The 71342-nt window shown below is 41.0% G+C and overlaps 5 protein-coding genes and 1 non-coding gene across 6 annotated transcripts; 4 read left to right on the top strand and 2 right to left on the bottom strand.

Moving 5' to 3' along the window:
- Window positions 1-4805: 4805 nt before the first annotated feature.
- Window positions 4806-4911, top strand: LOC122022131. Its single transcript, XR_006122864.1, has one exon. It is a non-coding gene; the product is annotated as a small nucleolar RNA R71 (small nucleolar RNA).
- A 23631-nt stretch (window positions 4912-28542) lies between these two features.
- Window positions 28543-47515, top strand: LOC122018731. The gene is made up of 7 exons (XM_042576128.1): window positions 28543-28886; window positions 39113-39354; window positions 42156-42822; window positions 42911-43271; window positions 44211-44305; window positions 46366-46560; window positions 46697-47515. The coding sequence occupies exons 1-7, from the start codon at window positions 28698-28700 to the stop codon at window positions 47345-47347; spliced, it is 2400 nt and encodes a 799-aa protein (XP_042432062.1). The 5' UTR covers window positions 28543-28697; the 3' UTR covers window positions 47348-47515.
- Window positions 34006-35064, top strand: LOC122018732. Its single transcript, XM_042576129.1, has 4 exons — window positions 34006-34053; window positions 34157-34275; window positions 34379-34733; window positions 34819-35064. Exons 1-4 carry the CDS (start codon window positions 34038-34040, stop codon window positions 34986-34988), a joined length of 660 nt encoding a protein of 219 aa, XP_042432063.1. The 5' UTR covers window positions 34006-34037; the 3' UTR covers window positions 34989-35064.
- An 893-nt stretch (window positions 47516-48408) lies between the features above and the next one.
- LOC122020418 (GEM-like protein 7) lies at window positions 48409-49584 on the top strand. Its single transcript, XM_042578340.1, has 4 exons — window positions 48409-48598; window positions 48683-48751; window positions 48835-49109; window positions 49192-49584. Exons 1-4 carry the CDS (start codon window positions 48472-48474, stop codon window positions 49390-49392), a joined length of 672 nt encoding a protein of 223 aa, XP_042434274.1. The 5' UTR covers window positions 48409-48471; the 3' UTR covers window positions 49393-49584.
- LOC122018671 (snakin-2-like) lies at window positions 49398-50370 on the bottom strand. Its single transcript, XM_042576068.1, has 3 exons — window positions 50222-50370; window positions 50094-50133; window positions 49398-49996 (listed from the first exon to the last, which is right to left on the bottom strand). The coding sequence occupies exons 1-3, from the start codon at window positions 50312-50314 to the stop codon at window positions 49812-49814; spliced, it is 318 nt and encodes a 105-aa protein (XP_042432002.1). The 5' UTR covers window positions 50315-50370; the 3' UTR covers window positions 49398-49811.
- A 451-nt stretch (window positions 50371-50821) lies between these two features.
- On the bottom strand, window positions 50822-52677 carry LOC122018762 (BTB/POZ domain-containing protein At3g19850-like). The gene is made up of 3 exons (XM_042576176.1): window positions 52534-52677; window positions 51383-52456; window positions 50822-51282 (listed from the first exon to the last, which is right to left on the bottom strand). Exons 1-3 carry the CDS (start codon window positions 52594-52596, stop codon window positions 50932-50934), a joined length of 1488 nt encoding a protein of 495 aa, XP_042432110.1. The 5' UTR covers window positions 52597-52677; the 3' UTR covers window positions 50822-50931.
- Window positions 52678-71342: the final 18665 nt, after the last annotated feature.

The raw sequence follows: 71342 nt of genomic DNA, 5'->3' as shown, positions 1-71342 counted from the left end.
GGCCGTGTGTGGGACACGGCCGAGCAATTTTCCCTCTTGGGAGCCCTTACAAGGTCATGTCTTATGAACACGACCCATGCATCCACCTTCTCTGCATGTCATACACAACCATGTATAATACACGGTCGAGCTCTGTTTTGTCCTGTATTAGATGATCTTGCTCCTTCCCGACTTCTCCAACGCTTCCATGCCCATGAAGTAGTCATGACCAGCTCATGGAAGCAAAATTACAACCTGAAAACAAATGTAACACAAATTTAAAAGTACTACTAATGAAATGAAAAACTAAAACTGAAAAATACTAAAGGAACCCTTGGGTTGCCTCCCAAGAAGCGCTTGTTTAAGGTCTTTAGCTCGACCGATCTCCTTGATCCTTTTATCTTTTTCTTTCCCTAGGAGGGCAGATGTATTTTTCATTTTTATTGGGAGGCCTTCTCCCAATATCGCTTGCCGGATCATGTTCCTCATCCGGTGGTCTCCCATGAGGGTGGAAATTCCAATCCTCAAGCTGATAAGTATCCGCCCCACTGCAAACACTTAATAAAAAAAGAAGAGATATGGTTAGAAGAGTTAGACAAATCATACTCCAACCTTTCCTTATCGATTACCAATGAAAGTTTATGATTTTTAACATCAATTATTGCTCCAGCTGTTACGAGGAAAGGTCTTCCCAATATGATCAGAATCTTCGGGTCCTCTACCATGTCCAGTACTACAAAATCTGTGGGAATTATAATCCCACCAACCTCTACCGGCACGTCTTCGATAATACTCATAGGATATCTGCAAGAGTGATCAGCTAATTATAGTGTCATGGTAGTAAGTTTCAAGTTTTTGAGACCTAATTTATTACAGATTGAGTATGGAATGAGGCTAACACTTGCCCCCAAATCACAAAAATCTTTTTCTATGAATTTAGATACTATATTGCAAGGTATGTGAAAGTTTCCTGGATCTTTAAGCTTTGGGGAAATGTTCTTCTCAAATAAAGCGTTGCATTCCTCAGTAAGTGCAATGGTCTCAATGTCTCCCTTTCTTGTCTTATTTGACATGATGTCCTTTAAAAATTTGGCAAACTTTGGCATTTGTAGAATCGCATCAATTAAAGGAACTTCAACATAAATTTCTTTAACTTTTTCCAAAAATTTTCCAAATTCTTCATCTTTTTTCAACATCACTAATCTTTGAGGAAAAGGGAATACTTGATTCTGTGGGTTTAGTGGAAGATTCTCTTCAAATTTATTGGTACTCCCCTCCTCTTCTCGAATTTGAAATGGTTCAGATGCAGGAGAAGAGAGCTCTTCTTCAGTTTTCATCCCTTTTGGAGCAATCACTTGAGGATTACCCAAGGTCCATCCGCTCCTAAGCTTGATTCGATTGCAATGCTCTATTATATTGACATCAGATTTTTCAGGAAATTGTCTGGGTGCTCTTAAAGATGATGAGGCTAGCTGGGCAATTTGACTATCTTGAATCTTTTGATGCTTTTCAGAATTATCCATTCTCTGAGTTAGTTTCAAAATATCTTGCTTCATTTCATTTTGATTGGAGATAATTTCCTCAAGCATCTTCTCTATTTTAGAAAACTGATAGCTTTGAGAAGATTGTTGTTGTTGTTGAAAATTTTGTTGCCCCGACTGGAAATTTTGTTTGCCTCCCATGAATGGTCCTTGTTCTTGATTATTTCTGTAGGAAAAATTTGAATGATTTTGTTGGTTGGTCCTAGGAAGATCGTATCGGTTCTACTGTACAAAAATTTTTTATAAGTGTCGAACCTTTCCTAAACAACCTATTGTGTTCTTTAGAAATTAAATTAGGAATCGCAAACGGAACTTAACATTATTGATTCCAAATTTAACTTATCTGTTCTTAATGGTTTAGATTTGGATCGCAAGCGGAACTTAACACTATTGATCCAAATCCACCTATGTTATAAAGTTGATTAAATATTTATTTCTAAAATCAGCTCCTAGGTCAAACATGACGAGGCACTAGGCCTTCTTGGGTATGGGATCATCCACCACTGCCTCGACAAAGCCTTTAATAGAAATTCAATATTTAATTTCCTAAAATAACATTAGGTTTAACCGAAAAGAACAATCGAATCACAAATTCAAAAAATTTTAAAAAAATACAACTTCGAATATCTAATTCGAAAATCTAGAATCATATGCCTCTTGTGTTTGAAATTCATACAAAGAAAAATTAGCATGATGCGGAAAATAATTATTAGTTATACCTTTCTTTGTATGCAATAACCTCTTGATCTTCTATTGTATTCCTCTTCTTATCTCGGACGTCGTGTGGGCAACGATCTACCGAGACGAGAACCACCCAATCTCCTTCTTCTCCAAGCTAGCTTCGGCCACTACAAAAACTCCAAGAGATGTGAGGTTCGGCCACCACCACCAAGCTCCAAGGGATACTAGAAACAAAGCCTCCTATCTCTCCTTCTTCTCCAAGCAAAATCCGGCCACCAAGCTTTCTTCAAGAGGATGATGCCACCGGCCACTTGAGAGGAAGAATAGGGGAACAGGAGAAAAGAAATCCGGCCACACCAAGGAAGAGAGGAGAAGAGAAGAATAGAATAGAGTTCTTCACCATGAAGGCACCCCTACCCCCTCTTTTATAATCCTTGGTCTTTGGCAAATAACGAAAATTTAAATAAAAACTTCCTTATTACTTTGTCATGAAAAGGAAAATTTAATTTGATTTAAAATCAAATTCCTTTTCTTAAACTATATGGCCGGCCACACTAAAACTCCAAACAAGGAAAATTTTAATCACAAGAATTAAAACTTCCTATTTTTTTCCGGAAATTTTAAATAAAAATTTCTCTAACAATTTTTCCCTTCATGGTTGGTTATAAAAGAAAATTTTATAAATTAAAAACTTTCTTTTAAACATGTGGTTGATTTCCAAAGAGAAAAGTTATCTCTAAAATTAAAATATCCTTTCAATCTACAAATAAGGAAAGATATATAATCTTTCTCTTAATCTTTTGTAGAAGACTATAAAGGAAATATTTAATTTTAAAACTCTCTTTTTAAATCATGAAAATGGTTACAAAAAAGAAAAGTTTTATCAAAATTAAAATCTTCCTATCAATCTACAAATAAGGAAAGATATCAAATCTCTTCTTAATCTTTTGTAGAAAGCTATAAAAGGAAATATTTAAATTTTAAACTTTCTTTTAAAACCATGGAATCGACATAAGAAAAAAAAATTTTAAAAATAAAAATCCTTTTATTTTGCTTAGGGCCGGCCACACCATGCTTGGGCTCCAAGCATTGGTCGGCCCCTAACTTGACTCATCCTTTCTTCTTTGGCCGGCCCAAGCTTGAGTTCCAAGCTTGCTTGGCCGCCCTATTAGAATGGGTTAGAAGGTGGGTAAGGGTGGGTATAATACTTTATAAATAAGAGGCTATGATAGGGACCGAGAGGAGGAATTGGTTTTGGTCTCCCAATGAAATTAAGCTTCCCGTGTTCGCCCCGAACACCCAACTTAATTTCATCAATAACAATTCATACCACTAAAGAATTATTATTGAACTACCGCACCAATCCCAAATTATATTTTGGGCTCCTTCTTATTATGAGTGTGTTAGTCTCCCTGTGTTTAAGATAATGAATGTCCACTAATTAAATGAGTTACTGACAACTCACTTAATTAATATCTCAATCCAAGAGTAGTACCACTCAACCTTATCATCATGTCGGACTAAGTCCAACTACAAGGTTTAACATGAAAATCCTTATGAGCTCCCCTTGGGGACATTATCAACCTAGATTACTATGACACAGTTTCCTTCTATAATCAACAACACACACTATAAGTAATATCATTTCTCAACTTATCGGGCCTATTGATTTATCGAGCTAAATCTCACCCTTTGATAAGTCAAAGAAATGAATACTAAATATATGTGCTTGGTATTATATTAGGATTAAGAGCACACACTTCCATAATAACTAAGGTGTTATTCTTTTATCAAGACAGTATAAAAAGAACTTACCTTAAATAGTCATGCTCAGTACACTCAAAGTGTACTAGTGTAATTTATCAGTCAAGATAAACTGACACCTAATTACACTATGACTATTCCAATAGTTTGTTCCTTTCCATCTTAGTCGCGAGCTACTGTTTATAATTTATAAAGAACCGATAACATGATCTTCTGTGTGTGACACCACACACCATGTTATCTACAATATAAATTAATTGAACAACTACACTCAGCATAAATGTAAACATTTTTTACCAATGTGATTCTTTATTTCAAAATAAATGTTTACAAAAACTAGACTTTTAGTATACACTGTAACAGATTCTTCCACCCAGGGTTATATGTGTTGGAATATGGATTGTTCTGCCTTTGATTAAAACCCATGATAGCGTCACATTGCTCTAATTGATTTATTTGTGTAGATATAGCTCCCAAAGGACATGAGTCTTGAGAATGATCAGAACTTCTACATGTTTCACAAGCACATACTATGGCATTTACTATGTTAGAATTTGTTCCTAGATTTTCTAGCTTTTTAGTAAGAGCATCCAGCTTTGCAGTCATTAGAGTAACTGCATCTACATCAAATTTTCCTGATGCTTTTGTTGGGTTTGAATAAGAATAGCTTCCACTTCTCTCTGTTGCCATTGATGATGGTTCTGTGCTACACTTTCAATAATTTCTTCGGCCTCATCTAGACTCTTATTCATAAGTGCCCCTCCAGCAACTGAATCTAGGGACACTTTAGTATGATAGTTTATGTCGTTATAAAATATGTGCATCACTAACTATTTCTCTAACCCATGGTGTGGGCATTGTCTGAGCATATTATTGTATCTATCTCATGCTTCAAATAAAAATTCTGAATCGGATTGACTAAAGCTTGCAATAAGATTTCTCATATGAGTTGTCTTGCTAGGGGGATAGAACTTATCTAAGAATTGCTGCTCACATTGTTCCCAAGTGGTAATGCTATTTGGAGGTAAGGAATTTAACCATTGTTTAGCTCTATCTCTTAAAGAAAACCTAAACAGTAATAATCTAACTGCTTCTGAAGGAACACCATTCATTTTCATGGTACCGCAAATTTCATAGAAGACTTCCAAATGCTGATTAGGATCTTCATGTGGTTTACCTCCAAACTGATTTTGTTGTACCATATTGATTATTGTAGGCTTGATCTCAAAGTTATTTGCTTCAACAGAGGGTCTAGTAATGCTTGAGTGAAACCCTCTAGCATAAGGTATTGCATAATTCTTAAGTGGTATATTTGCCATATTTGATTGTTCTTATTTTTCTTGATGTCTTTGTAAGTTCTCCTTCTATGGAATGTTCTATCAATCTCGGGATCAAGAGGAAGTAGATATCCTGCAAAGTTAGATCTTCGCATACAAGAACAAAATTAAAGAATTTGATTCAAAGAAAAGAAAAGAATAGAAAGAATTTAGTTTACAAAAAAGAATTAAAGATCAATGAATGCAATGAATGAATGAAATGATAAAGAAAAAAAATATGCAATGAAAGAATGTAATGAAAGAATGCAAAACAGAATTAGAAAACTAGTTACAAGTTAAATGTAAGAAAAGAAAAGAAAAGTTTAGTCTAACTCAAATAATAATCTCTAATGTTATAGACGCAGTCTCCGGCAATGACGCCAAAAACTTGTTACGTCACCGCAATGTTGGTTGGTCCTAGGAAGATCGTACCGGTTTCACTATACAAAAATTTTGTACAAGTGTCGAACCTTTCGTAAACAACCTATTGTATTCTTTAGAAATTAAATTAGGAATCACAAACGGAACTTAACATTATTGATTCCAAATTTAACTTATCTGTTCTTGATGGTTTAGATTTGGATCGCAAGCGGAACTTAACACTATTGATCCAAATCCACCTATGTTATAAAGTTAATTAAATATTTATTTCTAAAATCGGCTCCCAGGTCAAATATGGCGAGGCACTAGGACTTCTTGGGCATGAGATCATCCACCACTGCCTCGACAAAACCTTTAATAGAAATTCAATATTTAATTTCCTAAAATAACATTAGGTTTAACCGAAAAGAACAATCGAATGACAAATTTGAAAAACAAAAAAAAACACAACTTCGAAACAAATCCGAAATTCTAGAATCATATGCCTCTTGTGTTTGGAATTCTAACAAAGAAGAACTAGTATGATGCAGAAATAATTACTAGTTATACCTCTTCTTTGTATGCTAATAACCTCGAGATATTCTGTCGTATTCCTCGCCTCCTCTTGGACATCGTGTGGGTGACAATCCTCCAAGATGAACACCACCCAAAGCTCCTCCTCCTTCTCTAGTATTCGGCCACCACCACCACCAAGGGACAAAAGAGAGCAAGGGGAAAAGAAAAGAGAGGGGCCGGCCACAATGAAGAGCTCCAATAAGAGAATAAGAATTGATAATCCATGAAGTCTCCCCTCCCCTTCTTTTATATTACTTGCCCAAGGCAAATAAGGAAAATATTTTAAAAAAAATTAAAATCGTCCTCTTGTTTTTCTTTTTCCCCTTTTTTTTTTTCTTTTCCTTCCTCTTGATTGATTCAATCATCAATCATTGATTAAATTGATTGGTCGGCCCCTTGCTTGGGCACCAAGCAAGGGTGGCCGGCCCTAGAGGAAAGAAATAAAATCTTTTGTAAAAATTTTATAAGTAAAGTAGAAAAACTCTTATAAAATTTTACAAACTTTCTTTTAATTTCCTAACATGGATGTTAAAAAAAGGAAAGTTTTAAAAATTAAAACAAAGTTTTAAAATTTAAAACTTCTCTTCTAAAATTTTCTTTTTTTTAACATGGTTACAAAAATAGAAAGTTTCAAATTTAAAACTTCTCTTCCTTTTTTCTAAAAACCATGAGGATGGTTAAAAAAGGAAAGTTTTAAAACTTTTAAACTTTATTTTAAACCATGTGGCCTAATTCAAATAAGGAAAGTTTTATATTTTAAAATCTCTCTTTTAAAACTTATAGATATCTACAAAGAGTAGATTTTAAAAATTCTAAACATCCCTCCTAGTTTGAATTTTATTGGCCGGCCCCTTCTTGCTTGGATACCAAGCAAAGGGTCGACCCCCTTTGAGAAGTAAGTGGCCGGCCCCTATGGCTTGATCACCAAGCCATGGGTTGGCCCCCTCTTGAACACCAAGATGGGCTTTTCATGAGTGGATTTAAGGCTTTATCGAGGCTACGACGGGGACCTAGAGGAGAAATTGGTTTTGGCCTTCCGACGAGCTTGAGTATCCCATGTTCGCCCCGAACACACAACTCAAGTTCATCAATAATAACTCATTCCACTAGAGAGTTATTATTGCACTACCACACCAATCCCAAATTACATTATGGGCTCCTTCTTATTATGAGTGTGTTAGTCTCCCTGTGTTTAAGATATCGAATGTCCATTATTTCAAAAATAAATGTTTACAAAAGCTAGGCTTTTAGTATACACTTTAACACGCAAGTGTACGGTTACGTCATCAGAAATAAAAGAATATCGAATCCACATGGATTGGTTATAAGCACTAAAGATGTCTCAACAGCGAATTAGCTAAACAATCGTGAAGAGGTTATATGTCTTAAGAAACAACTAAAGATTAGAAGTCAAAGTTAAATGTAGAAACTTAGTTTTGTGAAGGTTCTAAGAGATTTGGTTTCTTAGTGATACTCATTAATGTAAAGCAATCTACAAATCCTATCCATAATTGAAATGCGTTTGCAAGAAGTCACCGGTTATTTTCTACAGAAAACATCAATCAAGGACTCATATCTAAACCTTAAGCAATTAAATAGTTATGAAACCTATGAAGCCCGTTTAATGGGGCAGCCCTGTCACGACGCCTCGCAGTCATACAACATAGAAATATCATCACTAATCAATCCATATATAGATATAGAATTCAGTATATCAATCCGTCCTACTTCTTTGTAGATCCCTGCTTCATCCCCTCAAAGTAATCCCCTAAATGTCCGTTTAATGGGGCAGCCCTGTCACGACGTCATGCGACAATAAAATTTAGAGAATTCTTCTAAAAGATTCCACAAGAAATACAAACAACTAATCAAGAATGGTATTAGGGCATAAAACACAGCAATCCATACAAGATTGATTGATACAAAACATAACAACATCCTTGAATCAAGAAGATGACAAATCCATGAATCTTACATCAATTTACATCACCAATACTCCCTCCATCCTAGAACAAAGGAATCTACTCCATAGAAAATAGGAAAAGAACCGAAGACGAGAGGATTAAAGACATTCCAATCCAAATCAAGAAAATAGAAAGGAACGCTTATCTCAATACGATGAGTGATCTCTGGAACCAATCCACCGCCCTTGGAGTCGAATGTTGGACGGAAAACGCCTCTTAATAGGTGGAAATCACGCCCAAGAACTGATCTCCCCAAAGGGAGAGCCTCCCCCTTTCAAAGAGGGGAAAACCCTTTATATAGAAGAGGGAATTTGGGTGCCACACAGCCAGGACACGCCCGTGTGAGATTCACACGGCCAGGGTGCTCCTTCTCTCGGCCAAGGTCACACAACTGTGTGACCCTCACACGGCCGTGTGACCCTCACACCATGTTCTGCTTCTGCCTGCTTACACAGCCGTGCAAATCCACACGGCCTAGCCAATTTCTGTCTCTGGAAGTGTTGCACGGTCGTGTGACACACACGGTCATGCCATTTTTTGGCTCTGGAAAGGCTGCACGGTCGTGTGGCACACACGACCGTGTACTGGCTGGCTTGAAAAGGTGGCAAAACCCGTGTAAGCTTCACACGGCCAAGGCACTCGCCCTTGCTGTTGATGCTACACGACCCTGTCATCACCACACGGCCAGGGCCATTCCCCTTTGCAAGGTCGTGTGGCACACATTGCCAAAGTTGTTTTCCTCCGTTTAATCGTAGAATTGGCTACGAACATCAATTCTTCTCCAAATTCGACTCCTGAAAGCATAAAACACACGAGCAGATCTCCAAACAAAGAAAATCATTTATGCCAAAAGTAAAGTAAGGAGCATGAAAATGCATAACTAAAGTATGTATTGATAGGATGTATACTAAAAGTCTAGCTTTTTGTATGAACATTTATGTTGTAATAAGAATCACATTGGTCAAATGTCTGTATTTAGTTAAATGCAGTTGTCCATTTAATTTATATTATAGATAACATGGTGTGTGGTGTCACAAAGAAGATCATGTTATCAGTTCCTTGTAAGTTATAAATAGTAGCTCACAACCAAGATGGATTGAGAGAAGCCATTGGAATGATTGTAGTGTAATTTGGTATTAGTTTATCTTGACTATAAAATTACACTAGTACACTATGTGTATATTGACAGGACCATTTGATGTTGTTCTTTTTATACTAACTACATAAAAGAACATAATCTCTGTTATTATGGATATGTGTATTCTTAATCCCGATATAATAACAAGCACATATACTTAATATTTATTTCTTTAATTTATCAACGGGTGAGATTTATTCGATAAATCAATAGGCCCGATAAGTTGGGAAATAATATTATTTATATGGTGTGTTGTTGATTATAGAAGGAAATTGTGTCCTAGTTATCTATGTTGATGATGTCTCCTTGAGGAGCTCATAAGGATTGTCATGTAAATCCTGCAGGTGGACTTAGTCCGACATGACAATGAAGTTGAGTGGTACTACTCTTGGAGCTAGATATTAATTAAGAGAGTTATCAATAACTCATTTAATTAATGGACATTCGATATTTTAAACACAGGGAGATTAATCCACTCATGATAAGAAGGAGCCCATAATGTAATATGGGATTGGTGCGGTAGTTCAATAATAACTCTTTAGTGGTATGAGTTATTATTGATGAACTTGAGTTGGGTGTTCGGGTTGAATATAGGAAGCTCAAGCTCATCGGGAAGCCAAAATCAATTCCTTCTCTCGGTTCCTGCTGTAGCCTCTATAAAGCCTCGCGTTCACCCGTTTTGATTTTCCTTCTTACCCAAATGGGGGGGGGGGGCCGACCACATCCTTGCTTGGTGCCCAAGCAAGGGGCCGACCAAGCCCTCTTGGTGCCCAAGATGTGGGTCGGCCAAGCCATGCTTGGTGCCCAAACATGGAGCCGGCCATCCAAGAAGAGAAAAGGAAGTTTTGTTGAAAATAAAATTTTGTTAAAATCTTTCCTTTTATAGCTTTCTATAATGGATTAAAAGAGAGATTTTAATTTTGTTAAAATCTTTCCTTTTTGTAGTTATCTACAATAGTTAAAAGAGAGATTTTAATTTTGTTAAAATCTTTCCTTTTTTTTAGTTATCTACAATGGTTAAAAGAGATATTTTAATTTTGTTAAAATCTTTTCTTTTTGTAACCAACCATTATAGGAATAAAAGGAAGATTTGTTTAAAATAAAATTTTGTTATAATCTTTCCTTTTATAGCTATTTATAATGGTTTAAAAGAGATATTTTAATTTTGTTAAAATCTTTCCTTTTTTGTAACCATCTACAATAGCAGATAAAAGGAAATTTTATTAAAAACTTTCCTTATTAGCCGCTAGCAAAGATTATAAAAGAGGAGGGGATGCTCTCTAAAAAACACAACCTAAGCCCTCTCTCTTTTATTCTCTTGGTGGTCGGCCCTCTTCTTCTCTCTTTCTCTCTTTAGGTCGGCGCCCCACTTCCTCCCTTTCTTCCTTCTAGGGTTGGTTCCCATCTCACCTTGGTGGTCACGGCTTGAAGGAGAAGAAGAAGAAGAGAAGAAGTACTTGGTGGTCGGTTGCTTGGTGGAGAAGAAGAAGGAGGAGGAGGCCTCTTCACTTTGTATTCTTTTGTGGTTGAAAGCTTGGAAAAGAAGGAGAAGGTCGGGTGTCTTCGTCTTGGTAGATCGTCGCCCACACGACGTCCAAGAGGAGGAGAGGAATATAGCAAAAAATCAAGAGGTCGTTAAGATATAAAGAAAGGTATAACTAGTTAATTTATTCCGCAACGAAACTAGTTTAGTATTTCTTTGTATGGATCCTGAAATACCAACACAAGAGGTTATCAATTTTGTGTTTCTATTGTGGTCTCTATAGTTAAACCTAATGTTACTGTAAGAAGTTTAAATATTCAATTTCTTTGAAAGGCTTTGTCTAAGAAGTGGTAGATGATCCCATACCCAAGAAGGTCGAGTGTCTCGTCATGTTTAACCTGGAAGTCAATTTTTGAAATAAATATTTAATTAACTTCTATAATATAGTTTAACTTCTGAAGAACACATGGGTTGAACTTGGAATAAAAATATTAAGTTTCGTTTCTAATCCAAGTTTAACTTCTGAAGAACAACTTGGATTAAAAATGTTAAGTTTCATTTGCAATCCAAGTTTAACTTCTGTAGAGCATATGGGCTGCTAGGAAAAGTTCTTTTCTTGTATAAATTTTTGTACAGAGAAACAGAATGGAATTCCAAGTAGCACCCAACATGTATAAAATATAAGAATGTGTGTCAAAACATGCTAAACAAGTGTATAAAATCTACGCACATCACCCTCGAACACTGGTGGATAGATGTTGGCTCCGGTCATTTCTTGTGCTTTGGTCGACGATTAGTCCTTTTAAAGTGTCCTCGCTCTGATACCAATTGTAGGTCCCATGCGGCCAACAAGAGGGTGGTGAATTGGCCTGCAAAGTAAATTTAAAACTTTCTTTTACTTTCTGAATTTAGCAAAGACACACTCACATTAGTTAAGTAAAAATAACAACATAAGGAAGTAAGAGACACGTAGAATTTTACTTGGTTACAGCCTACGTGGTTATTAATCTAAGGTAATGACAAGCTCCACTAATATTCTCCTTTCAAGCTGTAACGACCACCCTTCTTACTACTACTACTACTCTCTAAGAGTGACCGTTACTTATCTACTACTCTACTTAACCGGTTTATTAAAAATCTCTAGGAAAACCCTACCGAAAAATTTCGGCAGAGTCTCCCCTGTACCGGTGACCATTTCCCATAATACAAGCATAATATACTCAGCCACAGGCGGCTGGAACATATATCTTCACAACCACGCAGTATAATATCACAAATAAAAGAAAGAAACTACCCTATCAATAGCAAACATCAATATCACTCCATCAATAGAACCCAACTACAATCGCGGAATAAACTTAAATACAATATTGACTCATAATAGCATTAAAAGAAAACTAAAGAACTCTAAACAGAAATGTCTTAATAATTCCTTAGCAAACTCTTGATCTCCCCATAGTCCAGCCATCACACACCTTCATCACCACCACCTTGTCGCCTTCCATGCTAAATCTTTTCCTTTCCTTTATCTGCAGTAGGAGGAAGTGCAGTCTATAAGCATAAAGCTTAGTGAGCGCTATCTACTCACAAAAACCCGATATGCATGTATATAAATAAAAACATGCTAAAACTGAATGCTAACATATAAAACTACTCATGCTCATATATAACAAAGGAAATCATGCTAACTGAAATACTAAACATGTATAGTTTATCATGCTCATAAACTAATAAAAGAAGCATACTAAACATGCAAAACTACTAAACATGTAAAGATACTAAACATGTAAAACTACTGAACATGTAAAACTACTAAACATGTAAAACTACTAAACATGTAAAGCTAAACATGCTCATAAGAATAAAACTATAACAGCATGCTGAAAGCAAATAAAACTAAACATGCTGAATAATCTAATAGCAAGAAATCAACTAAATGATAAGACATATAGTCATGCTAAAATAAACTCATGAGGAAGCAAATGAAAACTGATACTGCATGCTTCAAATAACAAGAAGCTAAACTTTCTAATTCTAAACATATTTGATGTTTGTTTCATTTGTTTCCAAAAACTTTTACTTTTATACTTCAAAATAATAATCAACTTCTCTTGGGCCCGGCATTGTACCACTTTGAGCATTCTTAATAAGAATCGAGGTAGCTAATCCCGAAACTACTAAGATACTTCTAGGCCTTGTGCCTAGGGGCAACTTGGAGCCCATCCCTTGGACCTTGTGTCCGGTACATGCCCTTTAAAAGTAAAATACTTTCTTTTTAACTATAACTTCTTTATACTTGCCCTTACTTGACATTTAAGCAAACACCTTGTGTGCGCTTTTGATATTCAATCTTCTGGAATTGAAATCAAGTCTAGACCTCAGTCTTTCTTGCTTATAGTTCTTAAAGATAGAAACTCATGCTTATGTAATAGCAAAAGAAACTAATAACTGCATGCTCAAGATATTCTAATAGTAAAAGAGACTAGAAAGTATCACTGTGCACATCTAATGGCAAAGGGAACTGATCATGCTTAATTATTAGCAAATGGAAAATTTCTCATGCTTACTGGAATAAGAGCAATAAATTTCTCATGTTAGAAAAATTCAAAATTATTTCTAAAAGCATTCTGATACATAGTTAGCAATTAAAAGCAATATTCAACAACCTTTCTTCATGCGTTCTGATACATAACGAGCAACAAATGAGAAATTCTCAAAAAACATTATTTCCTAATGCATTCTCACTAAATTATTTAACAGCAACCGAGATAAACAAATTTGTACATGCATAGGACCGAATTCTTTAAGCAAGCTACAACAACAATACAAATCAGCAGGTAAATTTCGGTACTACCACTTAGCCCACTAGCAATCAACAATCCTGTATAGCATGCTCCGAAAACAAAGAAGGAACTAAATCCCTAGCAAGCTCCAAAACAGCATATACCAAATGCAAGAAAGGTAAAACTAAACCCTAGCAACCCCATCTCAGCATGTGCCGAGACAAAGAAAGAAAAACTAAGCTCCTAACATCCACAATACAGCATGTTTCAAAACTCGAAGGAAACACCAAAACAAAACTCGAAACTATTCTCAAACCTCTAGAAATTCCAATTCTGTACAGCGTGCCAAAAAAAATAAACAAAGAAGGATCAAAGCTCGCGGAACTACTCCTACTGCAGGTGAGAAGCAACTCACCCCTTGTTCTTGCACTTACAACCGACGGAGAGGAAACCCTTAGGGTTTCGGGTAGAGCTTGAAGGTCTTGGCTCCTCTTCGTGTCTGCGTGCTCCCCTCGACGAGCCGGTCACGAATGTGTGAAGAGCTCTCGAAGAAAGGTGCTCGTCGGCCGCCGGATCGAAGCCCTAACGCCGCTGCGTTTTCGCCCGAGGAGAGGAACAGCGCCGTCGGGAGAGAAAGGTGAGGAAAAATTAGGTCTCGGGTAAAACTCAAGTTCTCCTTTTAATATCTAAACATTTCCATTATTAACTACTATATAAATATATTCACTCTATATATGTTTAACGAAACAATTACAGCACAGCTGGTTGGCTGTTGCTTGGCTCATACTTGAAGCCGCGGGTTCGAATCCTGTCGCACCCCCTTTTTATTCCTAATTCCCTAACTTCTGCTTAAATATACTTCGTTACATATATAGTTAACGAAACACTCGCAGCCCAGTTGGTTGCGTCATGTCCGGTTAGGTCAGTCCGACCCGAGGTCGTGGGTTCGAGCTTCGGTTTTGACAAATTTTTTTGTCAACTTCCTTTCGTCTTGTAAAAATATCAAACGACCTCCAAAAATTACGTAAAAATACTCTAAAAATTCTTAAAAATCTCTAGAATATTTTAAAAGTATTTTCAATTATTTTTATGGACTTTTAGAACTTGAAATAGGAAAAATTGGGTCGTTACAATTCCCCATACCTTATAAAAAGTTCGTCCTCGAACTTAGAACAATTCTGGATACTTCTGTCTCATACTGTCCTCACGCTCCCAAGTGATTTCCTCGTGCTTCTGGTTCTGCCAGATGACCTTCACTAGTGGCACTTCTTTGTTCCTTAGTCTCTTGACTACTCTGTCCACTATCTGTGTAGGTCTGCTCTCATAACTAAGATCCTCTCGGATCTGCACTGACTGAGGCTGAATCACTTGGCTCGGGTCGTGAAAACACTTCTTTAGCATGGAGACATGAAATACATCATGTATTGCTGACATGTCTTGTGGTAAGTCCACCTTGTAAGCTACTTTCCCAATCCTTTCTGTGATCAGGTAAGGTCCTACATAACGAGGACTTAATTTGCCCTTGTTGCCAAATCTCATCACTCCCTTCATAGGAGCGACCTTGAGAAAGACTGAATCCCCTACTTGAAATTCAAGTGGCCTACGACGTGTGTCAGCATAACTCTTCTGTCTACTCTGGGCAATCTCAATCCTCTGCCTGATCTTCTGGATAGCCTGAGTAGTCTCATCTATCAGCTCTGTCTGAATGCCCAATTCCACTTCCATCTCTCTTCTTTCACCTGCTTCTTGCCAGCAAATGGGTGATCTGCACTTCCTGCCATACAGTGCCTCATAAGGTGCCATCTTGATGGTGGCCTGATAGCTGTTGTTGTAGGCAAATTCAGCTAAGCATAGGTACTTGCACCAACTTCCTTTGAAATCTAGTGCACAAGCTCTGAGCATATCTTCTAGAATCTGATTTACTCGCTCTGTTTGTCCATCAGTCTGAGGATGGAAGGCTGTGCTGAACTTGAGTTTGGTGCCCAGTGCAGTCTGAACACACTCCCAAAAATGAGAGGTGAAGCGCCCATCTCTATCAGAAATAATAGATTTGGGAACTCCGTGAAGTCTGATCACCTCTTTAACGTATAGCTGTGCTAACTGCTCTATAGAGTGTGACACCTTGATGGCTAGAAAATGAGCAGACTTGGTCAATCTGTCCACTATCACCCATATCGCATCGTATCCATTTGTGGTTCTTGGGAGACCTGTTATGAAATCCATGGATATGTCTTCCCACTTCCACTCTGGTATAGGAAGAGGCTGTAGAACTCCTCCTGGTCTCTGGTGTTCTGCTTTGACTCTCTGACATGTCAGGCAGGTACTGACATATTTAGCCACATCTCTTTTGAGTCCAGACCACCAGAATTTCTGTTTCACGTCTTGGTACATCTTGGTAGAACCAGGATGCATAGAGTATGGCGTACTATGGGCCTCTTCTAAAATTCTCTTTCTCAGCTCTTCATCATTGGGAACACAAAGGCGATTTCCCTGATAAAGAATTCCACTGTCTGATACTCGAAATTCTGAATTTCCTTCTTCTTGTATTCCTTGCTTGATCTTTTGGATATCTGGATCTTCACTTTGCTTTTTCTGTATATCCTCAAGCAGGGTTGACTCTAGGGTCAATGCAGAAAGTTGCCCATAAATAATTTCAAGTCCGAAATCTGACAACTCCTTCTGTAGTGGCAGGGCTAATGATGATAAGGACATCAAGGATGCACTGGACTTTCTGCTTAGTGCATCTGCCACTTTATTAGCTTTACCTGGGTGGTAGAGGATTTCACAGTCATAATCTTTGACCAACTCTAACCACCTGCGCTGTCTCATGTTTAAGTCCTTCTGAGTGAAGAAGTACTTAAGACTCTGATGGTCTGTGAAGATTCTGCACTGGACTCCATACAAGTAGTGTCGCCAGAGTTTCAGTGCAAAGACTACAGCTGCCAGCTCTAGATCATGAGTGGGGTAGTTCTTCTCATAGTCTTTGAGTTGTCTTGAAGCATAAGCTATAACTTTTCCTTCCTGCATGAGTACAGCTCCTAAGCCCATCTTGGAAGCATCACTGTAGATGTCAAAACTCTTGTCATCCTCTGGAACAGTCAGTATAGGAGCACTGGTCAGTCTCCTCTTGAGTTCTTGAAAACTCTGCTCACATTTATCTGACCATTCAAACTTCTTGTCCTTCCTGGTGAGGGCTGTAAGTGGAGAGGCTATCCTGGAAAAGTCCTTCACAAATTTCCTGTAGTACCCAGCTAAACCAACCTGGCATTCTTGGGTCTCTTCCAGTTGTTGACCGCTTCTACTTTGGCTGGATCTACCTGAATACCTTCTTTTGAAACAATGTGACCTAGAAATGCCACCTGTTCCAACCAGAACTCGCACTTTGAGAATTTAGCATAGAGTTGCTTTTGTTGAAGGGTCTGCAGAACTATTCTCAAGTGCGTGTCATGCTCCTCTGAAGTTCTGGAATAGACTAGAATGTCGTCTATGAACACAATGACGAACTTGTCGAGGTATTCTCTGAACACTCTATTCATCAAGTCCATGAAGACTGCAGGTGCATTAGTCACACCAAAAGGCATGACTACGAATTCGTAATGTCCGTATCTGGTCCTGAAAGCAGTTCTGGGTATATCACTCTCCTTTACTTTTAACTGATGGTACCCAGAGCGCAGATCTATCTTAGAGAACACTGTTGCCCCTTTCAATTGATCAAATAAATCATCGATCCTGGGCAGTGGATACCTGTTCTTGATGGTCACTTGATTCAGAGCTCTATAATCTATGCACATTCGCATAGATCCATCCTTCTTCTTGACAAATAACACAGGAGCTCCCCATGGTGAATGACTAGGGCGGATGAAGCCTTTGTCAAGCAGCTCCTGAAGTTGTTCTTGTAGCTCTTTCAACTCTGCTGGAGACATGCGGTATGGAGCTTTTGAAATTGGACCGGTACTAGGAACCAGTTCAATCTCAAACTCCACCTCTCTATTGGGAGGTAGTCCAGGTAGCTCTTCTGGGAACACCTCTGGATACTCACAGACTACCCGAACTTCCTCCTGCTTAGGTCTTTCTTCTTCCTCTGTACTCACAATGAATGCAAGAAAACCAGCACACCCTTTAGCTAACATCAGGTGAGCTGTGAGAGAAGAGAGGAATTTCTGGGTCTTCCTCTTTGGTACTCCTGTAAATTCAAAGGATGGTTCACCTTCTGGACTAAAGATCACTTTTCTTCTACGACAGTCCACTGAAGCACTGTACTTGCTGAGGAAATCCATACCCAAAATGATATCGAAATCCTGCATGGCGAGGACCACCAGATTTATACATAGCTCTCGATCTGAAATTCTGACTGGTACAGACCGAAGCAACTGACTAGATTCCATAACTTCCCCAGAAGGTAGGGTTGTCAGGAACTTGGAATTCATGCTTTCTATAGGTACCTGTAATTCTTTGGCAAAAGGTATGGATACAAAAGAATGGGTCGCCCCAGTATCAAATAGTGCAGTAGCTATATGCTAAAAAATAACTACTTGACCTGTTACGACCGTGGAGGCACTAGCAGCTTCCTCTTTAGTGAGGGAGAATACTCTGGCATTGGCTGGAACTGGTGGAGCTTCCAACCTTCCTTGACTGAGCTGAGGTCCTTCCAGAGTTGCAGGCATGTAATGTAACTGAGGCTTGCCTCCATATTGTATTGGCTGTGGCTGAGGTGCTTTGAGCTTGTTAGGACACTCCCTAGCCATATGTCCTTCCTGCCCACACGAATAACATCCAGTCTTACCCAAAAGACAGACTCCTGGATGTATTTTCCCACATTTAGAACAGGGAGGGAACTTAGTCTGCTTGTTTGCTGGTCCCCCCTTCTGGTTACCTCCTGAGTTCCACTGCTTTCTCTTGTTACCTTTACCCTTCCAGTGCTGCTTATTTGCTTGAGGTTTCTGATTACCAGCTGTCTTGTCTTCGATCTTGACTGGCTTATGCTGCGCTCGTTGTGCCCTGATGCTGTCCAGATAGTGCTCAGCGACTAATGCTCTGCTGACTAACTCTTCGCCAGTCTGAGGCTGATGAGCTCCACTACTCACATTAAGTGCTATCACTGGCTTCAGCATCCTGAGCATCAGTCTGACTCGTTCCTTTTCCGTGCTTACTAGCTCTGGGCAGATACGAGCTAGCCTATTGAATCTTTTAACTGCCTCCTCCACTGTCAGATCACCCTGTCTGAACTCCATAAACTCCTCGTAGTGCTTATTGGTGATCCTTTGGCGGAAGAACTCGTCGTAGAACTCTGTCTCAAAATCAATCCATCTCATCTGATTGACTGCCCTCTTACTTTTGACTCTCTCCCACCACATGCGTGCGTCTCCAGTCAGGCAGAAGGAGGCACACTTGACTTTCTCGACTTCTGGCCAGTCAAGAAGTTCCATGGTGCTCTCCAGTGTTTTGAACCAAGCCTGGGCATCCCAGGGCTCAGTCGTGCCTGAGAAGCTTTCTGGTTTCAGTTTCAGCCACTGTATGAGATAAGCTTCTTGTCTCTGGGGTGCTGTGACGACTCCTTGGGCAACTGGTGGAACCTCAGTTACCACTGGAGTCTCCACAGTTACTGTTGGAGGTGTGGGAGGAACTGGTTGCTGATTCGCCATCAGATTGACGATCACTTGTTGTTGCTCTGCTACTTGTCTCTGGAGTTGAGCAACAACTTCAGAGAGATTTGGTTCAGTTGCTCCTGGCCCTTCGTTCTCTTGAGCCTGGTCCTTAGTACGAGCGGTACGGGGACGTCCTCTTCTTGACATCTAATTATGCAAAGAAAGAAAAACTTGATATATTCTTTATCCTTTCTAACCAAACTTAGGTATATGAATAAAAGAGAAACAAACTTCTATCTTACAGAAGCACATATAAGCAATTTCTCCATACTGCAAATAATAAAGAAACATAAAAGGAAAAAAAACTTAAATACTTTCTTACTTGAAGACGGCAAGGATGATGCTGATGTGTGTGTGATGCTGGAGAATGGGACCTGCTCTGATACCAACTGTAACGACCACCCTTCTTACTACTACTACTACTCTCTAAGAGTGACCGTTACTTATCTACTACTCTACTTAACCGGTTTATTAAAAATCTCTAGGAAAACCCTACCGAAAAATTTCGGCAGAGTCTCCCCTGTACCGGTGACCATTTCCCATAATACAAGCATAATATACTCAGCCACAGGCGGCTGGAACATATATCTTCACAACCACGCAGTATAATATCACAAATAAAAGAAAGAAACTACCCTATCAATAGCAAACATCAATATCACTCCATCAATAGAACCCAACTACAATCGCGGAATAAACTTAAATACAATATTGACTCATAATAGCATTAAAAGAAAACTAAAGAACTCTAAACAGAAATGTCTTAATAATTCCTTAGCAAACTCTTGATCTCCCCATAGTCCAGCCATCACACACCTTCATCACCACCACCTTGTCGCCTTCCATGCTAAATCTTTTCCTTTCCTTTATCTGCAGTAGGAGGAAGTGCAGTCTATAAGCATAAAGCTTAGTGAGCGCTATCTACTCACAAAAACCCGATATGCATGTATATAAATAAAAACATGCTAAAACTGAATGCTAACATATAAAACTACTCATGCTCATATATAACAAAGGAAATCATGCTAACTGAAATACTAAACATGTATAGTTTATCATGCTCATAAACTAATAAAAGAAGCATACTAAACATGCAAAACTACTAAACATGTAAAGATACTAAACATGTAAAACTACTGAACATGTAAAACTACTAAACATGTAAAACTACTAAACATGTAAAGCTAAACATGCTCATAAGAATAAAACTATAACAGCATGCTGAAAGCAAATAAAACTAAACATGCTGAATAATCTAATAGCAAGAAATCAACTAAATGATAAGACATATAGTCATGCTAAAATAAACTCATGAGGAAGCAAATGAAAACTGATACTGCATGCTTCAAATAACAAGAAGCTAAACTTTCTAATTCTAAACATATTTGATGTTTGTTTCATTTGTTTCCAAAAACTTTTACTTTTATACTTCAAAATAATAATCAACTTCTCTTGGGCCCGGCATTGTACCACTTTGCGCGCATTCTTAATAAGAATCGAGGTAGCTAATCCCGAAACTACTAAGATACTTCTAGGCCTTGTGCCTAGGGGCAACTTGGAGCCCATCCCTTGGACCTTGTGTCCGGTACATGCCCTTTAAAAGTAAAATACTTTCTTTTTAACTATAACTTCTTTATACTTGCCCTTACTTGACATTTAAGCAAACACCTTGTGTGCGCTTTTGATATTCAATCTTCTGGAATTGAAATCAAGTCTAGACCTCAGTCTTTCTTGCTTATAGTTCTTAAAGATAGAAACTCATGCTTATGTAATAGCAAAAGAAACTAATAACTGCATGCTCAAGATATTCTAATAGTAAAAGAGACTAGAAAGTATCACCGTGCACATCTAGTGGTAAAGGTAACTGATCATGCTTAATTATTAGCAAATGGAAAATTTCTCATGCTTACTGGAATAAGAGCAATAAATTTCTCATGTTAGAAAAATTCAAAATTATTTCTAAAAGCATTCTGATACATAGTTAGCAATTAAAAGCAATATTCAACAACCTTTCTTCATGCGTTCTGATACATAACGAGCAACAAATGAGAAATTCTCAAAAACATTATTTCCTAATGCATTCTCACTAAATTATTTAACAGCAACCGAGATAAACAAATCTGTACATGCATAGGACCGAATTCTTTAAGCAAGCTACAACAACAATACAAATCAGCAGGTAAATTTCGGTACTACCACTTAGCCCACTAGCAATCAACAATCCTGTATAGCATGCTCCGAAAACAAAGAAGGAACTAAATCCCTAGCAAGCTCCAAAACAGCATATACCAAATGCAAGAAAGGTAAAACTAAACCCTAGCAACCCCATCTCAGCATGTGCCGAGACAAAGAAAGAAAAACTAAGCTCCTAACATCCACAATACAGCATGTTTCAAAACTCGAAGGAAACACCAAAACAAAACTCGAAACTATTCTCAAACCTCTAGAAATTCCAATTCTGTACAGCGTGCCAAAAAAAATAAACAAAGAAGGATCAAAGCTCGCGGAACTACTCCTACTGCAGGTGAGAAGCAACTCACCCCTTGTTCTTGCACTTACAACCGACGGAGAGGAAACCCTTAGGGTTTCGGGTAGAGCTTGAAGGTCTTGGCTCCTCTTCGTGTCTGCGTGCTCCCCTCGACGAGCCGGTCACGAATGTGTGAAGAGCTCTCGAAGAAAGGTGCTCGTCGGCCGCCGGATCGAAGCCCTAACGCCGCTGCGTTTTCGCCCGAGGAGAGGAACAGCGCCGTCGGGAGAGAAAGGTGAGGAAAAATTAGGTCTCGGGTAAAACTCAAGTTCTCCTTTTAATATCTAAACATTTCCATTATTAACTACTATATAAATATATTCGCTCTATATATGTTTAACGAAACAATTACAGCACAGCTGGTTGGCTGTTGCTTGGCTCATACTTGAAGCCGCGGGTTCGAATCCTGTCGCACCCCCTTTTTATTCCTAATTCCCTAACTTCTGCTTAAATATACTTCGTTACATATATAGTTAACGAAACACTCGCAGCCCAGTTGGTTGCGTCATGTCCGGTTGGGTCAGTCCGACCCGAGGTCGTGGGTTCGAGCTTCGGTTTTGACAAATTTTTTTGTCAACTTCCTTTCGTCTTGTAAAAATATCAAACGACCTCCAAAAATTACGTAAAAATACTCTAAAAATTCTTAAAAATCTCTAGAATATTTTAAAAGTATTTCCAATTATTTTTATGGACTTTTAGAACTTGAAATAGGAAAAATTGGGTCGTTACACAAGCAGGCAGAGTAGCCTCTTACAATCGTTGAAAGCATGAACACTTAAGACAAGAGTTAGAAAGTAATACAGAGTGTGTTGTTCTGAATTGACTATACTAGGGCTTTATTTATAGTGCTCTAGTGAATGTTATCCGTTGCTGACGTGGCATGGTTCAGGCGCCTGGACCCTCTCCAGGAGCCCCTAGGGTGACAAATTTTATCTCCATGCAACTACTTCATGCAACGGCTAGAATATAGACTTTTTCATCTTCGGGCGCTTAGACTATATTCGAGCGCTCGGACCGGTGCTGACATGGACCCAAAGTTGATCTGCAATGATGAGGTGCCCTTCGTGCATCCTAGTGGTCTAGGCACCGGACCGGTCAGCTTCATGCTGACCTTCCGATCGCCAGCTTCATCTCTAGTTGCTTGGGTGATGCTCCGACCTTCCAGAGTTGAGCATACTTGAACCCAACTCCAACCTTCTCTTCAAGCAAATTTCCGCTTTAGCTTTTCGTTCCTCGGATGGCATGCACAGTCTTTTCGTCCACCGATGTACTCTTTCGGAGCACCTCGTTCTTCGGATGCACCGAACCAGTCGACTCCCTTCCCGTGATATCCTTCTGCTAGCTACGTCTTCCGCTAGACTTCTTGTGTTTCTAAACTTCTGCACACTTAGACATAAGGCATTAAACACAACAGAAACTAAATTTAATCCGATTGATTACATCAAAACTTACCCGAGGTACTTACAGCATGCAAATGAGAGAGATTACAAAATTCAGATTTTGGCCACATCAGGTGGCCATATTAGATGTCGACTATGATCGCTCACCTAAGAGTGCGCAGGTAAAAAATTTCTCTCTCTCTCTCTCTCTCTCTCTCTCTCTCTCTCTATATATATATATATATATATATATATATTTGATATGCTAAGCGACGCTTAGTGCGCGACCGTGAGTGAAATTCGACATGGGGTTATCTGACGCGGCTAAAATGTAATTTTTTTAATCTCTCTCTCATCCACATGCAACAACTTTTCTCTTTCTTTTTAAATTAAAATGAAATTTTATATTCTCTCTCCTATTATTACATGCAAAAAATTATTGTGGTAATGATGATACAACATTGTAGCAGTTACTATGTAGTAGCTGTTACAACGGTGCAGAAGCTGCTACAACGGTGCAGTAGCTGCTACAACGGTGCAATAGCTGCTATAACAGTGCAATAGCTACTACAAAGGTGCAGTAGCTGCTCCAACAGTGCAGTAGTTGCTACAACATAGTAGCTACACAATAACACTACTACACGTTATAGCAGCTGCTATACAAAAATTGCTATAACATGTAACAACTATTATTTAGTAGCTGCTACAATGTTGTAGCAGCTACATCACCTTTAAAAATTAACAACGCAGTGATTGTTGCATGCAATCAGATGAGAGAGAAATGAAAATTTTATAGTTGATGCATGCAAATGAGAGAGAAAAGTTGTTGCATGCAGATAAGAGAGAGATTAAAAAAATTGGATTTTGATCACGTCAGATAGTCCAAGTCGGATTTCACTCATGGTTGCCCACTATATATATATATATTTTGATTTTTATGCTTTTGATATTACATATTGAGAACTATAAAAAAAAATTGATCAAATCTCGGAGAAAATAATCTAGAATAAAATCTCTTCTATCTAGAGATGTTGTTTAGCCATCTCTTCATCTCATTGTTTATGGTCACCGAAAAAAATATAGTGATCGAATCTCGGAGAAAAAAATCTAGAATAAAATCTCTTCTATCTAGAGATGTTGCTTAGTCCATCTCTTCATCTCGTTGCATGGTCACCGAAATATTTGAGATGAGTGAGTCACCTTTTCTCTTATAAGAACTGAGAAAAGTTCACCTAGAGTTCATTAAACCTGCCTTAGTTGTCTTTAATTAACTCAATGCCTTTTTATGACATTCTCAACAACCATTGTATTTTATTATTGTCTCCGGGGCCAACAGCTCGCATAAATTAACATTATAATTATTACTCCTTTTTTTTTAACAAACATTGGATTCGAGTTGAACATTCCTTCTCGCATTCTCAGTTGTATCGTTTCAAGTTTATCTCGTAGGCCTTTTAAAAACCAAAAACCAAAAACAATTCATCCAGTTTATTCCAAGTCTCAAGATAAAAAAACCGAAGGTGGTCAACTGAACAGATGGTATAAACGCCCTTTAAAATAATTCTTGCCCAAATCAAAAAATAATAATAATAATAATAATAATAATAGAGGACATAAATGAAGCAATGTGAAAGAACAGTTGAGACGACCTCAATCAATGCGATGCTTCTTTGGAGTTTCCCTCATTTAATTTAGGCAACTCCCATTCGATTAGGGCACCTACCGATTGACCCCTAGATTTGACCACCATTCGAAATTGTCATTTTTCATAGTTCAAAACTACCGATTCAAAATATCTCAATCTTAAATTTTAACCTTAAAAATAAAGTTATTTAGATTGAATCAATCGTACCTAGAAGTCAATCCGTATATAACTAGTTAAATACGGAAGCATTTTACCATTGCATGGTGTTTACCTTTTCACTCTTATTACTAAAATACCAAAATATAATTTGTTATTATGTTTCATTGAAATAAAAGAAAACCTAAATAATTGTCAAGTTTTGTCATATTTAAATGATATAAAAAAAATCATGACTAACATTTCGTGGAAAGTATCCAATTTAAATAGAGTGAAATTTCATCTATTAATGATTAAAAAAAATTCATAACAAATTTTTAGAGTTTTAATTTAATTTTAAAATAAATATTTTTCTTATTTGAATGTGGCATTTAAAACTCTCTGGGGCCATCTTTGCATATATTTATGGGCTAGCTAAAGGAGGGGAAAATATTTTCCCCTCCTCTATTAAGGCTTGTTCACTTAGCCGACTCGATTTACATTAAATTTATCAAGCTTGCTCCACGCATTTAGACCATTTAACTTGCATAGCCAACTCTATCATAAAAAATTACATATTTTTCTGTTAAATAAAAAGTTTTTAAGTACATGATTACGTTAATTAGTTGCTAAGTCCACACGACTTGGATTGATAACCTTATATTTGCCCACGATTTGCTAAATACTTTTTGATTCAGTTTAAAATCAGGGAAGATGACACGATGGCTAAGTGGCATCGAGATTCATTGTGAAGAGACTTGGAGTAGGAGAGACCTAGTACCAAGATTGTGCTTGTGTATCAAAGAGAAAAATTAGAAGTAAAAATAAATCAGTAATCGGGCTAGGAAGGGATCCTCGGTGTAAACACTCCTACGCTCAAGTCAGACATAGGATTATGGAGAAAATGAAGAACAGTGGTGACAAATAGTGAACTTTAATAGCAAAGCTTATCTGCACTTATAGATAGAGACCCCCTTATATAATATTATTTTTTCTCTCTGTACAAATATTGATTCATTACTAAATAGAGTCGACTATTCTAACATTTTGACACCTTTTTTGAAATAGATCCATCATTCATGTGCTTTGCATGATTAAAGCTTCCGTCATATGGATTGCACAGACAATATTTCCTTGATTCTCTGATAACTATTAGGGATGACAATGGGTAGGATTTCATATCCTCCATACCCATCCCCATTTATTATATCTATGCCCATACTTATCCCCATACACATCGGGTATTTAACTTTCATACCCATCCCCATACCCGTCGGAATTTCGGGTATCCATATTCTACCCATCATCCTATTATTCCCTACCATTCTCATTTAAAAAAAATATTTCAATGTATTTGTCAGCTCTTCCTCATCTCACGCTCCTTTGATCGGGTGAATATTTTTCGTGAAAAAGAAGATGAGATGCGTGTTGATAACAGAATAAAGAGACAAACTAAATTTTTTTTTCTAAGACGGAAAACGGGCTAAAGTTTTTTCTTTCCCAATAAAAAATGAGGCTTATAAATAAATAAATATATCGGGTATCGGATAGGGTATGGATAGGATTTTACCACATCCGCCTCCATACTCATACCCGAATACTCATTTACTATAATCGGGTATAAAAATTCCCTCTATATCCTCCTCCATTCGGGTTGGATGTTGGATTATCCATTGGATTCGGATGAAATTGTCATCCTTAATAACTATTACACAAAACAACAAAAAGGGATATTAGATCATTGAATTGATAGACAATTAATATATTTTAATGGTGGATTGGCCGGGTCTCCTCTGACATCCAATCAAACCTCATTCTTAGGCAGGGTCGGGGTCGGCTAAGGAATGTCGACTATCTCGAGGACTCAACCTCCTTGATGACTCAGCTTCTTTGAAGACTCGGCTTGACCTCCTTGAGGACTCGGCTCGATCTCCTTGAGGATTTAGCTCAATTCAGACAAGGAGTCTAGTTGAGCCGAGAGGACTTAGGATCCAATCATATGAAAGATCTGATTGACTGGCCTACTTGATCAAGCCATGCGACCATATTAGTCCCTAGTATTAATCTCTCCCTAATTTTAACCACTACATCAATCAACACTTTGAGACCCTATCTTATTTGGTTGCATCACTTTTTAAACTACTTTTCTCTTGAATCTCACTCCCTATAATACATGATATCTTAGTTAGCCGTCATCTTGTATTAAAGTTTAAATATTGAAAAAATATATATATATGTTTAAGAAAATTAATCCTCAAATATTTTAAATTCTTGAAATCTAATATATATAGTTTAATCCCTTTGGCATTTATTTTGTCAACAAAGTCTAATTAATATATGTGATTGGTCATGGTGCGATCGATGGAAGAGGATAAATTATCTAAAATTAAAAATGTATCTTTCTCAAATCCTTTGACTTATGTTAATACAAACACTTTAATAAATAAAAATTGAAGCTCAACTAGTCGATTCATTCTTCGATACAAGTCGAAGGTGGAGAAGCTTCATATATAACGTTACATTGAAAGCATAGAACATAAATGGAAAACTCGAATACAGAAAGTGTTCTTCTTCAATGAAAAAAATCAGAGTTCTATTTATATCCCGCTGGTTGAAAATAACTTTTTGCTGACGTGGCGACTCCAGCGGCCCTAGCTGTGTGCTTTATCTGCTCACAACGACTACGTAACAATGTGATGATAAAGTTTTATCACGATTCAGGTGCTTGGATCCAGTTGAAGCGGCCGGAGTGTTGCTGACGTGGACCCAACGATGATCCGCAACAACGTTTTACGTCAGGGCACCTGTTCAACACTAAATTGGACGGGGCGCCTAGACTTGGTCCAGGCGCCCGAACAAGGTCAACTCAGCATTGACTTTGTCTAGTCTTTCACTTCGGTTGCTTGAGTGATTTTTCGGCCATCCAAAGTTGAGCTCACTCAAACCCAACTCCAGCCCTTTTTCTCAAACAGTCTTCTGTTCCGACTTCTCCTTCCTTGAAAATGTCACGTGCTTCCTTCACGTTCACTGGCGTACTCTTCCATAGCAACTTGCCCCTCGGACGCACCGAGCATGTCGACTCCCTTCCCGTGTCATCTTTCTCGCTAGCTGTGTTTTCTACTCGACTTCTTATGTTCTTAAGCTCCTACACACTTAAATACAAAGATTAAACATAACAGAACCTAACTTAACCTAGTTGATCACATCAAAATTAATCTGGAATACTTACCCATGCTTAAAAACTTAGATTTTTTTAATCCAATAAAATTACATTTTAATTAAAATATAATTATGCACCATATAAAAATGCTCTTAAATATTTTTTCAGGATATCTTATAGTAAAAATATTAATTACCTTTTAAATTTTATCCAATATTACCATACTTCTCTGACAATATTATATTTTTATTATTATTATTTAAATATAATTTTAGTTACTACTATGAGTTTTTTTTTTTTTTGATAAAAGGGAATGAATGGGACATTTATGGAAAATGGAGATGTTTTAGGGCCGTTTTAAAAATGTGAAGTTTAGTTTTACTTTTTGGTAAACTGCCGTAACACCCACTCACACTCAAACTCCATACAGTGATTAGTTTTGTAACATCCGCATGAATAATTAGACGCGCGTTCGAATAAAAAAATTACAGGTCTAGAAGCAAGCGAGAGAGGTGTGTCGATGCGATTCGCCTCCAACTTCCCCTCGTCTTCTTCCTTCTCGCATCCGCCTCCGCCTCCGCCTCCGCCAGTCTTCGCCGATCGCTGGTTTGGCCCCTTGCGATGCTCATAGCCATCCTCTTCGGCTTCTTCGCCGGCGTCGTCGCCCTCGTGGCCGCCGAGGGCGTCGCCTTTCTCTGGCTCCTCCGTCGCCTCATCCGGAAGCGGCCAGCCGCTGATGTGTCTCGGACGCAAGCGAAAGTGCGCGATCTTGGTGAGGATCGGCCACTCACTTATCCCGACGAGAAAAAGGTCAGTGCCTTTGATGGATTCGATTGATCTTTCTCTTTTATTCCAAATGAGGTGAAACTTGACTGATTTGAATAGTTTGCCTAGGGCTGTGTTTGGTTTATGCGTGTTTGAAGAATTTGATGAATAGATTTGCATTTTTCCGTAATCGTTCATGCTGCCCAGTCCCTTAATTTCCCATATTTGGAAATTGATTACAATTTAGCAAGAGGTTTTTTTATAATATGGCGAAGAAGACTGGCTTGGGAATCCCAGCGTTCTGTCTGTTTGGGGACGTTAGAAATTCACTCGATGACTTTTCCAGAAACAGCTATCAATAAATTGTTATTTATCTTGAAGTTCTTTTCGATTGGAGAGAAACACAGTTGGTATTTGATGGTGGAAGTATCAACTAAAAATTGAAAGATTACAAAGCATAACTAAACTTTACATGAAAGATATATGATCAAGGTGGAAGCCCTAAACCTTATCATAGTAGTATATACATGAAATCCACGAAACAAATAATGGTTTCCAGTTTCCAATAGAATAATTCTACGCAGATAAACAAATCACACCTCCGACTGTGATTGTCTAAGATCAAGTTGTGAAGACACGAACTAACCTTTAGTGCAAGATGTCAGGACCGTCGTGCTTTTAGAGGGGAGCGAATAGGTGAAATTTTGAAACTCTTTTCTTTTGTTCTTGCAAATGCAAGACTTGATTATCTCGTTAGAAAATATTTATCAGATGTACAGCAATGAAAATAATAAAAAACAATATGCACTTCTAACAAAAAATATTTAACATGCTTTGGAACACCAGCTTGCTACTCCATGGCCATGACTCGTTAGATGAATCACTCTATGAAACCACTAAACGTAAAAGTTTCTCTTTTTTAGAGGTAGAGAAACGTTGAATAAAATAATTCTCTTTTCAAGATGAGAATGCAATATAAAGAGAAACTAAATGTAAAATAGAAAATTGAACCTGATCGAAGTATCCCTTCCTTGAGGTCCTTTACAACACTTCAAAATAGTAGCTACACAAGAATGTACAATGATGTTGTTTGAAATGACTTAACTCCCTATTTATAGAGTTGGTATGCAAACAATCAGCAGACTCAAACCTCCTCGGTTACTTGACTGAACCATCCACAATGATTCTGTTTCATATCTAGTCGACTCAAAGAGCATTTAGTTGATGCGATTGTCATTAGTCTATTCCAATGCCTCTAATTGCTCCATCTGGATATAATTTCAACCTTGCCTTCTAACAAGTGTTTTTGATTGATTCCTTTGACCATTAGTTGACTCAGATAACTTTTTTGATTTGGTCTTCTGACAATTGTGTCTTCAGTGGGCTCCTTCGATCACCAGTTGACTCTCTTGAATAAACCTTTGACTTTTTCGCCAATGGCGTAGTTTAATCGACTCTAGGTGTCTTTAGTTTACTGATATTCTTAGCCGTAAACTTTATCCTGCACAAATGACCACTCGTATCGATTCAAATTCAAACCACACAAACAATCAACTAGGGTAGTCAACTTAGGCAACTTCAATTGACTATTTTGTCATTCAGTTGACTCAAGCCAGAATAGAAATCATTTGATCATGAGTAGCATTCCAACTTGTCTAAGCTGACTAAAAACAGTCTAATTGGGTACTTTATTGACTTGACCTCTAGCACTTGTTCTCTGGTTGATTATACCGAGTAGAAAGCTTTTAGTCTTTTACCCAAAATGCCCTAAATGGCATTGGCTACTATCTCTCATCTCATGTGTCTTTATGTTGATGATACTCTATCCCTTGGGTCCTTCTCGACAAGCCTCCAGTTCTTAGAGTTTTTCCTTCAAGTTTGCTTGATTTAGGTCACTTGAGTCATCCATTCAACACCTCTTAAGACATGTAGATCACCTTCGACATTTGTCAAACCTACTATGAGTTCCCCCTCCAAGACTTCTCATCTTCCAAGTTCTAGTTGGACTTTTAGCTTGGAGTTCACTCTTTTAGAACTTCATCCACGAAGATCTGATTGAACTTTTGCCTACTTGGAATTTACTCCTCTGAGACTTCTCTTCCTTCCCGATCCACTTGGACTATTGCTTGCCAAGAGTTCACTCAGGATCTTTGAGACTTATCATCTGCAAAGAGCCACTTAAACTTATACCAATTTAGGATTTTCCTTGTCTGCTTGGAGTCCACTTCTCTAGACTTCTTTTGCCAATGCTTTTCGATTTTTTCTTTTCTAAGCCGCAACTTAGTTTGACTTTTCCTCAAGTTCAATTACCAGGATATATATTAAGCCTAACTTAAACCTTTTTCCAATCATTTTTCTAAACTATCCATAACTTAAATATTGTTGGATCGAAAGCGCTAGAGGAAGGAAGGAAAGGGGGGGGGGGGGGGGGGGGGAGGGGAATAGCGCTCGTGGCTATTTTGTTCGTTTCTAAAAACTATCAAGTAAATACGCAGCGGAAAAGTAATAAACATAGAAGCAACGCTAACACTGCTTCTTTTACTTAGTTCGGAGCCTGTGGCGACTCCTACTCCAAGGTCCGCGATCGTTGATTGCTTTCGTTGGGCAATCACTATAGATCCGAAATTCTTTACAGGAATGTAAGTACAAGTACCAGTGTATTCAATAGCGGCGAATAGCGCGCTACATAGCGCGCTATCGCGCGCTACGACCAGCGAACGCTGCAGAGCGTTCTCTGAATCGCGATTGTCCCGAATAGCCCACGCTATTCGGGACAAAAGCGTCGATAGCGCACATAGCGTGCGCTATCATGCCCTAGCGCCCCATAGCGGGCGCTAAAATTACAAATTACTTACCAATAGCTAGGGCAAAGGTGAGTCGAATCGTAACTGTGGCAGAGGCGAAGGTAGGGCAGACTGCAGAGGCGACAGGCGGCGATCAGCGAGTAGCGAGCGGTGACCTGTGAGTGGTGGCGAGGGACAGCGATTGGAGATTTGGAGGTAAGCTTTTCTCCTTCCTTTCGTTTTCTTCGTTTAGGTTTTCCTTCTCGTTTTTTTTTTCTCGAAGGAGTAAAAACGATTTCGCGATTTCCAGAAGTTGGGCATTTGGATCGATCCAGCGATCGATCCAGGGTCGAACAGAAAGGATCTGGATCGATCCAGCGACCGATCCAGATCCTTTCTGTTCGAACAGAAAGGATCTGGATCGGTCGCTGGATCGATCCGGATCCTTCCAGGGTCGAACAGAAAGGATCCGGATCGATCGCTGGATCGATCCAGACCCTGGCTCGCTCGCTGGCCCGATCCGGCCCCTGGCTCGACCGCTGGATCGATCCAGATCCTTTCTGTTCGCCCCTGGATCGATCGCTGGATCGATCCAATTCCTTGGATCGATGCAATGATCGATCCAGATGCCCTGGATTGATTTTTTTTTTTTTTGCTGATTTGTTTCTAATTAATTAATTATTTATTCTGATTTTTTTCTTTTGTTTTTCTAGGATTTTGATTGTCTAGTTAGAATTTGCAATGTCTACGAATTTATCAAAAAAAGATAAAAAGATATTGATTGGAAGTATTGTTATCAAAATGAAGGGAAAAAATCGTTCGGTGCAAATTTTGTCATCATATATCGAATGGAGGATTACTCGCTTGAAGGAACATTTAGCTCAACTCAAGGGGTTGGTCACCTTGTGTTAGTGTTCCGGATGATATTAAGAAAGAAATTAGAGAATCACTTGACAACATAAGAACATCTAAAAGTAAACAAACAGAATTATAACGAGAGAAAGGTGAAAGTCCCCAAAGTATGAGTACGCAATCATCAAAAGTTGGAAGTGTAGGGGAAATTCAATTGGATGTTCCGGTAGTGGTGAATCAAAAGGTAAAGGTACTCTTCATGGGTTTGTTAGTTCGAACCTCGACAAACAACCCTAAATTCGACATACAAAAAGATTTGTTGGTTGATGTAAGCGTAGAATTGGTCGTTTTATTTACTCTGCCGCACTTCCGTTTAATGTTGTGAATGATCCTTATTGGCTGCTTATGGTTGAGGGCATTGCGGAATATGGAAGAGGGTTCAAGCCTCCTTCAATGCATGAGTTAAGAACTTGGATACTTAAAGTCGAGGTTGATGGCATCAACCTAATATATGAGGAGCATAAAAAAGCATGGAAAAAATATGGATGCACTATTATGTCCGATGGTTGGACGGATGGAAAGAATAGAAGTTTGATCAATTTTTTAGTAAATAGTCCCGCCGGCACTTTCTTTTTGAAATCTATTGATGCATCAGATTCTATTAAAAATGGGGAATTGATCTTTAAATATCTTAATGATGTTGTTGATGAGGTGGGAGAGGAAAATGTAATTCAAATTGTCACGGATAATGCTTCGAAATGCATTAAGACGGGGAAAAAAATTATGGAGACTAGACATAGAATTTGGTGGACACCTTGTGCGGCGCATTGCATTGATCTAATGTTGGAGGATATTGCAAAGTTGAAGATTTTTTTTGACACAATTGAGCAAGCTAAGATGGTTGTGAAGTTCCTTTATGGTCATGGGACTATACTTTCTTTGATGAGAAAGTATACAAACGGTAAAGAAACTCTCCATCCCGCTGTTCCTCGCTTTGCTACTTCATTTCTCACTCTTCAGAGTATGTATAAGGTTAAAAGGCCACTTGAACAAATGTTTACTTCCGAAGATTGGGTTAGTTCACCACTATCTCAAACAACTCAGGGGAAGGTCGTGAAGAGAATTGTTATTAATGATCCCAACTTTTGGCCACATGTTGCATTTTGTGTTAAGAGTGTTGTTCCTCTTGTAAGTGTGTTAAGGGAAGTTGATTCGGAGGAGAGATCGACCATGGGATATATTTATGAACTTATGGATAAGGCAAAAGAGACAATAAAATTTAATTGTGGGGGAGTTGACAGAAAATACAAACCCATTTGGAAAAAAATTGATTCACGATGGACTCCACAACTTCATCATCCTCTACACGCGGCCGGGTACTATTTGAATCCACAATTGCGTTATGAAGAAAGATTTTCTTATTGTGATGAAGTTAGAGATGGATTGTATACTTGCATGGATAGGATGTTGTCTTCGATGATCGTCTTAAAGCGTACATCCAATTGGACTTATATGATAAAGTCAAGGAGAATTTGGAACTCCAATAGCAAAACGAACAAGAATGTTGCGAACTCCGGGTAAAATTTTCTTCTTGTAACCGTTCTTGTAAAATTATACTAGCATTCATATTTTAAAATTATATACATTCTTGTAATTTTTTTTAATGTTATTACTTATTAGTCTCGTGGTGGGAACGTTTTGGAAGTAAGACACCCGAGCTTACTACATTTGCAATTCGAGTGCTTGGTCTCACTTGTAGTGCTTCGGGATGTGAAAGAAATTGGAGCACTTTTGAATCGGTGAGTATTCTAAGTTTCTAACTCTACTTGAATTTTAATTGTTTTATAATTTTCATATCATTGTTTATTTTATATATATATGTTTTCTTTTTTGTAATATTAGATTCATACAAAAAAGAGAAATAGGCTTGAACATGCAAAGTTGAATGCGTTGGTGTTTGTGAAATATAACTTCAAGCTTAGGGAGAGAAGTATTAGGAGGAGAGACAAGATTGATCCCATTGTAGTTGATGAAATTAATTCAGATGATGAATGGATAACTGAGAAAGAAGGTCCAGTTCTCCCCGTAACTACTAAATGGCTTGAAGATGATGAATTATTTGAAAGTGATCCTATTGTGAGTGTGTCATCTGCTACCTTTGAAAGTCTTTTTGACTCAGATAAGCGAGTCGAAGATGTTGAGGATATAGTTGAAGTTCCTCCTACGAATTCAAAAAAAAGAGTTGCTGAAAATTCAAGTAAGCACTAAGCATATGTAAATTGTTTATTTATATCTACTTCATCTATAATTGATTCTTATATGTTGTATCTCTTATATAATAGGTGGAAGCAAAGACAAACAAGCAAGGTTGAGTCTTGTTGATGTGGAAGATAATCATCTTGATGCTGAAAATTATGGAGTAATTCCAACTTTTGATAGTGGAAATTTTCCAACCATAGACACTATTGATGATGATAGTGATATAGAGTTGGATGATACTGATTATTTTTAAGTTATGTTGTTTTAATTATAAGACTTTTTAAATTGTTGGTATGGGATATTTTGACATGTAATGAATTATTATGATTAATTTTAGATTATGTTATTTTTATTTTACTTATATAAGTATATTTTATTTTTTAAAATTTAAACATTGACGTGCACGAAAAGCTTGCGCTATACGCTACGCTATTTACGCTACGCAATGACAAGACAAAAACGCTATGAACCAACGCTACGCGATTTAAAACACTGACAAGTACAGAATAAAGAATGATTATACCGACAATACAAAATGAAGAAAGTAGTCGTCGATTGTCGGAACAGCAGAGCGTTGTTGAGGCATTCGGAGCAGCGCACAGGAGCACACCTTGTTCTGTTTTTCGTTGTCTTCGAAGTGCTGCCCAAGGCTCCCTTTTATAGCCTCTTTAGAACTGATCTAGATCCTCGAAACTCGGGATCAGGTTTGACCTAAAGCGGATCCATCGACCGATCCCCATGTTCGGTCGACCGATCAGATGATCTCCTCCTCATCCGATCTGATCACCCCGCTTCGATCAGGTTAACTCATATCCTTGGTTTGGTCGACCGATCCCCGAGTTCGGTCGACCGATCCCTCGATCGAACCCGGTCTGCAATCTGGAAATCTGACCCAGTTGTACTGGGGTTCGGTTGACCGATCTGGCCGTTCGATCGACCGATCAAGGTTAAGTCCGACCCTGCAGAATTGTTAGTTCCCTGCAAAACAGAGTTAGGCAAGTAGCAAATAATATCAAACAAATAAGTTGACAACCTTCAGACTGTTTGGTTCTGACTTCGGATTTCCTCCGGAAACCCTAGGTCGAAGCAACGCCTACTGTTCCCTCACCGGGGAACGCGTCCTCACCTACTCCACTCAGAAGAGTATACTTGTTGCCAGTTGATCCTCCAGACCAATTGGACTTTTGCTCCCAAAGCTTCCGGTCTTCATGCTGGACGTCCGCTCCACGACCTGCCCAGACTTCCACCCGGTTCGCGACACCAGGATTTCAACCTAGGGTTACCACCCCTAGGATTTTGCCCGAAGCTCTTGACCCGCCAAGACTTTCCGCCTAGGGTTACCACCCCCTAGGACCTAGGGTTATTGCCCTCTAGGGTTTTCCCTTTGCCTAACCGCAACTAGGACTTTTCCTTACCTAGGGTTACCACCCCCTAAGACCTAGGGTTACCACTCCCTAGGGTTTTCCACCTGCCTAACCGCAGCTAGGACTTTTGCCTAAGTACACTTAGGACTTTCCTGCAATCTCATTTAACCTTGTCAGATAACAAAACATCTTAACTTTGGACCCTTTGACATAATCAAAACATAGGTTTGATCGTCGGATGCTTTCCGCATCAACAAATATGACTATCACAATTCTCTCCCCCTTATCTGATGGATTGATTGCATCAACACAAGAGTCTTCTAGTATATGCCTAATGGAACATCCTGTGATAATTGATGGAGAGTCATGGTGTTTATATGGACTATAGACTCAACTAGGGACCCTTATCTCATGGATCAAGAAAGAAACTTTTATTTTTTCTACCATAAAAAGGCTACCTTGGAAATTGTAGAAGCTTCTCTGCAATTGCTAAAAGACATTTAGAAAATCTAAAATTTAGTCATTTTCAAGACCTAGACTATTCATGACTAATCCTATATCATACTTAGCCATGTAGATACTTTCTCCTTGCCACTACATCTCAATTTGTGTTGCGTTGACTGACATAGTGACATTTGAAACCATGATCCATATATTATGAGTAAGCATATCACATACCTTTGGTTCCTTGCAAATACTATATATCTTCTGAGCAGCTTGTTAATGATCCATTATTGGACCTAGCATCCTTACCACTAAAGCTATGCTAGGTTTTATATATGTCTATGCATATATAAGATTTCAAGTGTGGGTGCATATGACTAATTTTTCATTTGCTCCATTTTTAAGTGGATATTGACTGATCATATCCTCTTTGACAATGAATAATACAAAGGATGCATTTTTTTTTTCATTTTGAACCTTTTCAAAATATTTTAATGAAAACCTTCTTTGATAATCCTAATAATAATAGTAGTTTAAGATTCATCTCTATGAATCTCTACGCCAAGGACATAAGAAGCTTAACTTCAGTCTTTTGTTTTGGAAATTTGAGAAAGATAACACTTCCTTTCATGTAGCATACTGAAGTCATTCAAAGTAGAATATGATCCATATATTGGACTAAAATATTACCTTATGTCCTCTAACCTTTAGGTCCTCACATTGATCCATAATATTTTTTTGTGAAACTAAATGAGGCAATAATATTATGATTTTTTTTATTTCATTGGCATGATGCTTGCTTAGTCTACACTTTTTTTTTTAAAAAAAAAAATACAAACCAAATGTTCTTTATCATTAAAGGCTTCAAGTTGATCCATACTACTTCCTCCATATTCCCATTTGAAAATGTTATTTTCATTTTTATCCTCCATTTCATGTAACTTAAAATTAAAATGAGGTGTCAAGGCCATGATTATCTTTAAAGAATCCTCTTTTGGAGAATCAGTTGCCAGGTAGTTGTTGTGTTTAAGATGTTATAGGACTAGGCTTTCTGATATGTTTCTTTTTGTAGTTGTATATGTATCTTCTTCTTGGAAACTGGTAATAAACGGTAAAAACAGAGTATCTTTTAGTTTAAGAGCCATCTGTGAACTAATTAATTTTCCAACATAAAATTTCATGTACAGACCACTCCTAATTGAAGCACTTTGCTAAATAACATCGCTTTGGCAGCACGATGAAAAGTGGAATCTTTGAATCGAAAGTACAATAGATGGCTCTAAGAGTTTGAGTCTTTTTGGAAGTAATAGCTTGAGTTTGATTTTATGCCTGACTCTATTGTTGGTTTTATCTTCAACTGCTAATTATTCCTCTCATAAAGCCTCTATCACCATTGGTGTCATTTCTCGATATTGATTTCTCCTTTAGCAAAGTCTCCAACATCCACTACCTTTACTCGGTCCTACCATCTCAGTTTTGGTTGGCTAGTGCAATGGCATTTTTAGTGGCAAATAATGAGATTTTTGATCATGATGGAAGGTCATGAGGGATAATTCAATGGAGTATATGGCAAGTCATATATCCTTGCATTGGAAGTGTAACTAAGTGATAAGATCCATATAGTTAACTATTTTGAGACTAGTGACAATATTATTGTTATTATTTTTGTTGTTGCGCACTATCAATTATATCATTGTTGGAAATGGTAATAGATTGATTAGCCATTAGTGTTTAGTACTTCTAATAATTCATCCAATTTTTGTTGTTGCTTCTTTCTTATTATTTTATATATTTCATTGTTGCTTGGTTTGATGAAACATTTTTTTTTTGTAATTATATCTGTGAATTCAATCTTTATGAGGATATATGTAATTATCTTGCCATTGTCAACAAAAAATTTGGCTTTAGTTGTAGTTTGAAACCAAATATACCTGATACCTGTGAAGTTGTTGGTCATGCTAACATAATTTTACATGTCAATAAGAATCAATCAACTGTTATATTTTTCATCCGTCTGCCAGAGCTAGCTTCATGATTTCATTTTGCTTTTGGACTCTAAAAGGTTATATCACTATTAATTTTCCAATCTCTAAATCATTCTTAATTATGCTATCTAGAATTTTCTTTGGGTTGGTGCCCTTTTGCCTCACATTGGACTCTAATTAACTTAATTTGACTAACTGAGAAATCTGCTGGTGACACATGTGACTCTGATTGACTTTGTTTGACTAACTGAGAAATCTGCCCTAAACCCTAAACCTTAAACCCTAAACCCTAAACCCTAAGCCCTACTTCCATCTCATTTTAGCATATTACTTTTGTATCTATTATCAATTAGAGTTACACCTAACTGTTTTGGGATACCAATATTGTTTATTTATTTTTTAATAATTCCTCACATGCATTTGAATTTACATATCTCAACTATGCTATTTTTTTTATGATTCCTACTTGCCCAACAATGACGCTTCTAAACTTTTGTTTGTTTTTCAAATAAATTTATGCACATGACAATTTGTATTATAATTATTTGTTTTCTATCTTTACCCTTTTGACTTTTGAAACACAGGGTTCAGTTTGGTTACTCGATCCAGATAAAGTTCCAAAAATCAACATTGATGAATCATCAACAAAAGTGCCAAAAGAAAAAAAGAATAAAAGCACTCTGGAGGTAGTTCCTGTCAGAAAATATGGTAAAATTAAAGATCACTTATTGATCTTGTCTGACTCTGATGGTTCTCGAGCAATTATAAAACTCTTGGGCTGTACAGTGGTTGCTGTTTCTGCCTCAAATTTGTCTTCACGGAAGTGGTGAGTTGGATAAAATCCTCTGCTATAAAAAAGTTTTGGTGATGACACAACTCTTTGATTGGAGGATTTTCAATAAGTGATTTATTCTTTTATTGAATACAAGATTAGTAGATCATTCTTTTATTGAATACAAGATTAGTAGATCAGTCCAGTGTTTTATTCAGTAATGAATCACTTTAAATGATATAATCTTGCCACAATTTAACAGTAAGTTTTTTTGTTTAATCTTAGTTCACGTTGACTTGAAGAACTAATTCTGTTCATCGCTGAATTTTTGTCATTGAAGCCTGTGATACTGATGAAGTAAGGACTAGGTAAAGGAAGTGGACCAATTCACTGCAATTGCTGATTGCGAAATGTCAGTTGTTTTCAATCGTGGATTACAAGCCTTACAAGGATTCTGACCTCACGTCTGTTTTTCCTTTTTGACTGTTTGGAAGTTAGAAACTGATTCAGGTTGTTAATGTTGGTTTCATAGTGATCTTTTTTATGAAAAAGAAATTAAGGTAGAAGAGAAGTGCATACAGAGATTTATGCATTTTACAATATGTATGTTTGTAAAAAACGTTAATATTAGTAAAATAAACAGATTGCTTATATCTATTGGCTGCAAGCCTATAACAGAAGTTCTTACACAGTTTGGTAATTTGTGTGTCAACCAAGGTTTAAAATTTCGACCCGTGCCGAGATTTTAGTCCTGGACCGGAACAATATAGTTTCGGTACCGTATTGTGTCGTGCCGATATAGTTTCGGTATTTTTTTAATATAAAATATATTAATTAAAAAATAAATATTTAAAAAATAAACAAAATAAACAATATAAAAAATAATCTTTAAAAAAAAGGAAAAGATATGAAAATAGATAATCAATAAATAAAAATTTTATGAGGGTTTAATAAAGCCTATTTAGATTATCTCCATTATAACTAGGAGTTGATTAAAATAATTAACCTAAGTTTAATTAAAAAAAATCCGAAATTCGACACCACTTGCGAGCTCGCGCTACTTCGGCGGTGCCGCGGGGTTGCACAACCCCTCAGCTATGGCCGCGGGGATCGCGTGACTCCTCCGGGGCGACCACGGTGGTCGTGCAACCTTTCTGCAGTGGTCATAGGTCGCACAACGTCTCCATGGCGACAGCGAAAGGGTTATGCAACCCCTCTGCTATTGTTGCGAGGTTGACCGATCCCTTTGTTGCAGCCATGGAGTCGCGCAACACGTCACAATTGTCGGTGCCGAGGTTGTGCCGACCCCTCCGCTGTGGCCACGGGATGGCACAACACATCGCAATTATCGTGGGTCTCATGCTGGGGTCGTGTCGGTGCCAATCGTCGAGCGAAACGAGATGTTACGCCCGTCTCGGCACGACACTTTAAACGGCACGACACTTTAAACCATGGTGTCAACTAATCATGGTACTACAATCATCACCATTGTGGTGACATTGATCATACCGTCCGACAATTTTATTTATCTTCAATTAAGATAGAAAGCCATTAAACTGACGGTGCAAATATCCTCAATTAGGTTGACTTTGATCAAGTTATTATGATGTTTTAATGTGATTGAAAGTGCTTAAATTAGGTTCATCCTGTATTTCTGATATGTGTTGAATTTGTAGGATGCACAAGTTGATTGAAAGTCCAAGAGGAGAGTTTTAGAGCTTGACAAGATGATTGAAAGTCCAAAAGATTAAACTTGATCTGGAAGGATGATTGAAAGTCTAATAGGTCACTAGGAGTTTGGTAGGTCTCTTGTGCAATAAGACTCATATGATCAAGTGGGGATGACTTGGAAGCCCAAAATGAGATGGGCTTAAGGGCGTAAAGCATTGACGACATTAAAAACTTAAAGACATATGAGTTGTGAGAGATTATGAGGGGTTGTAATTTTAGGTTGACTCTACCTATTGGTTTGCTCGATCGAGGAACATGTGTTTTGTTCATAGTTGATGTTTCAGCTTGATGTTGAGCTATTTGCGATCCTCGCGAACAGAATGGTTCTATTTCTATTTGTGAATGTACGAGCAAAGAGTTTAAGTTAAGTTTGTTTGTGGCTTTGATATGGATATTTAAGTCTTGCAAGACTTAGTAAAATACACATGGAGATGACTTGACATGACCAAGGTAGTTGGACATCCGGTGATTCGAGATTCATGGAGATCAGTGAAGGATGATATGGAGCATCCGAGGGATCGTAGGACAAGGATCATCGGAGTGGAGCAAAGGGAAGTGGACGTTGAAGGCAAAGGCGTGAAGGAGGACATGGAGAGTAGCCGTGGACTAGGGTGCATCCAAAAGACGTGGGGCCTAAACAAGGATAACTTAAAGGCTAAGATAAACTCTGAGGGAGTTGAGTATTTAGAGAATATATCTCGGGGCAAGGGTAGATCTCAATATAGGCATACTCGACCTTAAAAATGGTCAAGCAAGTTTACTGATCAACTAGCATACTTATTGACTGTTTTTTTTTACTTGTAGGTTGCATTCTTTTACCCTGGATTTGTCATATCACCAATTTATAAAGGTAAAATTCAGAATATATTGGTTGAAAAACAGTTTGTTGTCATCCCCAAGATACCAGCCATAGTCTATATGTAGGTTTTCTTCTAGTATGACTTCTCGAACTGCACATTGATTAGAAATGCAAGATGGTTTTATGACTTTTTCTATATGTTTGATGCATAATTTATTGGAATGCCAAAATAATGCAGAATCATTATTCTACAAATAAAATAATCATCTTTAAGCATTTTTGTTATATATAGATCTATTATCTTTTCCTGACATGGCTTATATAGGGCTAAGAGGTATCCCATAAAAGTGGAGAGCAAAGACTCAGTAGTTTACAAGGGTAGTAAGACATGTTACTTATATTTTGACACTTCTTGGGAGAAAGAATCCTGGTGCAGAGCTCTCCGTCTTGCTTCTTCTGCTGATGAGGGGAAAAGGAACTGGTACACAAAGATTAGTGAAGATTTCCAAGATTATCTCTCATCCTTGAATAATGAATATCCTTCTTTTCTAAAACCATCAGTGGTTTTTTCTGAGACTACAGACAAATCAAATAAGATTGATGGATCTTCAAGAGTTCGTCTATTTTGGAAAAAACTGGCAAAAAAGACTTCAAAGAATGGTATAGAGGGTAGAATGAGCTCAGTTTCATCATTAAACTATGGTGAAAAGAAGACTTTTGAGAAGTCACATTCGACAGCTGATATATCAATAAGTTCATCTGCGGACAGAAGTTTAGGTAGTTCCTCGTCAAATAATATAGGACAGCATATACCACCAACTTCTACTTATTTGGGCAGCAAAAGTTTACGGCCTGGCAATTTAAATACAACCGTTGATGAAAAGATTGTTAACGATGAGGGTACACTTTGTTGTAATCTGTTGTTCTCACGGTTATTTTTTGATGCTAAAAGAAGTATCAACATTAATAGTATCATAAAAGCACGCATCCAGGTATTTTTTTTTCTTTTTTTTTTCCTTTAATATTCAGTTTTTTACATTTTGGTTTATATGGCCTCTAATCTTCTGATTATTTGAGCAGAAGAATCTGTCAAATATGAGAAGGCCAAGTTATATCGGTGAAATAATTTGTACTGGCTTAGATATTGGAAATCTTCCACCTTACATTCACAGAATGAGAGTTTTCCCAATGGACTTGAATGAGGTGTGGTCTATGGAAGTGGATATTGAATATTCAGGTGGTATATTGTTAGATATAGAGACAAGACTTGAAGTTTGTGAACCAGAGTTGCAAAAGAACATAATAGAACCGAGTTTAGAACCAAATTCTGCTGGCGAGGTAAACTCAGATTTACTTGATGGTATCGAATATTATGGAAACCAGTTGAAATATTCAAACTTAGCCACTGTAATGGATAACAGAAATGAAGCGGAGAAAGCAGGCGAGTATAGGATTCTGGATATTGTTGTGTTTCGGCACTGTTTATATATTGAAGTTTCTATATATGCTATTTTCTTGTGGGAAACCAAAAAATAAATTGACTATAACTCACTATTGTGAATATATACAATTACCCCTCATTTCCTGATTCTCTGATGAAGATTTGAGTCATATCCTTATCATCTTTCTTAGTCAAGATTCATGGTCCTTTTATGCCCTTTTTTAAGTGGATATTTGTTGCTTGCCCTATTATGTTTGAGATCAATTATCAAACAGAATTTTTTTAAATTCGTTAATATAATCACTTATCAGATTCATTTGAATTGTTGATCAGAAATCTAAGAACAGAATTGTACAACTAGTTGACTACAACTATCAAGCTATTTCCAAAAACATTGTTCTCTTTAAGATCACTAATCGCAGTAGCTGATACTTTATGTGAGTGTTTGCAATATTTAGTTATGCAATAAGCAGTGTGTCTATTCAAAATGAAATGAGGCTTTGTAATCTTTGTTGGACATTATTTTACTTCTCATGTATATTCCATGAACTTTTGCTTTCTTTAACCAAATAGTGAGTTTGTACTTTACCCAGAAGTTGTTGTCAAGTGTAACTTTTTTTCATTGCCTTTGGATTTTTGTAGTTTTGTCTTTTCTATAGATTGTCTTTTCGTTGATATTTTTTTAATAATAGCTGACCATGCCCCACCCACCCCACCCCCACCTCCTTGTGCATTAGTTGTAATTTACTGCATGTAATCTGTTATTATTAACATCCTAAATTTGTTTCTCTTAACTGTATGCTCTTCTTTTTGTTGGCTGGTAAACCTTTTTTAGCTTAACCATTCCCAAGCAAAGTTACTCGTGTAGAGATGCAGATGGTTGGAATACTCGTTCAGGTTATCCCATCACTAAGTTTGCCAAGTATTGTTGTTGTTCAGATAGCCTGAGAAACACAAAGAGTGCTGGTTGGACTGCAAGCTATGTATCTAGATGGAAGACCATCCTCCACTCTGTTGCTGATCAAGTTTCACAGGTTAGTTTATATTCAAAGAACTTTAAGGATGTTGCATATAATTAACTTGAAGTACAGATGGCATGGGTGAATATATAACACCTAGGTATGAATATGGTGTTCTTTTTTGAAAAATCATTATGTACTTTTTCCACAAACACACGGGCATCTGCACAATGTCTTTTTTCTTGTAGCTGAAGAAAAGCAGAAAACCACTGTTTAGTGCCATCGAAAATCAAGTATTGATTTTTCATCTGTAAATAAAATCATTGTTCCTTTATTTTTATACTTCTACGTTTTGGATAAATATAATAATAATTCTAATTTGAATAGAAAGTCTATACCAATTTTGTTTACTAGGGTTGTCAAATGGACATCAAAGATGTGATTTTTGGCCATTAAAATAATGTCAATTGTCTACCCAGGGGCAATTGCCTATGGGTTTCTTATTACCATAGCTTTGATGCAAAGTAGCAAGTTTTTTTTTTCACATATGATAATGAGATTAACAGTCCATGTTTATACACCCTCCAAGCCTTATATCAGGATGACCAACAAGTTGTCTCCACGGGGGTGCCAGTTGGCTAGAGGGTGACAGATATGTTACAACAATGACCAACAAGTTGTGGTAGTCCTACTTATTTGGATTGGTTATATGGACTTATCTTTTGTGGAATTCTATGCAAAGTATAATACTGATAATGTTTGATGGGTTGTATCACTTTTGTTACCTTGGCTAGAGTATTCTTGATCTCCATTTATGTTTTTGCACCATAATAATTTGCCACCTATAAGGCCACACAATATATATCACCTATAAGACCTACACAAATATATATCTAAATTGATTAACCTCAAACATGGATGCCTGTCATACCCAACTTGTCAGAAAAAACATAACTGAACTCTATTAGGTTGCTTGGAAAAAACATCAGCAATATATTCTTTTAAAAAAAATATATAACATGTTCATGGAATAGTAATACTGAATTTTTCTTGTAGAATATATGGTTACTTGATTGTCACACTGTACTTTTATTGTCTATATATTCTATATCTTTCACATTTCTACTTGCCATTGCCGCCCACGCATGTATTCTATATATTTATACCAAAATATAAAAATTAATTATTAAATAATAAAAAATAAATTTGTGATTTAGTGTAGGTGTGTTAATCTTGAATATTTTCCAATTTAATTACATTTATTTCAGATCCGCCAATGTAGATCCGCTAATCTTGAATATGATCAATTCTTGAAGATTTTCAATTTCTTTCCTTTTATTGTGGATGAATTAATTTGTAATTTATCTTCAATTTATTTTCTTCAAAAAAAAAAAACTGTGATATTTGTTTCCTTCTTTGCATTATTCTTTTCTTTTTTGCATTATATACTTAAAAATCTTCCTTAAAAATGATAAAGTTCAAATCCATCATGATTTCCTAACTCTGGATTATCATTTTGGATAATCAGAGTATCTACCAGTCTGCATCCAAGTACATTGATTTCTGGTAAACAAACAACCGCGCATGAGTTTGAGATATAGACATCTTTAAAAATATCAGAAATCTTCTACTAAATGAAAATAACACGAAATTCTTAAATTTTTTATTAAATTTAAACATGAACTATCAAAACTACTGGTGGACAAGTAGTGAATGTTCTGTTTTGTTGCACTCTGGTGACCAAACTTATTAAACGACATCACAGATAATTGGGACAAATGAGTAAGACATATCTTAAACTTAAACTGATCTAGGGAATAAGTTGAGTTTACATGCATCCCCTTTAGCAATCAATGAGTTTCTCTATTCAAGGCTGACATAAAGTTCTGGAAATAACAGCAAAGATCAATTCTGGATTTTCTAAATCTGGAAATACTAATACACGCCATTACGATATAAATTTCACATTACTCTGATTTATCACTTGATACAAACTTCACCTCTTGCATCACTTCTTCCACTACACTTTTGTTGAGGAATGCGCCGTTGAACTTGTTATTGGTCTGGATATTTAAATTGTTTTCTTCATGCTTGGTTTTTGACTGATCCTGAATGACTATTTTTGTTTTTTTAAGGTGCCCCTTTCGTTGGCAATAAGAGTTGTTTCTCTCCGTGGGACATTGCGGTTGCAGATAAAGCCACCACCATCTGATCAGTTATGGTTTGGGTTCACCAATATGCCAGAATTAGATTGGAATTTGGACTCTTCAATTGGGGATCGAAAATTATCCCATAGTCACATTGGTTTGCTCATTGGCAATCGGATTAAGGTGATGATAGTTTCATTCAAGTATCATTTTTTCCCCCTTCATTAATGGTTTTCCTAGTTGAGGAATTTTGACTTGATATTTTGAAATGTAAATGTCACCCTTTAAAATTGTAACTCTGAACCATGTTACTATGCAGGCAGCAATTAGAGACAGTTTGGTTCTCCCTAATTGTGAAAGCATTTGTATCCCATGGATGATAGCAGAAAAAGATGATTGGGTCCCAAGTAAAGTTGCACCATTCCTATGGACCAATAATGAGAATGCAGACAACACAGAACTCGAGTCATCAGTGCCTCGAGCTACTGAAGATAAATTGAAGGTTGATAGTGGCTTCAACATTAAAGACGGTTCGGATGACAGAATTGAAAAAGTAAAGTATGTGATGCATGTCGAGCAAAGTTCCCAGGCAACTACTCCAGCATCATCTTCAACTACCATTGGTGGTCAAACTGGCTCTGCTACTTCTTTTCAGACTTCGTATGATGCCATGAATGCTGATCTGAAGGCTCCACTATTGACCGGTGAACCTGAAAAGACTTCTATCCAAAGAAACACAGATAGCCCTACGGTTTCCATGTCCAGGTCGTTAGTCTCGCGGAATGATCATTTGAGTGCTGAAGACGACGATAAGCCAAAGAAAATCAGCAGACGTGCTAGAATGATGGATTTCGGGAAGAAGGTTGGGGATAAGCTGGAAGAAAAGAGACGACACATTGAAGAAAAAGGCAGGCATATTGTGGAAAAGATGCGTGAGAATGCGAGAACAGGAAGTTATGATTCAAGCTGACATGAGAAACAATGGCAGGTAAAGCAGATTTAATGGAGAGAGATTCTATTCAAATTGAAACTGCCAAAATATCTGTTTAGTGATGTTTGTACAACGATCGTTGACAACGTGTACAGATGTAATGTTCCTTATTTTTTTCAGTTTTTTTCTGCTATTATTTTCAAGTCATTCATTTTGATGCACAGGCATATACGTCCAGCGTTGACCCATAGTCAGCATCAGCTTTTGATGAATCGCATTCCAAGTATATAATGCTCACGTGACACCATGAAATATAACAGATTTTGTTTAATCATATTATATTTAATTACGAAAAATGATTCATTTCCTTTTAATTAGGAATAAGGATTCATTTCTTAGGGTTAAATATTGCACTTGGAGGTTTCATCAAAGGTGAAGAGAACTCTGTGTTAAAGGTGATAACTGTGTGTGAAAGGCTAGTCAGCCTGAGGGCAAATGACTGATGGTGAGTGTAAGTTAGAACAAGATTGCTACTGACGGGAGTAGAGCTTTTATTGTTGTTATGTCTTTTACATGTGGAAGAATAAGAACAAAAAAAAAAAAAAAAATGAAGGTGGGTGAAATTTAAGAATATTTTGTTCAATTGTTTATAAAACTACAATAAATAAATAAAATTTTCTGAAAAAAACTCTCCTATCCCAACATTCGGTCACTTATTCAAACATTATTTAGAAGATATAATTAAGATTCGACCACTTCCCTTACATCATAAGGGTTGTCTGTCAAACCTTAAACTAATCGCATGCTTATCAAACTCAGATCCCATTCACAAGATTTACTTTCCACATAGATAACTAAAGCAAAGCGCCAACTAAAGGCAACACAACAAGCCGCTGACAGAGATTTGTGTCAGCTAGATTTATAAATGACAAGCACAAAAGAAAGATTTGGTGTCTCCATCCTTTTTAAGCACATGGAGCAAAAGATAGATGATCTAAATCTTTATTATCTTCTAGCTTTATCTGAACACCTTTAGATCTAGTGACGAGGTGAAGACTATGCACCATGAATCAAGATGCATCTTATAAATTAGTCCATTTGGAACAAAGAATAACTCATCTCTTACAGAACCATAGAATTAAAGAGCTTCATCATCTCAACCTATGGAGGTACTAAACAACAGTCGAGTAGTTGGAATTCCACTCAAGAATCTCCAACATGCTTCTTCGACCGATCACAGAAGACTAACTCTCCATTCGGCATCATGTGGCCGTTCGGGATACAAACCAAGTATGCTCCATCTTGTTTCTTGCATCGGTTGCGTCTTAATGAATTTTTACTCTCTTGGTTACTCAAGATGATACTTATCTGCAGGGCATTCTGATTTGGTGGCCAATTGGATGAACAAGTTCAGCAAGAAGGCAGAAAACATTCGCGACCATGGTACTCCTCGACTTAACCTCCTAGTTCAGTTCATGTTATGCAATTCTGTTCTAACATGAGTTTGTTCTTGATGCATATTGCAGTGAATTTAGGAACCAACTTTTCAGAAACTCTCAAGGGAAAGTTCAACCTGGGGGCTAAGATTTTTCAAGCCGGAGGTCTTGAGAGAATCTTTAGGAAAAATTTCTGCATCGAAAAGGGAGAGAAGTTATCAAAGGCCTTCCAGTGCTATTTGTACACCACTGCTGGTCCTATTGCAGGGTTGCTATTCATCTCAAACAAGAAGATAGCATTCCATAGTGACAGATCCCTCAAGCTCACTTCTCCAAAGGGAAACTTGACCAGAGTGCCCTACAAGGTACATGGATTGATCGATAAAATGATGGAACATGCAAGTCATCGATTAAGATGAATACTAACTGAATTGCATCACTGAGCAGGTTTTGATCCCAGTTGGGAGCATCAAGAGAGCCATACAAAGTGAGAACACTGAGAAGCCAAGTCAAAAGTACATCCAAATAGTTACAGTAGATGACTTTGAGTTCTGGTTCATGGGGTTCTTGAGCTACAAGAGATCTTTCAAGCACTTGAAACAAGCAATTTCAGATTCTCAAGTTGGGATTTTGCAGTTGACTCAGTGATCAAATTGTCTGAAATTGTATCTCGGATCCCTTTTTTTTTTTTTTTTTTGTTGGAGTGGTGGAGTGGGAGGTGGAAGTCTTTATGGGACTGAACAGCCTTCCTTCATCTCATTTTGTATAAATAGATGTAGTGGACTGTTATTTCACTCTTTCTGTGAACAAAGCAATTCATGACATGGAAGCATGAATTTGGAAAATTGGATCAATCATGGCAAAAAAAAAAGAGTGAAATTAGAGGGGAAATCGTACAACATATTGACTAAACTCGCAGATACCACTCATTGATATACCAAAGAGAATTTATTCTTTATTGTCTAAACAACATTCAAAACCATCTCATGCTCAATACTCACATGATCAAGTGACGACAGTAGCGGACCAAGGAAACCAATTGAAAAAGTCCTACCAGAAACTACTTATTAAGGGCACTTGAGCTTGCCGGAGGGGGTGGTCATGGAGGCATAGCAAGCACAGGTGATGCGAGTCTCCACTGATGTGCCGGGTGGCACACAGTTACACTTGTTGCAGCACACCCCGCACATCTTCTTGCACATCTTTGGCTTCCACGATTTGCTACAACGCACTGCGCATGCTGCTCCGCAATCTGTATGTTTGTTTGTACACCAAGATACACGACCAAATGAGCTAGAGCTTTCACTATACCATACCATATTTGATTATCAATATTAAAACATATATACCGATAGTAACTCCCAAAACCGATCTCTTCTTCGCTATGATCTACAAATTGCAAACATTATGATTAACATTAGTCTTGAAAACCAATAGAGAAACAAACAAGCAAAAAAAAAAAAAAAATCCTACATACCGAATGATCAATGGAGACTGAGCGGGAATCAACATGATAAAGCCCAAGCATGACAAGTAGAAGACACGCAACGATGGGACTCGAGAGAGCCATGTATTGAAAGACAAGGAGGAAGAGGAACTAGTGAGTGAACTGAAGTTGCTGATCTGATGAGGTGGTGATTTATAGAGGAAACTAGCTAGGAAGAGACCTGCTATAAATTTAAGTCGGTGAGTATATTATTTGAATAACGGAGGCATGCAGCAGCTACCAGGAAGGGGTGCTGGGACAGGATGGCATGTGTTCATGTGGAGTTAGGTTGTATGTGCATGCAGTGGCAATCACAACAGCGAAGACAGTGGCTGTAAATAAAAGGTTAAATTTTAGCTTATATTTTGACCTGTTATTTTGTAGATGTCCTAGACTCAGTACATCACGTGGAGAAGCATTCCAAAGCAGTGTCTGATGTCCTATGCTCACACTCCCATATTACAGATTACTGAAAATAATTCATTCTGTACTTAATAAATCTATCATCACTTTTTACTAAATTTAAGTATTTTATGATGGTTAAGATTTTAATTGTATATCTTTTAATTATGTCACATAAACAACCTGAAAAATCTGAAACTTTACCATTTCATTCAATATCACAACTCAAACCTTACAATTCTTATACAAAATAAAAATGAGAAGAAGCAAAAATAAATATATATATATATATTAGCAATTCAGCAGAGCCTTGGCAGTCCCTTACTACCATGACTTATTGCGCTCCTCCCTTTCATGTTCCTGCACACCTCCATCATCATTCTTTGAAAGCTAAGCCTGAGCTGCTGCTGCTCCTCTTCCTCCTCCTCCTGCTCCTCCTCCTCTGACTCTGAAGAAGCGATGCTTCTCAATTTACAAATACTGCTCCAATTTTCCACCTTGTGTTGCTGGGAGGCCAATGCTTGCACGGCTACCGTCGGCGGAACTCGCCGGCCCTTTGCGAGCTCTTTGCAGGCTTCAAGAGTGAGCTTCTCATAGTTAAGGCATCCACACAACCTCGTTCTCTCCTCGACGGTTAGAGTTGGGTGCGACTGAGTCAATAAATACAGATATCTACTTATTTAAACTTATAAATGAAGAAAACATCTTCTGAAAACAAATGGTGAGACTTATAGAGATTGAACGAATTACCTCAAGAAAGATATCTACTGCTTTATAGACTCCATCAAAGCAGTCCCGGGCAGAATCTGGCAAGCACTCGGCCACCTCCAGAAACTTTGATATCTTTAAATTCTGATCTGGAGAGATCTCAACGATGTACTTGTCGATCAATCTGCCAAGCTTCTTCATCCTCTGCAAGGATGAACCGCCCTCCTCTGAGTTTACAAATGTTCTCACCAATCTCAGAATCAGATTCACATCGTATACACCACTACCACCGTGGCCTGTCACCAGGAGATCATCCAATGTGGCCTGGTCAAGCACCTGCCCTGTCGCCCTCTCCAGCTTCCCCTTGCATTCCCTGCTGAGCCCTAGCCCTGTCAGCACCCTCATCACCCTGAACAACCCTCTGCATGAAAAGGCTGCCGCTCCCACCACCGCCACACCATGGACTGCGGTGTCTGCCAGGCCACTGTGCTTCTCTCTGCAGCACGGCTTCTGCGCCGCCGTCTTCAGATAATGCAGAAGAAACCTGGTCAGAAGAAGGTTCTTGTTGTCGGCGCCGTAAGCCCCAAGAGCCTTCATGATCTTCTCCACCGTGCCCGGGGCCAACACAGTGAGGTCATCAAACCACCACTCCCAGTTGAAAGCAGAGGCGTCAGGGGAGGAGGAGGCAGAGGAAGGAAATGACACTGAGGAAATCAATGCGTTCTCCGAATTGGATGCTATCTTAGCAAGCAAGGTCGATATGAGCTTCTGGAGCAGGCCACAGGAGTCGGCGGCATGGAAGAAGAGCTCACAGCTCTTCAAGGCCGTGATGATGTCGTTCCATGCACAGTCGAAGAGGCCGTCCAAGAAGGCCTCAGTCTGGCGCACGAGGTTGCCGTCGACCATCTCTTCGGTCATTTCGAGAAGAATTGCGGAGCTGTGGAGGAGACCGACGTTGGAGGGGTTAATGTCAATGCTTCCATTGTTGTAACAGAAGCAGGAGACCAGCTCAAAGCCACGGGGGCCTCCCGGGAACTCCATTATCCGTAGTCCCAGGCCCTTCGGTAGGCTCCTCACCGTTCTCTTCAGTCTGCCTGAGAATGTACAGAGGACTTTCTGCAACAAAGTAGATCAGTTAATTACCAATGAGTCAGATGGCTTGGCTTAGCTTGAAATTCGGGTGGAAAAAGTACCTGATGGAGGAAGAAGACGTGCCTGCCATCGATGTGAACCTTGAGGTCACAGAGTTCATGCATTGCGGATTTGCTGGTGGAAGTTGAGTGTGCAAAAGGGAGGGCAGGCAACACTTTGAGGAAGGAGGGTCGATGTCTCTTAGATTACAGCTGTTTGATGGATACGTATGATTGTCACATGTACATGTATATTAATATAGTTAGTTTAGTTAGATCAGTTCACAAGCGACTGTAGATTCCAAAAAAGAAATATATATATGCATAGAGCAGTAAAATCCTAGCCCTAACTTCGTAGTGGAAACTTGTCTGGATTTTGTCTGACGCTGGTGGAGGAGCTCAGGATGTCAAGTAGTCCGTAAAATATAGCAATCCCTATGGTGGCCCGTGTCACCTAGGACATGTGGATTCGAGGACCTAGTGTTTTCTTCGTATGGATTCGAGGACCTGGTGGTTTTTTTTTTTGTTTTCTTTTTTTTTTCATCCAGTTACTGGTCAAATAAATCAGAAACTATGACAGAAGTCCATTCCAGCCCTCATCGTTTTTAAATTTGATCCGGCGGTTAGAACAGGGAACCCCTATTTTGAGGGGTCAATGCCACATGGAGGTCAAAAGGTCAGGTGGTCCGTCGAAGAAGGGTGAGCCGACCGGACTCATGAGAAGAGGGCAAGCCGATCGGTCTGCCAGTAAACATCTGATAGTAAAAGGCGCCCTGAAAGGGATCGGGGTTCCGACGCTCAATGGAACAGTAGCAAAGAGCCGAGCGGAAGGCCTAAGAGAAGGTGATGTACTGCTAACAGTTCTTACATAGCACCCTACCGAAGTTCTCCCCAGCATATCGCTGCAAACGGCAGTCCGGACGTAAGGAGAGTGCCGCCCGGACTGCGCATGAGAGGAGATCCGTCCGGCCGGCGCGTGAACTCCCCGTTCAGCCGGACGGACAAACGTCCCGACCAACGGTGGGTAAAGGAGAACAAGAACATCCTCTGACAGCCGTCAAGTCCTATGGCTAGGCTATACTCCAAGTCTGACAACGAGGTGTTCTGCTGTCCCATCGAATACGTGATTGGACTGTAGCAGTATGACGTCAGGTAAGCATTCTGACAAACACATACCGAGGCATGGGTTGCGGGCACGTACACGCCTCGGTGGGCGTGTAGAAGCTCTTTCACCGCTCTATATAAAGAGCCGCAGACTTCGCCGGAGGTACGCGTTTCAAGGCCTTTGGAGCTATTTTTTCCACCATCTGCTTGCCTGACTTGAGCGTCAGAGGGTCGCCGCCGGGAATCCCTTCCCGGCCCGACTTCTGTGCAGGTTCGCCGGAGCTTTGTGCCGCAGTCGAAGATCCACGCCAGCAGCCGGAAGCGCCATGTGCCCAGCGTCCGTTGATTCGGCATTCGGACATGATCAATTTGGCGTCGTCTGTGGGAACGCGCCTGCATCCGAGTGGAAGAGATGGACGAAGCTGGACGACCACACACAGTGACACTCTCTCGAGAGGGATTGGACGCTCTAATCAAGGCAAGAGCAGCTAAGCCCGTGGAGCAGCAGAAACAAAAAGCGCAAGCCGAACGCCTCGAGCAACAGGCGACGGCAGCATCATTAGGCCGAGCGGAAGTACATCTCCGACCGGAAAATATCTCAACATGTGGCCAAGATAAAGGTCCGGTCGGCAGTCAAGGGGAAGCACCACTTGCCCAAGGGCATTACAGGTCGGCAACCTAGTATGGAAAAAGGCAAAGCCGATGGGAAGAGATGGGCAAGTTGAAGACTCCTTGAGCGGGCCCCTCCAAAGTCATCGAGAAGCTCCGCTCGGGTTCCCATTATTTGGAACGCAAAGACGGGCGACTCGGAAAATTCTGCCATTCTCATGGCCTTGATGGGTTTCGATGAGTACATCGTATCCTCACTCCACGGGTATTCGGGAGTCGAGAAACTGAATTAGATCCTCTGCTGGTCGGCAGGTTAGTTTTCCAGCTGTATTTTATTTCGGTCATAGAATTTCAGTTCCTCAATGACGAAGGCCCCGAGCCATTCGGCTGGAGGTAAATTATCCGAGCCAAGCGCTCGATGACGAAGGCTCCAAGCCGTTCGGCCGGAGGATAATTAGCCGAGCCAAGCGCTCGATGATGAAGGCCCCGAGCCGTTCGGCCGGAGATAAATTATCCGAGCCAAGCGCTCGATAACGAAGGCCCCGAGCCATTCGGCCGGAGGTTAATTAGCCGAGTCATAGGCTCGATAACGAAGGCCCCGAGCCGTTCGGCCGGAGGTAAATTATCCGAGCCAAGCGCTCGATGATGAAGGCCCCGAGTCGTTCGGCCGGAGGTAAATTATCCGAGCCAAGCGCTCGATAACAAAGGCCCCGAGCCATTCGGCCGGAGATTAATTAGCCGAGCCACAGGCTCGATAACGAAGGCCCCGAGCCGTTCGGCCGGAGGTAGATTATCCGAGCAAAGCGCTCGATGACGAAGGCCCCGAGCCGTTCGGCCGGAGGTTAATTAGACGAGCCATAGGCTCGATAGCGAAGGCCCCGCGCCATTCGGCCGGAGGTTAATTAGCCGAGCCAAGCGCTCGATGATGAAGGCCCCGAGCCGTTCGGCCGGAGGTTAATTAGCCGAGCCAAGCGCTCGATGACGAAGGCCCTGAGCCGTTCGGCCGGAGGTAAATTATCCGAGCCAAGCGCTCGATGATGAAGGCCCCGAGCCGTTCGGCCGGAGGTAAATTATCCGAGCCAAGCGCTCAATAACGAAGGCCCCGAGCAGTTCGGCCGGAGGTAAATTAGCCGAGCCATAGGCTCGATAGCGAAGGCCCCGCGCCATTCGGCCAGAGGCTAATTAGCCGAGCCAAGCGCTCGATGATGAAGGCCCCGGGCCATTCGGCTGTAGGTAAATTATCCGAGCCAAGCGCTCGATGACGAAGGCCCCGAGCCGTTCGGCCGGGAGGATTATATACGAGCCCGTGGCTGCCACAGGCTCAATGGTGAAGACCCCCGAGCCGTTCGGCCGGGAGGATTATATACGAGCCCGTGGCTGCCACGGGCTCGATGGTGAAGACCCCCGAGCCGGTCGGCTGGGTTTTGAATTAGCCCTCAGGGCCGTCTAGCCCAGACGTTAAACCGTAGAGACGAGCCGACGTCTATAAACGTCCGAGCGGAAGACCGTCGAGCTCCGACGTTAAATATCGAGAGACGAGCCGGCGTCTATAAACTCCCGAGCGGAAGGTCGTCGAGCTCCGACGTTAAATATCGAGAGACGAGCCGGCGTCTATAAACGTCCGAGCGGAAGACCGTCGAGCTCCGACGTTAAATATCGAGAGACGAGCCGGCGTCTATAAACGTCCGAGCGGAAGTCCGTCGAGCTCCGACGTTAAATATCGAGAGACGAGCCGGCGTCTATAAACGTCCGAGCGGAAGGCCGTCGAGCTCCGACGTTAAATATCGAGAGACGAGCCGGCGTCTATAAACGTCCGAGCGGAAGACCGTCTAGCCCAGACGTTAAACCGTAGAGACGAGCCGGCGTCTATAAACGTCCGAGCGGAAGACCGTCGAGCTCCGACGTTAAATATCGAGAGACGATCCGGCGTCTATAAACGTCCGAGCGGAAGACCGTCGAGCTCCGACGTTAAATATCGAGAGACGAGCCGGCGTCTATAAACGTCCGAGCGGAAGACCGTCGAGCTCCGACGTTAAATATCGAGAGACGAGCCGGCGTCTATAAGCGTCCGAGCGGAAGACCGTCGAGCTCCGACGTTAAATATCGAGAGACGAGCCGGCGTCTATAAACCCTCCGAGCGGAAGACCGTCGAGCTCCGACGTTAAATATCGAGACGAGCCGGCGTCTATAAACCCTCCGAGCGGAAGACCGTCGAGCTCCGACGTTAAATATCGAGAGACGAGCCGGCGTCTATAAACCCTCCGAGCGGAAGGCCGTCGAGCTCCGACGTTAAATATCGAGAGACGAGCCGGCGTCTATAAACGTCCGAGCGGAAGACCGTCGAGCTCCGACGTTAAATAACGAGGGACGAGCCGGCGTCTATAAACCCTCCAAGCGGAAGACCGTCGAGCTCCGACGTTAAATATCGAGAGACGAGCCGGCGTCTATAAACGTCCGAGCGGAAGACCGTGGAGCTCCGACGTTAAATATCGAGAGACGAGCCGGCGTCTATAAACGTCCGAGCGGAAGACCGTCGAGCTCCGACGTTAAATATCGAGAGACGAGCCGGCGTCTATAAACCCGCCGAGCGGAAGACCGTCGAGCTCCGACATTAAATATCGAGAGACGAGCCGGCGTCTATAAACCCTCCGAGCGGAAGACCGTCGAGCTCCGACGTTAAATATCGAGAGACGAGCCGGCGTCTATAAACGTCCGAGCGGAAGACCGTCGAGCTCCGACGTTAAATATCGAGAGACGAGCCGGCGTCTATAAACGTCCGAGCGGAAGACCGTCGAGCTCCGACGTTAAATATCGAGAGACGAGCCGGCGTCTATAAACTCGCCGAGCGTAAGTCCGTCGAGCCCCGACGGTAAAAATCGACGTTAAAAGGCGGGCAACCGGAGCCAATAAAGCCGCAGGACGGGTAGCTCTCTGCGTGGTCCTACTCGGTTGTAAAGGCCGACCTCAGATCGGGCGTGCTGATGAGGCAAGAATAAAGAGAGAGTGGGGCCGAGCGGTTCATTTATCAAATGTACTTGGAAGGGAATACAAGGCACGGGCAAGACACCGCCGAATGGATGTGCATCCCTAAGCCTGGCCGAGTGGACTAATGCAGCGGCCGTTACTCAGTCTGACCGGCAGTCCAGTCAGTCAGACTTCGCCTCCTTCGACTAGACTTGAGGGGGAGGCAAGTGATCCGGCGGTTAGAACAGGGGACCCCTATTTTGAGGGGTCAACGCCACGTGGAGGTCAAAAGGCCAGGTGGTCCGTCGAAGAAGGGTGAGCCGACCGGACTCATGAGAAAAGGGCAAGCCGATCGGTCTGCCAGTAAACATCTGATAGTAAAAGGCGCCCTGACAGGGATCGGGGTTCCGACGCTCAATGGAACAGTAGCAAAGAGCCGAGCGGAAGGCCTAAGAGAAGGTGATGTACTGCTAACAGTTCTTACATAGCACCCTACCGAAGTTCTCCCCAGCATATCGCTGCAAACGGCAGTCCGGACGTAAGGAGAGTGCCGCCCGGACTGCGCATGAGAGGAGATCCGTCCGGCCGGCGCGTGAACTCCCCGTTCAGCCGGACGGACAGACGTCCCGACCAACGGTGGGTAAAGGAGAACAAGAACATCCTCTGACAGCCGTCAAGTCCTATGGCTAGGCCATACTCCAAGTCTGACAACGAGGTGTTCTGCTGTCCCATCGAATACGTGATTGGACTGTAGCAGTATGACGTCAGGTAAGCATTCTGACAAACACATACCGAGGCATGGGCTGCGGACACGTACACGCCTCGGTGGGCGTGTAGAAGCTCTTTCACCACTCTATATAAAGAGCCGCAGACTTCGCCGAAGGTACGCGTTTCAAGGCCTTTGGAGCTATTTTTTCCACCATCTGCTTGCCTGACTTGAGCGTCGGAGGGTCGCCGCCGAGAATCCTTTCCCGGCCCGACTTCTGTGCAGGTTCGCCGGAGCTTTGTGCCGCAGTCGAAGATCCACGCCAGCAGCCGGAAGCGCCACGTGCCCAGCGTCCGTTGATTCGGCATTCGGATAGGATCAAAATTTATGATTCTACTAAAAGTTTTTTTTTATAATATATTGCAGTAAGTTTAAATTTTAAATGATTCTGATGCGGTTATGACAAGGGGCTCCATCCTATCGTCACAATGGAAGGTAAAAAGATCAAAGTTAAGATGGTCAATGGATGGACGGTGTTGGTTGGTCAGGCGAATCATACTTCGACCAGGGATTAGGCACCAATCTACCAACACAAGGAATAATCAAACCGACGCTTAAGGGACACGCAGAATTAGAGTCAAACAGCTCCTCTGCTCGGCCTAGCAGTAGACTCGACACCAGCCAAGTACATGGATAATAAACTGTCCACCGAGCAGTTATCTCGCTCGATCGAGCAATAGAGCAGGTGTACAGTGCGCTTCCGGCCGAGCGACCATCTCGCTCGGTCCAGCAACGGACAACACTCGGACAGGGGACTTTCAACCGAGCGGATATCTCGCTCAACGCGACAACAAACAGCGCAGGGATAGCTGAATTCCGACCGAGCGGCCATTTCGCTCGGTCAAGCAACAGACACAGTAGGATATCCTCGAACATCCTTTTGGGAGCTAATGCCGCTGACAGACAGCGTGGTCAGACAAAAGATCGTATGACAGAAGTTTCTACTATCACTTCAGAGATATGCTCGTCATGGTGGAGGTCAAAGTCAAGATGATCAACGGGTGGATGGTATTGGCTGGTCAGGCAAATCATACTCCAACCAAGGATTAGGCACCAACCCACCGACACAAGGAATAATCAAACCGACGCTCAAGGGACACACAGAATCTAGGCCGAACGGCTCCTCCACTCGGCCTAGCAGCGGACTCGACACCAACCGAGCACGTGGACAGTAAACTGCCCGCCGAGCGACTATCCCGCTCGGCCGAGCAATAGAGCAAGTGTACAGTGGGCTTCCGACCGAGAGGCCATCCCGCTCGGTCCAGCAACGAATGACACTCGAACAAGGGACTTTCAGCCAAGTGGCTATCCGGCTCGGCACGACAGCAGACAGCGCAGGGATAGCAAATTCCGGTCGGGCGGCCATTTTGCTCGGTCAAGCAACAGACACAGTAGGATATCCTCGGACATCCTTTTGGGAGCTAGTGTCGCTGACAGGCGGCATGGTCAGACAAAAGATCGTATGACAGAAGCTTCCACTATCACTTCAGAGATATGCTCGGCCCGTTAAGGTACTGTGTCAAAAATACTTTATTGACACGTCTTTTCAGAGAAACTTTGAGATATGTGCTCGCCTGGGGAAGTGTGCACGCGCGCTTCCGGAGCTCTATATAAAGGGGATCTAAGCATCGATGGGGGTATGCTTTATACGCGATTTCTACTGTTGCACTACAGTTCTCTTTTCTTCTTCTTGCTTCGCCGGAAGCTGACTTGAGCGTCGGAGGGCCATCGTCGGGGACCCCTTCCTTGGCTCGGCACTGACGCTGCTTGTGTTGTAGGCGAGAGCGAAGTCCACCAGAGGTTAGCAGGAGCGTCACGCCCCCAACATTCATCCCTTTGACTTTCGGACAAGATCATATTCAGCGCCATCTGTGAGAACGTCACCTAAATCCGAGCCAAGAAGATGGAAGACGTTGGACGACTAACCACCATGACGCTCACTCAGGAGGAGCTGGAGATGCTCGTGCAAGAACGAGTTGCAAAGATGATAGAGAAACAACAAAAGCGCTAGCCGATCGGCTAGCACCGTAGCCTGCAACATCGGCGACTGATAAGCGAGCGGGGCAAGAAGATCGAGCGGAGCAACTCTCCTTATGGGGGCAAAACCGAAGGCCGACCGGCCCCCAAGGGGAAGCGCCGCTAGCGCTGATCCCCTTCCATCGAGCCCTGTTCCAAACCCTATCGGAGATAGCCCAAGCGCATCAGGAGTGGGGATCATCTTCAAACGATGCGCCCGTTCGGGATGCGCGGAAATGTAAAGCACCCCGAAATGTCGTGTCTCCCGAACGGATCAATAGGCAGTTCTCAGAGGAGATCCTACAAGACCATCTGCCCCGATACTACACCCTGTTGGCGATTGAGACGTATAACGGGTCGGCCGACCCAGATGATCATCTGGATTGGTTCGACAATGAAGCTACGCTGCACCAGTACACGGACGGAGTGAAGTGCAGAGTATTTCTCATGACTCTCTCCAGATCGGCTCAGCGCTGGTTCAGAAGACTGCTAGACGGCTCAATACAAAGTTTCAAGGATTTCCGAGCCACGTTCCAGCTTCACTTCGCCAGCAATCGTCGCTACCAGAAGACAAGCGTCAACCTCTTCTTCTTGAAGAAAGAGCCCAAGGAAGCGCTCCGAGCATACATTCAGCGCTTCAATCAAGTGGTCATGGACATCCCCTCGGTCTTGTCTGAGACCATGATGAACGCCTTCATCCAGGAGCTCATCGAGGGAGATTTCTTTCGGTCACTCATCCGGAAGCCGCCCAGGGACTTCGACCACATGTTCAAGAAGACCAATAAATACATCAATATGGAAGAAGCACAGGCGGCCAGAAGAAAGGAGGCGTTGACCGAGAATATGGTACCAACTGAGTGCCGATCGACGAGTAGCCATCCGCCGCCCAAGGGACTGAGGGATGAAGGAGCACGACCGCACCAGGAGACCAGGGCACATGTCGTACAATATGTGGCGTCCGGTCGGACTAAGGTGTCGAAGGGCAAGATATGGACTCCTATGTTTTGTTCATTCCACCAATCGGCGATGCACAACACAAGGGATTGCCAGGGACTGACACCGATTGTCAACCGACTGACTCCAAGAGGGTACCACCGTCGATCACCTTCGCCCTATCGACGACCACGGTACAGATCTGCTGAGCGTCGGGACGACAGAAGGGAGCTCGAACGCCATCACCATCACCAGCAGTGGAGGGAAGACACTGATCCGTCCCAGGCCCCAGCCGAGCGAGACAGACCATCCGCTCAGGAAGAGGAAAATAGGAGTAATGCTTCTCGAGGAGAGATAGGCATGATAGCTGGTGGACCGACCGGCGGCGACTCCAACCGAGCCAGGAAGACCTACGCTCGGTGGTTGGAGATCCACGCCGTGGGGTGCAGCAAGGAGAAAGCCGAAGAGTCTCAGATCATCTTCGGCCCCAGCGATCTGGAAGGTGTCGAGATCCCTCATGATGATACTTTGATCATCCGAGTGGTGATCACCAACTACACCATTCACCAGACCTTTGTCGACACAGGAAGTTCGGTGAACATCATTTTTAAGAAGGCGTTTGATCAGCTGCAGATCGATCGAAGACAGCTGCTGCCCATGGCGACCCCGCTCTACGGATTCACAGGTAATGAAGTTTTGCCGATCGGCCAAGCAAGGTTGGCCATCTCGCTGGGAGAAGAGTTATTTATTGAGGAGGACTCGAACCACCAACTTTATAGTGGTATACACACCGTCGGCCTACAATGTCATCTTGGGCCAACCAGCCATCAACGAATTTTAGGCGGTAGTATCAACTTACTACCAGAAGATAAAGTTCCCAATGGATGACCAGGTGGGCGAGATCAAGGGCAATCAACTGGTCGCTCGACGTTTCTATGTGGAGATGGTCAAGACTGAGGCCAAGGCCGCTAGGAAGACTCCACGGCTAGAGGTAAATGCTATCACTGAAAAACCTTCCACTTTAGTATATGAAGAAAAAGAGGAGGTTTAGATCCACCCAAGTCGGTCAGGAGCCACGACCTTCATCACTGTCGACCTGGAGGAGAGGAAGAAGGTAGAGCTGATCGCCTGCCTCAGACAAAATCACGATGTGTTCACCTAGTTGACACATGAGTTGGCTCAGCACGAGCGTGGCTCAGCACAAGCGGCACGTCCGACCGGACGCTCGGCCGGTCAAACAAAGGAAAAGGGATTTCAGTACGGAGCAGAATATGGTCATCCAGGTGGAAAAAGAAAAACTACTGGAAGCCGGGCATATCGGGGGAAATCCAACTCCCGAGCTGGCTAGCTAATGTTGTGCTAGTCTCCAAGCGGGACAACAAATGGCGGGTCTACATTGACTTCCGCAATCTAAACAAGATGTGCCCGAAGGACTTCTATCCGCTGCCCAGGATAGATCAAATGGTGGACTCGACTACAGACTACGAGCTCATCTGCATGCTCGACGCATATCAAGGCTACAACCAAGTGTCGCTCACTCGGAAAGACCAAGAGAAGGTCAGCTTCATTATGGTCGACGGAACATATTGCTATAACGTCATGTCGTTCAGACTCAAGAACGTCGGAGCCACCTACCAGAGGTTGATGAACAAAGTATTCTGACGACAGATCGACCGTAATGTGGAGGTATATGTCGATGACATACTGATTAAATACCTCCGAGCTGCTGACCTATGCGTAGATATTAACGAGACTTGCCGGACGCTAAGGACATACGAAATAAAGCTGAACCCGAGCAAGTGTCTGTTTGGCACGAAGAGCAGACGGTTCCTGGGCTACATCGTAACCGAGCGGGGCATCGAAGCTAATCCAAGCAAGGTCCAAGGTTTGCGGAACATGCCTCTACCTCAGAACTTGAAGGAAGCTCAAAGGCTGACCGGTCGGATCACGACGTTGTCCAGATTTATATTCAAGTCATCGAATCGAAGCCTATCGTTCTTCAAGGTGCTTCGTCAAGCCACGAAATTCCAATGGGACGCCGAGTGCGACCAGGTGCTGGAGGAGCTGAAGGAATATCTGAACTCACTGCCTGTATTAGCCAAACCATTTATGGGTGAGCCGCTCTGGATCTACTTGTCATCTAATAAGCAGGCGGTCGAGTCAACCCTAGTTAAGTAGAACGGCTAAGAGCAGCAGCCTGTGATTTTTTGAGCCACCTATTAAAAGATGCTGAGTCTCGCTACACTGGTCTCGAAAATTTATCTTGTACATTGGTACTCACCGTGTAGAGGCTTCGCCCGTACTTCCTAGCACACTCAATAATAGTGATGACTAACAGCTCTTTGGGGAGGGTTCTCCTCAATCTGAAGGCGTCCGGACGGCTGATTAAGTGGACAACAGAACTCAGTGAGTTCGACATTCAGTATTAACCCCGATCGACGATCAAGGTTCAGGCCTTGGCAGATTTTGTCACAGAGGTCCAGAGCGATGAGTCGACATCAACATGAAAGATATATGTGGATGGCTCATCTACTCGGTAAGATAACGGGATCGATATATTGCTTATCTCACCACGGGAGGACCGGATGCAGCTGTCCGTTCGGCTAGACTACTGAACCACTAACAACGAAGCAAAGTACGAAGCGCTGATAGCCGGCCTACAAGTCGCTCGGCACGTAGGAGCAGTTAAAGTCCTCATCCACTCGGACTTCTAACTCGCCGACCAGCAGCTAACCGAGATATTTGAGATAAGCAACACACGGCTAAGACTCTATGCAGAGGATTTTAAGAAACTGAAAGCCTACTTCCAGGAGGTCGTTATCTAGAAGATCCCTCGATCGGAGAACCAGGCAGCGGATGAGTTAGCAAAGCTAGCCAGTTCGTTAGCACTGATCATCAAAGGTCAGCCGATCGAGCAAGTCTCACTAGTGGTGTACATCGACCGGATGGAGGGAATAACTTTCCTGAATGACTGGAGGGCATCCCTGATAGAGTTCTTGCGGTCAGAAGCTACACCAGTCGAACCGAAGGAAGCTCGTTTACTGAAAAGAGGATCGGACGGTTCATTTTGATCTGCGACCAGCTCTATAAGAGAGCCTTCTCTCGGCCCTCCTCAAGTGTGTCGGATCGAAGGACATCGACAACATCCTGAAGGAGGTGCACCAAAACTCGTGCGGAGGTCACCCGAGCGGTCGAGCGCTAGCCGGTAAGATACTCCTGGCCGGATATTTCTGGCCAACACTCCAGAAGGATGCCGCTTAGGCGGTGGCCACCTGCTTGTCCTGCCAAAAGTATCACAATATGCTACACTACCAGAGGAAATGAAAACTTCCACTGTATCATGCCCGTTCGACCAATGGGGCATGGACATCGTCAGGTCTTTCCCCATGGCGATCGGTCAGTGGAAGTTTCTACTCGTTGCAGTGGGCTACTTCTCGAAGTGGGTAGAAGCCGAGCCTCTTGTAAGAATCACTGAGCAGATGGTCACCAAATTTATTTGGCAGAACATTATTTGCCGGTTCGGAATGTTGAAGAAATCCCAATGGTCCGTGCGACCATGTGTTTTGGTGTTTGGGCAAAGGGTTTAAGTTAGTTTCACCCTTGTATTTGATATGTGTATTTGAGTTGTGCATGTTTACAAGATACTGTTGGTGCAATATCCCTCAGGTCAAGGTTGACCTGGTTGACCAAGCTTGAGTCTTGGTTTGGGTTTCAATGTTTGACAATACAAGACTTCGATGATATGGACAAGTGTAGGTGCAGTTGTTCATTTGGGGAGATTGTTTAGAGCAATTCCCCTCTGATTAGGATCTGATCAGGTTGATTGAAGAAGAGTCAAGTAGGTCAAGGTTAACTGGATACTTGACTGTGAACGTCCTAGTGAGTGAAGCTAGGCAGATGGAAAATCCTGGTGAGTGGAGCCAGGTGAAAGTCCTAGTGAGTGAAGCTAGGCAGATGGAAAATCCTGGTGAGTGAAGCTAGGTGAAAGACCTAGTGAGTGAATCTAGGCAGAAGAAAATCCTAGTGAGTGAAGCTAGGTGAAAGACTTGGTGAGTGAAGCCAGGCAGAAGTGAAAATCCTAGTGAGTGAAGCTAGGTGAAAGACCTGGTGAGTGAAGCCAGGCAGAAGAGAAGTCCTAGTGAGTGAAGCTAGGCAGAAGGGAAGTCCTGGTGAGTGAATCCCGGCACGGGGAAATCCAGATGGGTCAAGGTTGACCAGACATCTGGTGAAAAGTCCAAGTAGGTCAAGGGAGTGACCGGATACTTGGCACGATGAGGAAAAGTCCAAGTAGGTCAAGGGAGTGACCGGATACTTGGAACGATGAGGAAAAGTCCAAGTAGGTCAAGGGAGTGACCGGATACTTGGCACGATAGAGAAAAGTCCAAGTGGGTCAAAGGGATTGACCAGACACTTGGTGAGAGAGTCCTAGCTGGTCAAGGGTGACCGGATGCTAGGTTTTATGTACCAACAAGTCATGGTTGACTGGATGTCGGTTTAGGGGGCTTTGGACTTATTTTTGGGCAAAAATCAAGATCTGGATTGATCAGCCGATTGATCCAGCAGATCTGGATCGATCAGCCGATCGATTGGATCATGCCCAATCGATCAGCTGATCGATCGGGTGAGTCCCCATGAACAGAACCCCTTTGGATCGATCCATGGATCGATCCAGAGGTCCAAATCGATCAGTGGATCGATTGGGAGCTGTTGTTTGTGCGCGATAAGCCCTGGATCGATCAGTCGATCGATCCAGGCTATTCCAGAGAGCACAAAGGCACTCTGGATCGATCGGTTGATCGATCCAAAGCCTCCCCGATCGATTGGGAGCAATCCAATCGATCGGGATCCGACCGTTAGCGTCGATTTAAGCCGCAGGTGTTCGTTTCCTTCAGGATTGCTCGCACCATTCACTCCCGATACTCTCCAGCAACTCCATAGCTCTCTCCAAGCTCCAGATCGCCAGTTCTTGAAGATTCTTGGAGGCTCTTCCAAGTCAAGAGGCGGATCAAAAGCAAGAAGAAGAAGTTAGGGTTAGAGTTTTTATTGTACATCTTGTAAGCTTTTGCTTATCTTGTATTTCCCTTTCTTCTTCTTGTATTGAGAGTGTTGTAGGGCTTCTCCGCCTTTGGTAGTTACCATAAAGGAGTGTTATTCATAGTCGAGGGTGCGTGAGTAGGTGTGGATCCTTGGACTAGTCACCTCTTGTGAGGTGGATACCAAGTAAACCATCCTTGTTAGCGTTGTGTGAGTTTGTTTCTTGTATATTTCCGCTGCACATCTTTGAAGAAACAAGCAACGAAGAACACGAAGCGCGCGACGAGCTATTCACCCCCCTGTTGGTTGCTACTCGGAAAGCCTAGAGGTTCTACTGTACAAAAATATTGTACAAAGGTCTGAACCTTTCCTAGCTACCATGTGTTCTTTTAAATTAAATTTTGGATCGCCTGCGGAACTTAACACGTTTGATCCAAAACTTAATCTATTTGTTCTTTTAGGTTTGGACTTGGATCTCCTGCGGAACTTAACACGTTCGACCCAAATCACCTTAAGTTATTAATGTTAGGACCAAAAGTAGCTAGAGGGGGGGTGAATAGCTCGTCGCGTTCGCTCGTTGCTCGGCGTTGCTTGTTCCTTCAAAGATGTGCAGCGGAAAATACAGAAACAAACACACAACGCTAACACGGTTGGTTTTACTTGGTATCCACCTCACAAGAGGTGACTAATCCAAGGATCCACACCAACACACACACCCTCCACTATGAAAACACTCCTTTTCGGTAACTACCGAGGGCGGAGAAGCCCTACAAGACTCTCAGTACAAGAAGAAAGGAAAGGGAAACAAAATACAAGCGCAAAGCTTACAATGAGTACAGAAAACCCTAACCCTAGCTTCTCTTCTTGCCTTTGATCCGCCTCTTGACTTGGAAAGCTTCCAAGATCCTTCAAGAACCGGCGATCTGATCTTTGAGAGCGATGTGGAGGAGCTGGCGAGTAATCTGGAGTTAATCGGAGAAGCGATGCCGCAGCCATCACACGCACGACGCCAACGGTCGGATCCCGATCGATTCGAATATTCCCAATCGATCGGGAGGCTTTGGATCGATCCACGGATCGATCCGGAGCGCCTGCGATAAGCGCTGGATCGATCCACGGATCGATCCAACGCTTATCGCGCAAAGCACCCCAATCGATCCACGATCGATTGGACCTCGGATCGATCCACGGATCGATCCGGAGGCTCTCATTGGGACAGTCGGATCGATCCACCGATCGATTCAGAGCCCGGATCGATCCATCGATCGATCCAACACTTGATTTTTGTCCAAAACCAAGTCCCAAACCTCCTAAACCAACATCCGGTCAACCTTGACCTGTTGGTATGTCATGCCCAGCATCTAGTCACTCCCTTGACCTGCTAGGACTCCCTTACCAAGTGTCCCGTCAATCCCTTTAACTTGGACTTTTCTCTCTGCCAAGTATCCGGTCAATCCTTCGACCTACTTGGACTTTTCTTTCATGCCAAGTATCCAACAATCCTTTGACCTACTTGGACTTCCCAAACACCGGATGTCCGATCATCCTTGATCCATTTGGATTTTCCTTGCCTGGCTTCACTCACCGGGACTTTCACCTAGCTTCACTCACTAGGGTTTTCCATCCGCCAGCTTCACTCACTAGGACTTTCACCGGCTTCACTCACCAGATTTCCATCCGCCTAGCTTCACTCACTAGGACTTTCACCGGCTTCACTCACCAGATTTCCATCCGCCTAGCTTCACTCACTAGGACTTCCTTCCGCCTAGCTTCACCACTAGGACTTCCTTTTGCCCGGCTTCACTCACCGGACTTTCTCCTAGCTTCACTCACCGGGACTTTCATACTGCCTAGCTTCACTCACTAGGTCTTTCATTTTGCCTAACATCCCAGTTAGGACTTCCCAGTCAAGTATCCAGTCAACCTTGACCTACTTGACTCTTCTTCAATCAATATCTTATTGTCAAACATCTAAACCCAAACCAAGACTCAGCTTGGTTACCTAGGTCAACCTTGACCTGAGGGATATTGCACCAACAATCTCCCCCTTTTTGATGTTTGACAATACCACAATAACACTTACAATCCCATATGTAAGTTAGGCTAATCCCATAGCCTCCTTCTTCATGCCACCAGGTAATGAAAGCATAAATTAAGCTCTTCATTCTCCCCCTAAGAGGGCAAACTCCCTCTAGGTAATGAAAGCCTAACTTACTCCCTTTCATGAGTCCTTTCATTCTCCCCCTATGACCTTCCCATAGGTAATGAAGGCCTAAGCTTAACCATACATTCTCCCCCTATTGGCACACATCAACCCATCGTTGGACACACATCAACCTATGCTCCAATTCTGGGCACACTTCAACAAATCCATTTGTTGAATACTCTCCCCCTGCAGAGTTGCTCATCGTTGTTCACAACATCACTCGTTGTGATCAACACGATAATGAAGGTCCCATACCCTTCATTTATCCTTAACTTCTCCCTCAATGTAGACAACTACCCAACCTTGAGCATTATCTACCACTTGAGTGTCCACTTGAAATAATGAGGATATCCACTCCCCATTTCAAGTTTAAATGCTCAACCTTGAGCAAGTTCACAACAGAAGGTTAACCACCTTCCAAGGTTCATGAAAGATAATTTTCATGTCTTTAAAGAGTCCCTCCCCCTAAAGACATGGTGGTAACTTCTGTCATTGCACCAACAATGACTTGGAATCCCTAACACATTAGGAAACCCAAATTTAGAAGTTTTGAGGTTCAAATATTCAAAATTTGAAACAACCTCAACCTAAACTTCTACTTAGTCTTCGTTAACCAATCCATCCTTGTTTTCAACATGAAAACACCCTTTGTATGTATACAAATGTATTTAAGGGGTTTGGAATGGTTACCTAGACTCAAAGAGGTTCAAAGATGCTGAAATCAAGCCTTCCCAGCCAAAATCAGCAACTTGGATCGATTGGAGTTGGGTTCCAATCGATTGAACCTTTCTGAATCGATCCACTGATCAATTCAGACTTCCTGGATCGATCGGCTGATCGATCCAGCGAGCTTCTGCTCGCGGGAATTGCCTCCATGGATCGATTCAGGAACTCCAATCGATCTATGGATCGATCGGAGCTCTGATAGTTGCTGAAATTCCATTTCAGTCAACTTCAGAAACCCCTAGAAAATTCTACAAAAATTCAAAAATTATGAAATTTCGTGTAGACATTATTTAGGGAATACTTAATCATGGAAAAATAGCTTTCTATGAAAATACATCATATTTTCAAAGATTGACACAAACTTGAAAACTTACAAAAACTTTAGTGTTTTTCTTCAAGTTTGTGTCTAACTATTCAATGGTGATTACTATCAAAAGATAGCCTTCACCAAGGTTTTCCAAAAACATTTTAAAAACATTTTCAAAACCAGTATCCCATCACATTCCTTGGGCTTAATGCACATGACTTGTACATTAGCTTTCCCAATGATGGGAAAACACATAACTATGTGTTTTGATGAACCTAAAACTCAAAAGAATGCACTAAATCAACATCTTGAGTTTTGTTCATCTTCCTAACATCTCACTTGTATCTATTGTGGACAAAACACATACAAGTCATCTTAGAGGTCTTTGTGAGATGTAAAATTTGGTTTTGCCCTATTCTAGGGATCATGCATATCTATCTAGGCATTTTAGAGATATTAGACATCCACCCAGGATGTCACTTGTCAATAAGTGTCGTTAAATGCCATTCGTCCTTAATTACAAGGAATTAAACTTAATGCATGATTATGTTATGGCATACATCAAAAGAAAATATGTTGGATCGAGACTCGCTAGAGGGGGGTGAATAGCGCTCGCGGCTATTTCGTTTGATTATCGGAATCGTAAAGCGTTCGTAGAGTAATTAAAGCAGCGGAAAATGTAAATAAACACAAACACAGAGACACGGTTGTTTACTTCGTTCGGAGCCTAAGGCGACTCCTACTCGAAGGCCCGCGATCCTTGATCGCTTCCGGTGGGCAACAACTATAAGCTCGATAAACGATTACAAGTTGAAGTACAATAAACAACAGTAAATAATTATACCAACGACAAAGAAATGAAGATTCGGAGTTCCTGGTCGTCGGGCACAAGTAGCAGCACTTCGGAACGTCGTTTGGAGCAGCACGTAGCACTTGAATCACTTGGAAGAAGATTGTTTGAAGCTGCTGGTCGAGACCCCTTATAAAGGGGGTTCAAGGCGCCTTATACTGTTCATTAAGGCGCCTTGAACGAGCTGAGTCACCCGCGTGGATCAGCACTGACCTGGTCGAACTCTATCTGGTTCAAGGCGCCTTAAGCCTATCCAAGGCGCCTTCAACCTCCGGTCCAAGGCGCCTTGAACTCCATTCAAGGCGCCTCCAGTATGCCTTGTACCTGAGGCGCCTCAAGCTCCATGGAGGCGCCTCGGATCTGCTCATCCGAGTTCTTCTTTGTGTTTTGGTACCGCAAGTATGTTAATCCAAAATACCGCAACACAAAGTTAACACAAAATAATAGTATGAATATGAAATTATGATAGTCTCTGGACTGTCCGTCCAAAAACCCTAGGTCGACCCGACGCCACTGTTCCCTCTACGGGAACGCGTCCTCACCTACTCCACTCAGAGATTTACCTGTTGCCAGTACGATCCTCCGAATCGTGGACTTTTGCTCGGCACTCGATGCTCCGGACTTTCTGCTACATCCGCGACCCGGCCAGACTTTTACCGGTTCGCGACACCGGACTTTCCACCTAGGGTTACCACCCCTAGGACTTTTCCGAAGCCATCGACCGCCAAGGCTTTCCGCATAGGGTTACCACCCCTATGACCTAGGGTTACCACCCCTAGGGTTTTACCTTGCCTAACCGCAGCTAGGACTTTCTCACACCTAGGCAAAAGTCGCCAGAAAACAAAGCACCTTAACTTTGAATCCTTTGCCATTATCAAAACTTAGGTTCAATCGTCGGATGCTTCCCGCACCAACAATCTCCCCCTTTTTGATTATGGCAATACGTAATTCAAAGTTAAGAAAAAAAACAACATATGCATAAAGTAAACCAAGCTTAAGTAAATAAACTTCAAATGCAATAACAGTTAAGCTGGAAACTTGGTAATATTAGACTCCCCCTTAATAAAAGCCCTCCTTTTATTAATTACTTTGAGTTTTCTTTTAACTTTAATTTACCTACTCTCCCCCTTTGCCATATATCAAAAATAAACTAGTTTGAAAGTGGATTTGTATTTTTCTGAAGGAAAATTTTCAAAGAAGGATAACAACACATTTTTTTCTTAGATTGCCAAATTTGAAAATACTTATCTATATATTTAGCTTCGAAATGATTTGTATTGAGAAAATATTTTGCCAAATAGCTAAGTTTAGAGTACAATCTAACTAAGTCTAGTTAAAATAGTCTTAAACCTAACTA

Source organism: Zingiber officinale, chromosome 9A (genome assembly GCF_018446385.1).
Source record: "Zingiber officinale cultivar Zhangliang chromosome 9A, Zo_v1.1, whole genome shotgun sequence".
Taxonomy (NCBI): Eukaryota; Viridiplantae; Streptophyta; class Magnoliopsida; order Zingiberales; family Zingiberaceae; genus Zingiber; species Zingiber officinale.
The sequence above is the reverse complement of the archived record's forward strand: the minus strand, read 5'-3'. Positions and strand labels throughout refer to the sequence as shown.

Bases quoted from the DNA above. Each gene is read 5' to 3' on its own strand.
- LOC122018732 (XM_042576129.1), top strand. The intron at 34,276-34,378 runs GTGAGTATTCTA...TTGTAATATTAG, and splicing joins ATTGGAGCACTTTTGAATCG to ATTCATACAAAAAAGAGAAA. The intron at 34,734-34,818 runs GTAAGCACTAAG...CTTATATAATAG, and splicing joins AAGAGTTGCTGAAAATTCAA to GTGGAAGCAAAGACAAACAA.
- LOC122018671 (XM_042576068.1), bottom strand. From the start codon at position 50,314: ATGGCTCTCTCGAGTCCCATCGTTGCGTGTCTTCTACTTGTCATGCTT. The intron at 50,134-50,221 runs GTATGTAGGATT...TGCAATTTGTAG, and splicing joins CAGTCTCCATTGATCATTCG to ATCATAGCGAAGAAGAGATC. The intron at 49,997-50,093 runs GTATATATGTTT...ACAAACATACAG, and splicing joins GGTTTTGGGAGTTACTATCG to ATTGCGGAGCAGCATGCGCA.
- LOC122018731 (XM_042576128.1), top strand. From the start codon at position 28,698: ATGCTCATAGCCATCCTCTTCGGCTTCTTCGCCGGCGTCGTCGCCCTC. The intron at 28,887-39,112 runs GTCAGTGCCTTT...TTTGAAACACAG, and splicing joins CTTATCCCGACGAGAAAAAG to GGTTCAGTTTGGTTACTCGA. The intron at 39,355-42,155 runs GTGAGTTGGATA...TGGCTTATATAG, and splicing joins AATTTGTCTTCACGGAAGTG to GGCTAAGAGGTATCCCATAA.
- LOC122020418 (XM_042578340.1), top strand. From the start codon at position 48,472: ATGGAGGTACTAAACAACAGTCGAGTAGTTGGAATTCCACTCAAGAAT. The intron at 48,599-48,682 runs GTATGCTCCATC...ACTTATCTGCAG, and splicing joins CCGTTCGGGATACAAACCAA to GGCATTCTGATTTGGTGGCC. The intron at 48,752-48,834 runs GTACTCCTCGAC...TGCATATTGCAG, and splicing joins AGAAAACATTCGCGACCATG to TGAATTTAGGAACCAACTTT.
- LOC122018762 (XM_042576176.1), bottom strand. From the start codon at position 52,596: ATGCATGAACTCTGTGACCTCAAGGTTCACATCGATGGCAGGCACGTC. The intron at 52,457-52,533 runs GTACTTTTTCCA...ACTTTGTTGCAG, and splicing joins ACGTCTTCTTCCTCCATCAG to AAAGTCCTCTGTACATTCTC. The intron at 51,283-51,382 runs GTAATTCGTTCA...TTATTGACTCAG, and splicing joins CAGTAGATATCTTTCTTGAG to TCGCACCCAACTCTAACCGT.